The following is a 72089-nucleotide window of genomic DNA, read 5'->3' as shown; positions in this document are numbered from 1 at the left end:
GGATCGTAAGTTGTCCTCCTGTGGGATGGGAATAACGTTTCTATCGAGACCATCGCTTCACAACCGTACGCCATTGAAAAAGGCGAGTGGCCGGTCGTGGTTCTGGGGGTCATCCGGTAGGCCCATAACACTCTTGGCAACTCTTTAGGCCAGTTGTTTTTGCAGGCCAACAGCTTTTTCTTCAAGGTGACCTTTAGGATTTTATTGACTGCTTCTGCTTGACCGTTTGTTTGAGGTCTGGCCACCGCGGAGAAGCTTTTCACTACTCCGTGTTGGTTGCAGAAGTCAATAAATTCCTCACAATCGAATTGCTTTCCATTGTCAGAGACTATTTTGTGAGGCAAGCCATATCGACACACTATGTTTTTAATAACAAAGTCTAGTGCTTTTTTAGCAGTTATTGTCTTCGTAGGCTCAGCCTCCGACCATTTGGTGAAGTAGTCTACTGCTACTATTGCATACTTTACTCCTCCTTTTCCTGTTGGCAGGGACCCAATAAGATCTATTCCCCATACCGCGAAGGGCCAGGGACTAGTCATCAGGGTGATTTCATTTGGAGGAGCTCTCGGTATGTTCGTGAACCTTTGACACGAATCACACTTTTGGACGTAGTCTATGCAATTTTTATTCATTGTTGGCCAGGAGTACCCTTGTCTCAGTATTTTCTTTGAGAGACTGGGTCCTCCCGTATGATCTCCACAGAACCCTTTGTGGACCTCTAGCATGATTTGTCTAGCTTCAGGGTCCGATACACACCTTAAATAAGGCATGCTGAGTCCTCTTCGGTAGAGAATTTGATTTATCATTACATAACGATGAGCCTGATATTGAATCTTCCGAGACAGTGCGCTTTCTTGGGGCAACTCACCTTGTGTTATGTATTTTATGATGGGGACCATCCAGCTGGGTTCTTGCCCAACCGTTAGTGTGGTTTCTTTTATTTTGATGCTTGGCTCTGCCAAGCGTTCCACTGGTACTACCCCCAGCTCTTCGATTTCACTATCTGAGGCTAACTTAGCCAGAGAGTCCGCGTGAGCGTTCTTTTCCCGGGGGATTCTTTCTATTTTGTAGTCCGTGAACTCGTGGAGCAGCTCCCAGACTATTGTTACGTACGCGGCCATTCGCTCGTCGCGTGTTTGGTATTCTCCGGATACCTGGTTTACAACCAGTTGGGAATCACTATAGACTTCCACTCTTTTGGCTCCTACAGATTTCACTAATTTCGGTCCTGCTATTAGGGCTTCGTATTCGGCCTCATTGTTTGAAGCTGCGAAGTCAAACCGTAGGGCCGCCTAGAGTTGCAGTCCGGTTGGTGATATCATAGCCACTCTGGCTCCGGAACCATTTTCATTAGAGGCTCCGTCTACAAATACTCTCCATGTGGGGATTGGCGATACCGGCGTATTCGCAGTTGCCTCGGCTTCGTTGCATTCAGTAATGAAGTCCGCCAAGGCTTGGCCTTTTATAGAAATTTGGGGCATGTAGTGCAAGTCGAATTGACTTAGCTCCATTGCCAACTTGAGGAGCCTTTCGGACGCTTCAGGTTTTTGGAGGACTTGCCGGAGCGGGTGATTGGTCAGAATTTTGATCGGATGTGCTTGGAAGTATGGCCTCAACTTCCTTGACGCCATCAGTAGGCAAAACACCAGTTTTTCAATGACTGGGTATCTTGTTTCGGCCCCTATCATGCGCTTGCTGACATAGTACACGAGATGCTGAGTTTTCTCTTCTTCCCGGACTAGGGCAGCGCTGACCTCGTGTTCGAAGACAGCCAAATAAAGAAATCGGTCTTCTCCGAGGACGGGTTTTGATAAGATAGGAGGCTTGGCCATGTGCTCTTTTAGCTTTTTAAATGCCTCCTCGCACTCGTCCGACCATTCGAACTTTTGGCACTTCTTCAGCACGTTGAAGAAGGGTATGTACTTGTCCGTGGACCATGAGATGAAGCGGCTTAAAGCAGCTACCTTTCCAGTCAGGCTCTGCACATCTTTATGCTTTTTGGGGGATGGCATGCTCAGGAGAGCCTGGATTTTTTCCGGATTTGCCTCAATCCCCCTTTGACTGACGATGAAGCCCAGGAACTTTCCTGATTTGACCCCAAAGGTGCATTTCTTTGGGTTGAGTTTCATGCCGTATCTCCGGACCACTTCCAAGCATTCTTCTAAGTCGCTTGCATGGCTGTTGCATGCTTTGGACAAAAACCTCCATGTTTCGCCCCAGGAAGCCTTTAAACATCCAGTTAACCATTCTTTGATAGGTTGCTCCGGCGTTTTTCAGTCCGAAGGGCATGACTAAGTAGCAGTATACCCCCTTATCGGTCTTGAAGCTAGTGCACTCCTGGTCCGCCGTATGCATTTTTATTTGATTGTACCCAGCATAGGCGTCTATGAAGGATAGCAGTTTGAATCCAGAAGTGGCATCTACCATCTGGTCGATCCTGGGTAGCGGGAAGCAGTCCTTCGGACAAGCTTTGTTTAGATCGGTGAAATCTATACAAACTCGCCAAGTTCCGTTCGGCTTGGGCACCAGGACCGGGTTGGCCAGCCACTCCGGATAGTATACGTTGCGGATCATGCCGTTAGTCAAAAGTTTGTCCACCTCTTTCTCTAGAGCTTCGGCTTTCACCGAGTCGAGCGGGCGTCGCTTTTGCTGGACGGGAGGCATGTCCGGATTAACGTTGAGTACGTGGGTGATGACATGAGGGCTTATGCCGGTCATGTCTTCTTGGCGCCATGCAAAGATGTTGATGGCGCCCTTCAGTGTTTTTATTATTTTTTCTTTTTCCTCCAGATCTAGGTTCTTCCCTAGCCGGAGTACTTTGGTGGAGTCGAGGTCGCACACTGATATTTCCTCGACGTCCTCCATTGGTTCTACAATTCTTTCAGACCCCACACGGGGGTCTAACTCATCCTCTTCAGCCACTTCTGGCTCAGCTGACTCCCGGACCATTAGCACGGGCAGGTGGGTTGCGACATTGTAACATTGTCTTGCTTCCCCCTGGTATCCCCTCACTGTTCCGATTCCGGCCTCCCGAGTAGGGAACTTCAGGCACAAGTGCCGGATCGATGTGACGGCGCCAAAGTCTACCAAGGCCGGTCGGCCGAGGATCGCGTTGTAGGTTGTCGGGCAGTCCACCACTACGAAAGTGCAGTATGTAAATGTGCTCTAGGGGGTGTCCGGGCACAAGGTGACTGGGAACCTTACTTTTCCCATTGGGATAAGTGTTGTTCTATTAAACCCTGTGAGCTGGGACCCACTGGGTGAGAGGTCCCGGTCTGTCAAGCCTATCGCGGTGAAGGCTTCCGTGAAGAGTAGGTTCACAGAACTTCCATTGTCAATTAAGACTCTGGCCACCACTTTATTCGCGATGGGGGTCTCTATGACCAATGGGTCATGATGAGGGAAGCGCACCATCTTGGCGTCTTCTTCCGTGAAAGTGATGGGTTGGTCCATCAACCGGGGCCTTTGAGCTGGGAGTTGAGTAACTTCCCACACCTCATTGTGTTTCGCGGCCCCTGCGTATCGCTTAAGCTCCTTGCGAGTAGTTCCTCCGATATGGGGACCTCCGGAGATCATGGCTACCCTCCCATTAGGCCGGGCCGGCAGACCAGGGATATGCTGGGCATCGCGCGAGGGAGCAGCTGGAGCCAATGCCCCTGCTGTACCCCCCGGTGTTCCCTGAGGCATACCCGCAGTCGCCTGGCCCGGATTGAGGTGGGGCAACCTATTTTTGATCCACTCGTAGAGGTGGCCTAATCGGATTAGATTTTCAATCTCGTCCTTGAGATTTTTACATTCATTGATGCTGTGACCGATGTCGTTGTGGTACTCGCATCTTTTTCTCGGATCTCTCCGGGAGCTATCTCTGTACAACGGTTGTGGTCTCTGGTAGTGTGTATTTTGCCTAGTAGCAAAGTACACACGCTCTTGGGAGTCCGACAACTCCATGTATTGAGTATACTGGGGAGTGTACCCCCTTTTCTGGCGCTTCTCTCCCGTCTGGGTGCTGCCCTTGGAGGATCTTTTACTCCTCGAGCCCTGGGAAAGGCCTGCCAGACTAGCAGCCGGAGTAGAGTGTGAAGGAGCTTGTCCATTCACTACGGATGGGTTGCCAAAATGGGATGATGCTGGTGCCAAGGCTTGGCCCTGGCTATACCCGGAGGTAGCAGAGAATTGTATGCCACTTGCTTGTGGAGTGGCGGTCGGGGCAATACCCGAGGGCGATACTCCGGGCATGTATCCTGCTATCCCGGTGGGGTAGTATCCTCCGTAAGCCACTATTTGGGCTTCTTCGAGGTTGATATATTTTTTGACTCTCTTCTGGAAGTATTGAAGGCTAGCAGCTCCTTCTTGCTGCAGTTCATTCCAGTACGGATGCCTGCTTGGAGAAGTGCAAGCTGTTGTCCGTCGTCAACCTTCTTGGTTTTCGAGGCTTCCTCTCAGGGCCTCTTTATATAATTTTTCAAGGTCTCGGTGGGCAGTTGCTTGATATTAGTCAAGGCACTGACCTCCAGATTGACCTTTCTTGCGGCGACAAACTGTCTCCGGAAGTTGGTCTGTAGTTTGTTCCAACAGCCCACGGATCCTGGTTCCAGTTTTTTGAACCATTCCTCCGCGGACCCACTTAGGGTAAGTGGGAAGCACAGACATTTGGCATCATTGCTGACCCTCATGACCGTCATGACACGGTTGAACCACGACAAGTGGTCGCTAGGGTCGGAGTTCCCGGTATAAGCTGCCATTTCGGGCATCTTGAAGTTCTTAGGGAGCTCCGCCTCTAAGATGTGCTTAGCACAGGGCTCTCGATCCTCGCTGTCCGAGTCGGAGTAATCTCCTTTCTGTCTCCGGGAGACTCGGGCGATGTCTTTTCGAAGTATGGCGAGTTCCGCCATAATTCCTTCATTTAACGTACCCGTGGAGACCGCGGGTCCGTATCTTTTTTGGTCAAGGTGATCTCGGAGATCACCTTTGATCCCATTGATTTGATTTCTCAGATCAATGGGAGAACACCTCTGTCCTCTTCTCCCTCTACCCCCGGGTTCTTGGTGCACGGAAACGCTTTTTCGCTCCCCTCGATCCTGAGGGCCAAAGCTCCCTTTTTGGGGCTTGCCCCTCGGCGGACCTTTCCCTTTAGGGAAATCTGAGCGGACCTTTCGCGGATCCTGCGCCTTTTTCTTTCGCCCTGGGGTAGAAGTAGGGTTTTTTGTTTGGTTCCCTTCAGTAGGGTATCTTATAGGGCTAGGCTCCCTAGATTTCTGCTGTTGGGAACTAGGCGAAGACGTCGCTGGATCCTTGTCAAGTCCAGCGGTCATTGCCTTGGGGTGCACGTGAATGCCAGCTGCCTCCATGGCTTTTTGCATGGCCAGCATCACTTCTTGCATTTTCTGGTTTTGCGCTTTCTGAGCCTCGATCTCGGCTTCGTGATCGATAGCTTTTTGTCTGAGAAGCACCAGTTCTGAGTAACTACCTTCGTCATAGGCATACTCGTCGAGGTTGTTGGGTTTTATGCCCTAAATAAAACTCTGTTTCAATGTAATCCAGATTATTCAATATCAATAAAGTAACAGAAGTAATTTTTCATTCACTTGTGTATGTTTTGGTTCACTTAAAAAATTGCTTGTCTATTTGATTTATAAATTCATCCAAACCCTTTTCACATACTTGATCATGTTTATTGTGTTGTCAACACAGTGGAAAATAAACATGACTATGTGAATAAAGTATTCCTATATTTATCAGAACACTGGGTTTCACTGATATGACTATCTACAACATAGTTTACTTACATTTGGAGAAATGTTATGTTCTTTCCAGAACATAGGTTAAAGTAAAGCTCAGGTTGGATGCATGGAGTATGCATTGGAATGGACCGATATTGAACTTTGAATTAGATTTTGAAACTTACCGTAAACATCTATTCAATTCAATATCATAAGTTGATCCTAGATCACATGATCGAAATCCTGATATGGTTAGGCTTAATTTCAAGAGTATTATTCGTGTTCTTTGATTTGTTAGTTAAGCCTAATCTTTAGTCTGGGCAATACATACATTTTGGGAACACGGTAGTGCGATTGAGTGGGAGTGCTAACATAAATATGGAATCTATAGCTTCTATCTGGCGAATAGTAAGCAAAGGGTGATTTCCTTCGAGCTTAACCAAACGAGATAAATGATTGAGTACTCATTTCACTTAGTTGAAATATCATTTATACAGGGTTAAGTGTTTTAAGGATAAAATACATTGTAGGGTGTTACGGTAATTTAGTCCCTTTACAGTGTAAATCATCCATATAGAGGATCATTGATCACATTAGGATTATAACAATGGATAACTAATAATGTGTCTATATGGTGGAACATATAGAGCATTATATATACTGAGAGTGCAATTCTGAGTTCTATGTGTGGATTCAACGAAGAATTAATAAGTCAGTGAATTTATGTGGTAAATTCTAGATCTGCTTATTGGAAGCTCGGATATATAGACCCATGGTCCCCTCACTAGTTGAGATGATATTACTTGTAAGACTCATTTAATTGATTTTAATTAGTCAATTAAAAATTCTCAAGATAGACTTGTCTATTTGAGAATTTATCACTTATTAAGGGCAAAACAGTAAATAGAGATTTTGAAGGGCATATTTATTAATTAGGAAACTTTAATTAGTTTCATTATTAATAAAATAAATGATAATATATTATTTGATAATTAATTTTAATTATTAAATAATTAGATTTGTCATTAATGTGGTTGAACAATGGAATTGGCAGTTTTTCACAAAACAGGAAACTATCAGTGTAGGAAAAGGAAAGTTGGAAAAGTGGCAAGCCTTGTTTCCACAATGCCTAGGCCAGCCACTCAGCTTCCTTTTCTCTTTGATTTTTTTTCAATTCCAAATGTCAATCATAGCCCTTGGTGGTCTTCTATAAATAGAAGGCAAAGGCTTCAGAGTTGCATACAACTGTACAACCTTTTCACAGCATTATTCTAAAAGAATTTTCTCTCAGAAAATTCTCTCTGAGCCGCCACCCTCTCTCTCTCTCTTCATTCACTGTTTCAAAATGTATAAGTGCTAGAGTAGTGCCCACACACATCAAGTAATACCTCAATCATAGTGAGGAAGGCTGTGTAGAATTCAGAAACAACAAAGAAGGACTATCGGGCTCAGATCTTGATTATACTCTGCTACAGAAAGGAATCAAGGGTTAGAGATCTGAGTGGGAGGAGACATATATTCCGCTGCAATCACTGTAAGATTTTTGATACTCTTATGTGTTTAATTTCATATCGTTTTAGAAGTTCATATTTAGGTTGTTAAATCAACATACTTGTGAGTAGATCTAAGATCCTGGTAAAATAACTTCCAACAACTGGTATCAGAGCCATGGTAATTGATTTACTTGCAAGAAATTTGGACTTAAAACGATTTGCTTGTTTTTTGGATGGTATCATGTTGCTTTGAGTGTCATATTGATGTTTGATTGTTGTTTGTGAATTCTGGGAAAAATGGTTACTGTTCTTATTCTCTAATTATTTTTGTTGGATAGTTTGGAAAATTCTAAGCAATTTACTTTTTTACAGAACTCGATTTCGATTTAATTTGAATTAGTTATGAATTTTTGAAAATTGGAAAAATGGGGGTGACGAGCAACCTCATCACGCGCGCGGAATGGCTGCTTGCAGCCTTCCTGCGCCGTGATTTCTCTGTCAAGCACCCAGATACGCGCGCGGATGGCCATGCATGGCATGCCACCCGTACAGTTCATCCAATTTTCCAATTTTTTCGATTTTTCATGCTATTTCATGGAATTAAATTTCCGATTTTTTGTGTGGTTTTGTATGTTGATTTTTGTTTTTCAAATTTCAAATCTAATTATCAGAAATAAATTAATTTTAATTTTTAAAATTAATTTTAGATATTAGTGTAATTTGATTTTGAAAATAGGAAAAATCAAGTTTTGCTACCCTTTTTCTTATTTCCTTTAAAATTTGATTATTTTATTTTTTTATTTTTTTTAAGGTCAGATATTAATTTTTTTTGGTAACTTGACCTTAATTAAAATAAGATCATAATAATCATGATAATTTTAAAAGAGGAAATAAGGTATTTTTTGTTAACTTTTAAATTTTGTTATTTTTTAATTAAATTAAATTGTAAAACAAGAAAAGGGTATGTATTTACCATTTTCTATTTTATTATTTAATTTATTAAATAACATGAAATTTAAAAGGAAAGTTAGCAATTTATTTTGAAATGACATTTAGGTTACCCAAAACCTAATTTTTTCAAAATGGTAGGTTTAATTTTAATTTTATTTTCGAAATAAATGTTTAAAATTAAATAAATCCTACATCCAACTATCCAAATCTAACCTTGTTGCAGGAGTATGTGTTTTAGATTGTTTGTAAGTTTTCTAAAACCTATTATTGCTTGATCTAAATTGCCTTGGTTAACTTGATGATAGATCCGATGATCTAATTTTAACCAAAGGTTCAATTGACGATAGATCAAGTAAATAATTTGTAACAGGTAATTTTTACAAACTTCTTTCATCTGTGTATGACCTAGCAACATGATAGGATCCATCCAAATGTGTATGCCTGTGTGAGCCTATTTGTTTAATTTCTATTATAGATACATATAGGTGGTTGTTGCTAAATAAAATATCGTAACTGATAGATTTTATTTAGGCTCATTTAGTAGTGAGCCTATTCAATTAATAACAGTTATTCATTTTAAGGTTAAATTCCTCTCTTTTGGGCCTTGTGTGAGAGTTGGGAGCCTTAGAAGTGGGTACGACATACTGGACCCAGCCCCCCCTCACATGAACAACCCCAATTGTGAAGGCCCATTTGCCTAATTTGGATAACTGTGCTAGGTTAATTATATTAGTTTGACCTAATAAAAAATTGATTAGCAACATAATTAATTTCATTCTTCCTTGAAATTAATTTAAGAAAAACATAGTTTGAATAGTTATATTCTGGAAAGCTATATGTATTTTTCTTGTTTTTAATTAAATATGGAATTATAACCATATAAATTCTTTCTGAATCTTAATTTTATAATTTCATTAAGTATTCCTATTTAAGTTGAGATTTAGTTAAATCTATCAAATCAACTTAGATTTGAATATTTTTGAATTTCCTATTATAAATTAAGTTGAGGAATTTTGGGAATTGGTTATTAAGAATCTTTAGATATTTTTAAGTTGATATTTTTCTAAATATGGGAACTTAAAATGGAATATCTTCTAAATTAAGTGGTTACTACTTAATTGGTAATATTTAATTAAGTCATTGTTTGAAGAATATTTTAAGTTGGGTATTTAGATTTTTTCTAAACAACTTAAATAAGATATTTTTCAAAATTATTCCATTTTTGAAATTTAATTAAAGTTTTTACTTTAATTTGTAATATTTCATTATTGAGATATGGAATATAAATGATTAAACAAAATACATGTTTAAATAATGAGCTTTATTCAAGAGAAATTCGATCTCCATTGTTGGTTTTACATAGCTATTGTTTTAGTGAGTAATCCTCCCTAATGGAGGAACGTTCATTAGCAAGTTAGTGCCGTTTAATCTCGAAAGATAAGTATTCTTATAGGTTTATTTATATGGTTCATGACCACCCTAATGGTGGCGACTATATAAGACTTACAAGAATGCGAAACAATGGTAGAAGCTCATAAGATAGAATTGCCTTGACTCTCGCCTAAACGGGACAACGCTGAATTCCAATCTTGATCGAATGAAAGGTTGCTAGAATGTTTGACATTTTAGATGAATTGACAACTCTATTCAATGGATGATGCTTTGACTCTCGCCTAAACGGGACACTGTATCAGTTCGTTGGAAACCTTGGAAAATAAACTATGCTAGATTTAGTATTTTTATAACATAAGTGATTATTTGTTTTCTGAACCTGTGTATGAATTTATAGAACCAAAACCTTACTTCTGTTTATTGATATGTTGTAGTGCCAATATGAATAACCCTCATCCCGATCCACTCCTAGTTAGTATCTTTGCAAAAGAACTCAATAGTGTGAAAATGCATCCTAGTAGTTGCATTAACTCGCACCTATTGTTGATGAATCTGAAATTCCAAAAGGCAAATCTACTAGGAATTGATTTATCAAAGGAACAATGGGTAAAACTCATACTTTATAGTCTTCCTCAGGAGTATAACAGTTTTGTTCTATATTATTTATTGAACAATCCTAACTCCTCCGACATGGACAAACTCGAGTCTGAGTTGAGGGCCCATGCGCGGAATCTGATTGCAATGAGACCTCCTAGCATTGCAAGCTTTAATCAGAGGAAGAAGATTAAGCATGAGGGCTCTAACAAAGCTGCTTCTTCAAGTACAATTATCAGACATCATGTTCTATGTGAGAATTGTAATGGAAAGGGACATAAAGAAGAACAATGTCCCAGGCTTCTAGACAATTCAAACGAAGGTGATGCTTTTGTATTTGAATCATGTGTTTTAGAGAACGACAAATCCTCCTGGATTGTTGATTTTGGATCTACTAACCATGTATGTTCTTCATTGCAGCTACTTGAAACTTGGGAGAATCTTCACCCAGATGAGTTAAAGCTTAAAGTTGGAAATGGCGAGTTGGTATCAGTTAAAGCAAGAGGAACAGCCCGAATCAAGTTTAATTCTAACAAGTTTTTACTTTTAGAGAATGTTTTATATATTCCTAATTTTAGTAGAAACTTGATTAGTGTTTCATGTTTACAGACACAATTTTATATATTGAATTTTTCGAGTTCAAATTGTTCAATTTCTCGTAATGGATTTCATATATGTGTTGCAAACATGGAACGAGGGCTTTATGTTTTAAGACCTGATACTCAAATCTCACTAAATACTGAACTTTTCAATGTAGCTAAACCTAGAAGCCTTAAGAGAAAAGAGATTGATAATGATGATCAAACTTATCTATGGCATTTACGTTTAGGTCATATAGGTTTTGATAGACTCAATAGGCTAACCAAAGACGGTCCATTGAAAAATGTCGTCTTAGGAGAACTTCCAGTCTGCGAGTCTTGCCTAGAAGGAAAAATGACCAAACGTTCTTTCTCTGCAAAGGGAGAGCGTGCCAAAGAACCCCTAGGGTTAGTACATTCAGATGTTTGCGGACCGCTGAATGTAAAAGCCAGAGGAGGTTATGAGTATTTCGTCACTTTCATTGACGATTTCTCTAGATATAGTTTTCTTTACCTAATGCAAAAGAAATCTAAAACGTTTGAAAAGTTTCAGGAATTTCATGCTTTGGCTCAAAACCAATTAGGTAAAACATTAAAGATCTTGCGAACTGATAGGGGTGGAGAATATATGGATATGCAGTTCAAAGATCATTTAATTGAACTTGGAATTGAATCCCAATATACTGCCCCAAGCACTCCACAGCAGAATGGAGTTGCAGAAAGAAGAAATCCCACTCTCTTAGAAATGGTTAGGTCTATGCTAAGTTATTCAACTCTGTCTACGTCCTTCTGGGGATATGCTATTCAAATGGCAAACGACATTTTAAATGTTGTTCCATCTAAAGCAGTCCCTAAGACACCCGTCGAACTATGGAATGGTCGCACACCTAGTTTGCGCCATTATAGGATTTGGGGGTCCCCTGCTCACGTCTTAAGAAAGAAAGAAGGCAAACTGGAATCGCGAACTGAGGTTTGCATGTTTGTCGGAAATTCTAAAGAGACTAGGGGTGGACTATTCTATAGTCACAAGGATAACAAAGTATTTGTTTCTACAAATGCTACTTTCCTTGAAGATAACTATATGAAAGACAACAAACCGAAAAGTGAAATTGTATTAGAGGAAATGCTCACAGATACTGTTCCTTCAAATGTACCATCTTCTTCTACTCAAGAAGAGGAACATCCCACTCCCTCAGTTGTAGCAACTAAGAAAACTACTACTAAAGCTCCTGTTCAGAAGATCACCGCTCCTCGTCGTAGTGGGAGGGTTTCTACAAAACCATCTCGTTATGGCTTGGATGGTGAAATCAATATGGTCGTTGGTGATGGTATTGATGACGACCTATTGACCTATAAACAGGCAATGGCAAGTTCGCAACGGAAGCGATGGTCAGCCAGTATGGATTCAGAAATGGATTCCATGAAAAAGAACAAAGTCTGGGAATATGTAGAACCACCTGAAGATTTTTGTCGAATTGGATGTAAATGGATCTACAAGAAGAAAAGAGGTGCTGGAGGCGAAGTCGAAACTTTCAAAGCTAGACTGGTCGCCAAGGGTTATACCCAAAGAGAAGGTGTGGACTATGAGGAAACTTTTAGTCCTGTTGCCATGCTCAAATCCATCCGAATTCTTCTCTCCATAGCTGCCGCTTTAGATTATGAAATTTGGCAAATGGATGTCAAGACAACTTTTCTTAATGGGCTTCTTGAAGAAACCATCTATATGGAGCAACCAGAAGGTTATGTTCTTCTTGGGCAGGAGAATAAAGTTTGCAAATTAAATAGGTCCATATATGGACTTAAGCAAGCTTCTCGCTCATGGAATAAAAGGTTTGATGAGATCATCAAGACCTACAGCTTTCATCAGAATGAAGATGAACCTTGTGTTTACCAACTCAAGGAAAACCAAGTAGTAGTATTCCTGGTCCTTTATGTTGATGACATTTTGATCATTGGAAACAATGTCAAGAAAATGACTCACATAAAGGAATGGCTTGACACTCAATTCGACATGAAAGACTAGGTTAGGCAGCCTATGTTCTTGGTATTCAGATTGTAAGAAACCGAAAGAACAGATCCCTTGCTCTCTCTCAAACAGCTTACATTGACAAAGTTCTAGAGAGATTTTCCATGACCAATACCAAAGGGGCAAACATGCCCTCTAGACATGGTATCCGTCTATCTAAGGAACAGTGTCCTACTGATCCTCAAGAGATAGAAGACATGGCAAAAATTCCTTATGCTTCTGCAGTTGGAAGTCTAATGTATGCTATGCTATGCACTAGACCTGACATCTGCTATGCAGTTGGAATCGTGAGCAGGTATCAGTCAAATCCAGGACGGGTACATTGGAATGCTGTTAAGTATATTTTGAAATACTTAAAGAGTACAAGAGATTATGTATTAGTCTACAAGGGTGGTGCTTTAAATCCCTTAGGCTATACAGACTCCGATTTCCAGGGATGTCTTGAAGACAGGAAATCTACATCTGGGATGGTGTTTACTCTTGGGGGTGGAGCAGTGGTTTGGAGAAGTGCTAAACAAACTGCGATATCGGATTCTACCATGGAGGCAGAATACATAGCTGCGGCTGAAGTAGCTAAAGAGGTTGTTTGGCTTAGGAAGTTCTTCACCCGTCTCGGTGTAGTTCCTGGAATGGAAAAGCCTCTAGTTCTGCTTTGTGATAACACTGGAGCTATAGCCAACAGTAAGGAACCTCGGAGCCACAAGAGAAGTACGCATATAGAAAGAAAGTATCATATTATCAGAGAATATGTGGCAAGAGGGGATGTACTGGTGGAGAAAGTGGATACGCAGGATAACTTGGCTGATCCATTCACCAAAGTCTTGGCAGTAACTTCAATCGAAAAGCACCGTCAGAATTTAGGATTAATTGAAATGTACTGATTTGTTTTATATTAGTGCAAGTGGGAGTTTGTTGGGTTTTATGCCGTAAATAAAACTCTGTTTCAATGTAATCCAGATTATTCAATATCAATAAAGTAACAGAAGTAATTTTTCATTCACTTGTGTATGTTTTGGTTCACTTAATCAATTGCTTGTCTATTTGATTTATAAATTCATCCAAACCAATTTCACATACTTGATCATGTTTATTGTGTTGTCAACACAGTGGAAAATAAACATGACTATGTGAATAAAGTATTCCTACATTTATCAGAACACTGGGTTTCACTGATATGACAATCTACAACAGAGTTTACTTACATTTGGAGAGATGTTATGTTCTTTCCAGAACATAGGTTAAAGTAAAGCTCAGGTTGGATGCATGGAGTATGCATTGGAATGGACCGATATTGAACTTTGAATTAGATTTTGAAACTTACCGTAAACATCTATTCAATTCAATATCATAAGTTGATCCTAGATCACATGATCGAAATCCTGATATGGTTAGGCTTAATTTCAAGAGTATTATTCGTGTTCTTTGATTTGTTAGTTAAGCCTAATCTTTAGTCTGGGCAATACATACATTTTGGGAACACGGTAGTGCGATTGAGTGGGAGCGCTAACATAAATATGGAATCTATAGCTTCTATCTGGCGAATAGTAAGCAAAGGGTGATTTCCTTCGAGCTTAACCAAACGAGATAAATGATTGAGTACTCATTTCACTTAGTTGAAATATCATTTATACAAGTTTAAGTGTTTTAAGGATAAAATACATTGTAGGGTGTTTCGGTAATTTAGTCCCTTTACAGTGTAAATCATCCATATAGAGGATCATTGATCACATTAGGATTATAACAATGGATAACTATTAATGTGTCTATATGGTGGAACATATAGAGCATTCTATATACTGAGAGTGCAATTCTGAGTTCTATGTGTTGATTCAACGACGAATTAATAAGTCAGTGAATTTAAGTGGTAAATTCTAGATCTGCTTATTGGAAGCTCGGATATATAGACCCATGGTCCCCTCACTAGTTGAGATGATATTACTTGTAAGACTCATTTAATTGATTTTAATTAATCAATTAAAAATTCTCAAGATAGACTTGTCTATTTGAGAATTTATCACTTATTAAGGGCAAAACAGTAAATAGAGATTTTGAAAGGCATATTTATTAATTAGGAAACTTTAATTAGTTTCATTATTAACAAAATAAATGATAATATATTACTTGATAATTAATTTTAATTATTAAATAATTAGATTTGTCATTAATGTGGTTGAACAATGGAATTGGCAGTTTTTCACAAAACAGGAAACTATCAGTGCAGGAAAAGGAAAGTTGGAAAAGTGGCAAGCCTTGTTTCCACAATGCCTAGGCCGGCCACTTAGCTTCCTTTTCTCTTTGATTTTTTTTCAATTCCAAATGTCAATCATAGCCCTTGGTGGTCTTCTATAAATAGAAGGCAAAGGCTTCAGAGTTGCATACAACTGTACAACCTTTTCACAGCATTATTCTGAAAGAATTTTCTCTCAGAAAATTCTCTCTGAGTCGCCACCCTCTCTCTCTCTCTTCATTCACTGTTTCGAAATGTATAAGTGCTAGAGTAGTGCCCACACACATCAAGTAATACCTCAATCATAGTGAGGAAGGCTGTGTAGAATTCAGAAACAACAAAGAAGGACTATCGGGCTCAGATCTTGATTATACTCTGCTACAGAAAGGAATCAAGGGTTAGAGATCTGAGTGGGAGGAGACATATATTCTACTGCAATCACTGTAAGATTTCTGATACTCTTATGTGTTTAATTTCAAATCGTTTTAGAAGTTCATATTTAGGTTAAATCAACATACTTGTGAGTAGATCTAAGATCCTGGTAAAATTACTTCCAACAGAGGTTTCCCTCGTAGTCATCATCGGGGATTATTTCTTCTTCCTCGGACTCCTCTGCTGCTCTTGAGGCTACATCTTCCTCATTCGGGTCTTGAGCGTCTTCAAGAGGGCGAGGCTGACGAGTACTTCTAGTCTCCACCATGTTTGTGAAGTCAAGTGTTTGTTTATAGTGGCTTTCTTCAGCTCTCAATGAGAGCACCAAAATGTTGACCGAGATTTTCGGCAACTAATAAAATATTATAAAATTACCGAGCTGTAAGAAAGTGAGAGAAGGATTTTTACGTGGTTGGGGCGTTAATGAGCCTTAGTCCACGAGTCTTTGTTATTTATGGATGTATTTAATACAGAGAATATACCTGGGAGAATTTCGCCCTTATAAATACAGCGAATGTTCTTGGTGAGTATTTACTCTACTTGCTCACATGCAGCCCAAGATTCTTGATCCCCTTTAATGAGCTTTGAGGGGGTATTTATAGTGTTTTTAGTGGGGTAATCCCTAGAATTGTCCTTACAAGTGTATCTGTAAGTATCCATAAAGTTGGGTATTCCCAATGAATATACCATGGGTAATGCATGGTCAAATCCCTAGGTGCTGTAGGGTTTTTATGTGGAATGTCCTTATTGCCTTTTGATTGACGTGACTCTTCACAGTGTAGCTGTCGCTAGACTTAAATGATCATTACTGTGGCACTGCTGGTTGGAGGTTGTGCCGTCAGACTTTATTGCGTGTAGCAGTCCCAACACGCTTCCTCCCATGCTGCATTTAATGCGACTTGATTGCTCAGGAGAAACCTGACACCTCGCGGAGATGCCTTAGCGTTATATGGGCTTCCGGGAGCATATTGAGCTCTATGTGCCTTCTCCGGGACCTACGTCCGGACGTTACCTTATGGCATAAAGACTTAGCAAATTTTGTGAATTGCTTGATCCACGTGTCCCTGTCTGATTGGTCCACGTATATTGGGAAGAATTAGGGGCAACAGAGGATTTATATCAATTGGGAATAGAATTTCGGGATTATAATTATATGCGTCATTTAATTTCTTTAGAGAAAATATAGAATGACATGAAATGATTTATAGACCATTCATCCAATGATATGTTATTGAGCTAATTCGAAATGAATAAGCTAAGAGGAATTAGGATAATTTCGTTTAAAATAAGAATCCAACGATGCTTCGATTAGCGAAAGTCAAAGTAATCTTATTTATAATCTTCTTGTTTCATATCGTAAAAATACTAGTCTAAGGTGTCATCTATTGATGAACAGCTAGATGTTGCATATACAATATTTATCTTTCGAGATCTAACACTATTATGTATGTCTAATGGTGAAAATCCACAAGGGATTTATCTCATTAGATAAACAAGCCAAGTTAGACCAACAATGAAGATTCGAAATTAAACTACAACTTAATAACAGAAAATAACATGGTTCAATATAAATTCATACACAATTCAGAAATTATAAACATATAGCAAGTAGGAATGACAAGTGAAAATACTAAAACTTACAATCCTAAATAATTTCCAAGGTTTTCAACAAACTGATATCAGTGTCCCGTTTAGGCGAGAGTCAAAGCTACCATCTATTGAATAGAGTTGTCAGCTTATCTAAAATGTTAAACATTCTAGCAACCTTTTATTCGATCAAGATTGGAATTCAGCGTTGTCCCGTTTAGGCGAGAGTCAAGGCAATTCTATCTTATGAGCTTCCACCATTGTTTCGCAATTTGCAAGTCAAATATGGTCGCCACCATTAGGGTGATCCATACCATATAAAACACATACAAACTACTTTTCTTTCGAGATTAAACGGTGCGAAATTGCTAATGAACGTTCCTCCATTAGGGAGGATTACTCATTAAAACAAACGCGATGTAAAACAAACAATGGAGATCGAATATCTTAATAATAAAGCTCATTATTTAAAGATAGTTGTCTTTTCTTTGAAACTCTTTATGTAATCTATTTATTTTAAATATAAATTTATTTAATTAAAATTTCCAATTTAGAATGAAAAATTCTAAATAAAATTTTAATTTAATATTTATAAATTTTACTTAGATGGATATGAAAATAACATGAATTATTTCCATCTTAGTAATAATTTCCAATAAATATTTAGAAAAATATTCAATTTAAGTTGTTACAAAATTAATTTAAATTAATTTACAACTCAAATTTAATTTTCTATAAATATATATTGCATTTCGAAAAATTAAAGTATTTAAGAATACAATTTTCGAAAATGCATGTTAAAATAAAAAATAAATCCTAGAAAAATTATTCTAATTTAATGTTGGCCCAAAATTAATTAATAAAATTAATTTACAACAAAAAAATATAATTTTCTTATTTAATTAAATATATGAGAAAAATTTCAAATATTTAAGTATGATGATGAAAATCAACTTAAATATTAATTTTCTATTTAATTAAATACACTAGAAAAATACTTCAAGCAAAAATATCACCTATCTAGATTTTCCTTTGACTAATTAATTCAATTTCTAATAATATATTTTAATTCATTTATTTTAAATTAATCAATTAATGAAAAAATCATTGATTTAACTTGGTCAAAAATTAAAATAAATAATTTACAACTTTAATCTATTTTTCAAATAAAATTCAAAATTCCAGCATTTAAGAAATGCAATTTCGAAATTTGATTAATAAAATAAAGAAAAAATATATTTTTGAAAATTATTTAAATTTAGTTGAAAAAATAAATTTCAAGCAAAAAATAATTTTTTTATTTAATTAAGTGTCATGAAAAAGAAATATTTAAGTATCATGATGAAAATCAAGTTAGATATTTAATTTTCAAATTAATTAAATGTATTAAATTCAAGAAATAAATAATTAAGTGTAGAGAAGGCTTAATTATTAATCTCTAGTTTAATACTAGGAAAAATATACTTAAAATAAATTGTACCAAAATTAATTATTTAAATAATTAATTTCAGAATGTATAATATTTTCTTATTTAATATTAGAAATAATAAGTAGTCTAGAAATAACTATCTAGAAAATATCTTATTTAACTATACTGACGTGAATCAAATTGGCCAAAATGTCAAGCAGGTTAGTCCAGCTGTGCAGGCACAGCTAGATGAACTAAAGAATATGTTCCAAGGCATGGCCGGGCAGAGAAACAATAATCTCGAGTTGGACCGACCACGTGGAACCCCTTTCTCTCACGAGATCAATCTCTTGGCTTTGCCCCACAAGTTCAAAATGCCAACCTCGAAACTGTACAATGGAAGAGAAGATCCTCATTCCTACCTCAAGTATATCGAGATGCAAGTGGATCTCAGAACCTCAGACGCCTCGGTTCCCCCTAAAAGCGAATATCGGAAATCAAAAGTAATGAAGTGTAGCTGTCAACTGTGGTGAGAGAAAATTGGATTTTGAAATATTAATTGTTAGAGCATTTATTAGTCAAAAACTAAAAAGATGCCCAGTCAACCTCACATCGAGTCACGAACAGACGCGCTTGACACGTGTCACCCATCCAAATGCAAAAGCTATTGGAAATTATTTTACCAGGATCTTAGATCTACTCACAAGTATGTTGATTAACATCCTAAATATTAACTTCTAAAACGATTATAAAATAAACACATATAAAGTATGAGAAACCTTACATTGGGTGCAGCGGAATATTATGTCTCCTTCCGTTCAGATCTCTAACCCTTGTATCCTTTCTGTCGCAGAGTATTATCAAGATCTGAACCTGGATCTCTTTCTCACCTTTCTTTAGTGCTGAAACTCCTTCTTGTTGAATATCTTTCTTCACGATCTTCCTCACTATGATTGAGGTATTACTTGCTGTGTGTGGGCACTACTCTATCACTAAGAGGTTCAAAATTATTCAAGGAAGAAGAAGAGGATGAAGGTGGCAGCTAGGGTTTAGAAAGAGAAGGCTCAGGTTTTTCTCTGAAGGAAACCAGAAGTAAAAGTCTAAATTTCCTGAAGCCTTCACTATCTATTTATAGCATTCCACATAGGGTTAGGTTTGAATTATTTGGCATTAAAATAATGAAAATATCAGATGATAAAGCCTATAAAAGTGGTCGGCCTTGGCTATGTGGATTTCGGCCTCACTTTTTTACAATTTTGCAGTTTTATCATTTCTGCATCTCGTTTTCACAAAAACGCCAATTTTCAAATTCAACCATTTAAATGCCAATTCTAACTATTTAATAACTATAAATAATTATTAAATAATATTGTCATTTATCATATTTATTAATTGAACCATACAAAGTATCATAATTAACAAATATGCCCTAAAAACTCTTTCTTTACAATTTCGCCCTTACTTAGTGAAAAATTCACAAATAGACATAGTCTAATTTGAGAATTATAATTGATTAATCAAAACCAATTAAATGAGTCTGACAAGTAATATTGTCTCAAAAATTCACTGACTTATTAATTCTTCGTTGAATCCACGCATAGAACATAGAATTGCACTCTCAGCATATAGAACGCTCTATATGTTCCACCATATAGACACGTCATTAGTTAGCCATTGTTATAATCCTAATTTGATCAATGATCCTCTATATGAATGATCTACACTGTAAAGGGATCAAATTACCGCAACACCCTACAATGTATTTTACCCTTAAAACACTTAACCCTGTATAAATGATATTTCAGCTATGTGAAATGAGTACCCCACCATTTATTTTCGTTTGGTCAAGCTCGAAGGAGATCATCCTTTACTTACTATTTGCCAGATAGAAGCTATAGATTCCATGTTTATGTTAGCGCTCCCACTCAATTGCACTACCGTGTTCCCAAAATGTACGTATCACCCTGACCTAGAAGTAGGCTTAACTAACAAATCAAAGAACACGAATAACACTATTGAGATTGAGCCTAATAATAACAGGATTAAGATCATTTGATCTAGGATCAACTAGGCGATATTGACTTGAATAGATATTACGGTAAGTTTAATAAAACTAAGTCAAAGTTCAATATCGGTCCCTTCCGATGCATACTCCATGCACCCAACCTGAGCTTTACTTTAACCAATGTTCTGGAAAGAAGATAGCATTTCTCCAAATGCAAGTAAACTCTGTTGTAGATTATCATATCAGTAAAACCCTGTGTCTGATAAATCTAGGAAACTTTATTCACATAGTCATGTTTACTTTCCAATGTGTTGACAACACAATAAATAGGATCAAGTATGTGAAATGGGGTTCAGATGAATTTATAAATCAAATAGACAAGCAATTAATAACATGAACCAAAACATACACAAATGAATGAAAAATACTTCTGTTTCTTTATTGATGTTGAATAAAATGGATTACATTGAAATGTAGTTTTATTTAGGGCATAAAACCCAACAAAAGCAGCTTAGATGAAGTCTACAGGCAACTTCGGAAGTCCCGTACAGACTTGGGGGCAAATGTTATCCCAATTTTTGCACTCTAACGTGGCATCACATGATTGTGACACGTGGGATCAACACCGAGTATCTACCCGCAGGATATAGTCCGAGCAAGATATCTCATATGCATGCTCGAGGCAACGCAATTAGCAATCCACGCAGAGCGACAACCACTTAGCGATTTCAGCGTTCGCATCATGAGTCATCAAGAAAATCACCGTAACTTGTGAATTAGACTGTAAAGATATGACAAGCTGTCCAAATCCCACGGTCAGTGTATTCTATATTTATTATGCAATCTTTCTGCTTATATCCATTGTAACGAGAACGGAAATACTTCCTCTCCAAGCTCATAGCCCTATAAATAGTGATACATGTTCACTGGGCAAAGGGTCGAGTTATTTTACTTGAGTGATATTATCTAAGAATTCATATTAAGAGATACTGTTGTACGAGCTATCAGAAAAGGAACCTTTCTCCTTTTTCTTGAGTTAATACAAATAACGAGGATTAGGCTATTATCGAACTGTTTGGGGCTGAACCTCTATAAAATTCCTGTGTCTTTATATTGCTTTATTGTCTTTCAATAATTATAAACTACTTATCGCTTATTAAATTAGACTGACTGTCATTGGCTAAAAGCGAGGTCAACACCATGATTTGTCAATTCACTGGATTTAGACTGACATGATAATCGACGATAAGGGTAAGTGTTATGTCCTTTCTAGGGCATTGACAAAGTTTACTAGTACTGGATGTATAGAGTATACATTGGAAGGGACCAATATTGATCTTAGAAAAGATATCATAAACTTACTGTTATATCTTTCTAAGTCAACATCAATGGTTGATCTTAGGTCGATGAATCTTAATCCTGGTATACTTAGGTTCAACTTAGTTGTATTATTTATGTTCTTCAAGTTGTTCATGGAAGCTAACTTATGGCTTTGGCAGATATTTACATCTTGGGAACATGGTAGTTTAATTGAGTGGGAGCGCTGATCATAGATATGGAATCTACAATTTCTATAATTTAGAAGTGAAACGATGATTTCCTTTGAGCTTGGATGAATAGAGATAAATGATTGAGATCTCATTTCATTAATTATATTAGTTTACTAAAATATCCTTTATAGGTAGCTAAGTGTTTTAAGGATAGAATACATTGAAAGGTAGAACGAAAAAATTTTCCCTTTTCGATGAAGTTCATCTATAAAGGATCATTGACTAATAGGATTGTAACAATGGATATGTTAGGTTTTATGCCCTAAATAAAACTCCATTTCAATGTAATCCATTTTATTCAACATCAATAAAGAAACAGAAGTATTTTTCATTCATTTGTGTATGTTTTGGTTCATCTTATCAATTGCTTCTCTATTTGATTTATAAATTAATCTGAAACCCTTTTCACATACTTGATCCTGTTTATTATGTTGTGAGCACATTGGAAAGTAAACATGCCTATGTGAATAAAGATTCCTAAATTTATCAGACACAGGGTTTTACTGATATGATAATCTACAACAGAGTTTACTTGCATTTGGAGAAATGCTATGTTCTTTCTAGAACATTGGTTAAAGTAAAGCTCAGGTTGGGTGCATGGAGTATGCATCGGAAGGGACCGATATTGGACTTTGACTTAGATTTACTAAACTTACCGTAATATCTATCCAAGTCAATATCGCCTAGTTGATTCTAGATCAAATGATCTTAATCTTGTTATTATTAGGCTCAATCTCAAGAGTGTTATTCGTGTTCTTTGATTTGTTAGTTAAGCCTACTTCTGGGTCAAGGTGATACGTACATTTTGGGAACACGGTAGTGCAATTGAGTGGGAGCGCTAACATAAACATGGAATCTATAGCTTCTATCTGGCAAATAGTATGTAAAGGATGATCTCCTTCGAGCTTGACCAAACGAAAATAAATGGTGGAGTACTCATTTCTGTTGGGTTTTATGCCCTAAATAAAACTCATTTCATATAATCAGATTTACTTATTAATAAAGATCAGAAATAACATTTTATGTTGCATGGTTCACATGATTTGTTTCATGATTGTATGTGTATATAATGTATGAATTCTTTTTAAGTCCAAAACATATGAGTTGGTTAAAGATTATAGTGTTGTCAGCACAGTGGAATATAATCTTTATTATATGTTCAAAAGTTTATTCCCTGATTTTGTCAGAACACTGGATTTAGACTGACATGGTATAATCAGCGATAGGTATTCTTACACCTTGGAAAAGTGTTATGTCCTTTCGAGGACATTGGCAAAGTTTACCAGTATCGGATGTATGGAGTATACATCGGAAGGGACCGATATTGAACTTTGATTAGATATATTAAAACTTACCGTAATATCTATTCAATTCAATATCACCTTTTTGATCCAAGATCAAATGATCTTAATCCTGATATGGTTAGGTTCAATCTCAAGAGTGTTATTCGTGTTCTTTGATTTTTTAGTTAAGCCTTCTTCTGAGTCAAGGTAATACGTACATTTTGGGAACACGGTAGTGCAATTGAGTGGGAGCGCTAACATAAATATGGAATCTATAGCTTCTATTTGGCAAATAGAAGTAAAGGATGATTTCCTTTGAGCTTAACCAAACGAAGATAAATGGTGGAGATCTCATTTCACTTATGTGAAATATCATTTATAAAGGGTTAAGTGTTTAAGGATAAAATACATTGAAGGTGTAGCGGTAACAGTAGTGCCTTTTCAATGTAGATATCTCTATATAGAGGATCATTGATCACATTAGGGTTATAACAATGGATAACTAATGACGTGTCTATATCGTGGAACATATAGAGCGTTCTATATGACTGAGAGTGCAATTCCAAGTTCTAAGTGTGGATTCAATGAGGAATTAATAAGTTAGGGAATTTACTTGGTAAATTCGGTTCGACTTATTAGAGGCTCGGTTATATAGACCCATGGTCCCCATACTAGTTGACACCATACTGCTTGTAAGACTCAGTTAATTGATTTAATTAATCAATTATAATTCTAAAAGTTAGACTATGTCTACTTTATGAATTCTCACAGTTTACGGATGAAATTGTAAAGAAAAGGGTTTCTAGGTTTAATTATTAATTGAGAGACTTTGCATGTCTAATTAATAATTATTTTAAATGACAATATTATTTAATAATCTATTTTAGTTATTAAATAGTTAGTTTTGGCATTTAAATGATTAGAATTGGAAAAATGGCATTTTTGGAGAAATAGAAACAAAATTGAGGAAACTGCAAAATCCAAGTGAGGCCCATGAAACCCTATGGCCGGCCACCTCTTTGTGATTTTCTCAATTATTATTTTCATTTTTAATTGCCATGTAATTGCTAATCAAAGCGTAGCAATAATAGGAAAGTGGTGGATCACACTAAATAAGGCAGTTAATCAATTATACAGTAAAAGAGGAAACTGTTTATTTGGAAAGTTGTGCTCTCCCTTCTCCCTATATAAAGCAACCTTTGTGTCTCCTCTCTTGTAAGCTTAAAGCCACGAAATTAAGAGAGAAAAAGAGAGAAAATTTTGAAAATCCTTGTGAGATGAGTAGTGCCCACAGACATCAAGTGGTATCTCAATCATAGTATGTAAGACTATGGAATTTCTGCATCAAAGAAGGAGAAAAGAAGATCCAGGTTCAGATCTTGGTGATGCTCTGCTACAGAAAGGAATCAAGGGCTAGAGATCTGAACGGAAGGATTCATATTATTCCGCTGCACCCACTGTTAGGTTTTCTAACTTTATATGTGTTTATTTTCATTGATTTAGAATTCATATTAGGTTGTTAATCCAACATACTTATTAGTAAATCTATATCCTAGTAAAATAATTTCCAACAACTGGTACCAGAGCCATGGTAATTATTTACTTTCATGTAATATGAATTAAAACAATGTGTTATATGTTTTGCGTTGATTTGGATGGTTTCATGGTTGTTTATGTGTTAGTTGATGAATGTTGATGTTGTGCAGTATTTTTTGCATGAAAAATATTTTTTCAATTTTTGAAAATATTTTATTTGGGTTCCTTGTGAAAAATTAAGCAATTTTGTTTTTTACGGAACTCGATTCCGATAAAAATTGAGAAAGATATGAATTTTGGAAGATTGGAAATCATGGTTGCTGCATGCAGCCTATCCTTGCAATTCCCCACAAATTGCGAATTTTTGAGGTTTTTTCCCCAAAAATCCAATTTTTCATGGGATTGTTTCCCAAAATTTATTTTTCCAATTTTAAATATTTCTAAATTGAAATTCTAAATTGAAATGTTTCCAATTTTAAATATTTTCAATTTGGAATTTTTCCAATTTTAAATATTTTTATTTTGGAATGTTTTCAATTTTAAATATTTCCTATTATGGTCAGATTTAAAAATTTGTTAACTTCTTTAATATTTATTTATTATTTAATGATAAGATTAGATATTTTGATATTTAAGATATTTTAAATTAAAAGATTACTTTATCTTTTTATTTAAAATATTATATTAAAATTATCTTATGTGACAAATTAAATAATTAATAAATTTTAAATTAACATAGATATTTTTATAGATATACTTACCATAATGTTTTCAAATTCAAAAATTTGTTATTTTGTTAAATATTTAATTATTTATAAATTATAAGTTTAAAAATGATATTTTTCTATATATATCATTTTTTCCTTATTAGAAATTTATAAATCATATGTTAAATATTTGAATAACATAGATATTTTTGTAGAGATTTGAATATTGCTTAATTTGAGATATTTTGACATATAATTATGGTAATTATTATTCATTTATTATTTTATTCCTAAAATAATAATTATCTAACCAAATCTATTTTAAAATTAGTTTATTTTATTAAATTATAAGATCTGAAAGTGATATTGGAGATTCTTTCCTTTCAAATCATTGATCTTATTAGATATTTAATTTGATTCAAATAAACCTAGATATTTTAAAATTAGTTTCCTTTAGTTGGTTAGTTTAAGAATAATAATTTAATTATATTAATATCTTATTTTCACATCTGTTACATGGACAATGTTTGTTTATTTATATTGTTTATTCAAAACTTTTTTAAAAAACCTATTATTTATCTGATCTAAATTGCTATGATTAACTTGTTGACAGATCATGATCCAATGATCTGATTTTAATTATAGTCCAATTGACGATATATCTTATAAATAATTTGTAACAGGTAAATTTTGTACTTCTTTCATCTGTGTAAACCTAGTAAAATGATAGGGCCCATCCAAATCATTTGACCTGTGTGAGCCTATATGTTTGCTTTTGGGCTTAGATGCATATAGGAAGCCCATTTAAGTTTTTACTAAGTAAATGGACTAGGTTGCTAAAATAAATTTTAACATAAGAAAATTTATTTAGGTCCAATTAGATTTGGGCTTATTCAATGAATAACAATTGTTTATTTTAAGGTTAAATTCCTCTCTTTTGGGCCTTGTGTGAGAGTTGGGGGCCATAGAAGTGGGTACGACATACTGAACCCAGCTCCCCCTCACATGAATTACCCCAATTGTGAAGGCCCATTTTCCTTATTTAAATAATTGTATTAGGTTAATTATATTAGTCTAACCTAATTAAAATTGAATTAGCGACATAATTAACTTTTAAAATATATGAAATTTATTTTTCATGTAATATTTTAAAGTTAATTTTAGAAAAACACTTAGTTAATAGTTATTTCTAGTACTAGTTATTATTTCTAATATTAAATAGGAAAATATCATAGATTGTTAAATTAATTGTTTCCTAATTATTTTTGGTACAATCTAAGTTTAGTATATTTTCCTAGTATTAAACTAGAATTAATAATTAAGTTTCCTCTTTACTTAATTATTTATTTCTTGAATTTAATACATTTAATTAAATTGAAAATTTCAATATCTAAGTTGATTTTCATCATGATACTTAAATATTGATTGTTTTCATGTTATTTAATTAAGTTGAAAATTATCTTAAGTTTGGAATCTTATTTCAGAATAACTTAAAGCTGAATAATTTTCAAAATATATTTTATTTTATTTTATTAATCATTTCCCAAAATTTCGAAATTACATTTCTTTAATGTAGAAATTTCGAATTTTATTTGAAAAATAGATTAAAGTTGAAAATTATTTATTTAATTTTGGACCAACTTATTTCATTGATTTTTTCATTTAATGATTAATTAAAATAAATGAACTAAAATATATTATAATTAGAAATTGGATTAATTAGTCTATGAAAGTCTAGATAGATATTATCTGTTTTGCTTGAAGTATTTTTATAGTGTATTTAATTAAATAGAAAATTAATATTTAAGTTGATTCTTTATCATGATACTTAAATATTTGAAATTTATCTTAGATGTTTAATTAAATAGGAAAATTATATTTTTTGTTGAAAATCAATTTTTATTAATTTTGGGCCAACATAAAATTAGGGTAATTTTCCAGGATTTATTTTTATTTTATTTTAAAGCATTTTCGAAAATGCAATATATATTTATAGAAAATTAAATTTGAGTTGTAAATTAATTTAAATTAATTTTGAAACAACTTAAATTGAATAATTTTCTAAATATTTATTGAAATTATTACTAAGATGGAAATAATTCACGTTATTTTCATATCCATTTAAGTATAATTTATAAATATTAAATTAAAATTTATATTTGGAATTTTTCATTCTAAATTGGAAATTTTAATTAAATATATATTTAAAATAAATTGATTAAAATAAATATTAGAAGAAAATACAAACCTTCATTAAATAATGAGCTTTATTATTATTAGGATATTCGATCTCCATTGTTTGTTTTACATAGCTATTGTTTTAGTGAGTAATCCTCCCTAATGGAGGAGCATTCATTAGCAAGTTCGCACCGTTTAATCTCGAAAGATAAGTAATCTTGTAAGTTTTTTATATAGTTTATGACCACCCTAATGGTGGCGACTGTATAAGACTTGCAAGAATATGAAACAATGGTGGAAGCTCATAAGATAGAATAGCCTTGACTCTCGCCTAAACGGGACAATGCGGATTCACATCTTGATTGAACAAAAGGTTGCTAGAATGTTGATCATTTTAGATGAGCTGACAACTCTATTCAATGAATGGTAGCTTTGACTCTCGCCTAAACGGGACACTGATATCAGTTTGTTGAAAACCTTGGAAATTATTTAGGATTGTATGTTTTAGTATTTTCACTTGTCATTCCTACTTGCTATGTGCTTCATAATTTCTGAATTGTGTATGAATTTGTATTGAACCATGTTATTTTCTGTTATTAAATTGTAGTTTACTTTCGAATCTTCATTGTTGGTCTAACTTGATTTGTTTTTCTAATGAGATAAATCCATAATGGATTTTCACCATTAGACTAACATAATAGTGTTAGATCTCGAAAGATAAATATTGTATATACAACATCTAGCTGTTCATCAATTGATGACAGCTTAGACTAGTATCTTACAATATGAAACAAGAAGATTGTATAAATAAGATTACTTTGACTTTCGCTAATCGGAGCATCGTTGGATTCTTATTTAAAACGAAATTATCCTAATTCCTCTTAGCTTATTCATTTCGAATCAGCTTAATGACATATCATTGGATGAATGGTCTATAAATCATATAAAGTCTTATTTTCTCTTAAGAAATTAGATGACGCATATGATTATATTCCCGGAATTCTATCCCAAAATGATATAAATCCTCAATCTTAGATATCTCCTACTTGTATTGGCAAATTATAGAGTTAGATTAGTAGTGGTGGTCCAAGAAAGAATGACTAATTATACAGTTACACTTTCACAAGTGTTTCATAACCATTTTCTATTAATGGATTCAAACTGTATGAGTTTAGTATTCTGTGACGAGAATCCACTTGCACTATTCTAAGAACTCTTTGATGTAACTAAACTTAAGTCATCAAAAGATACAACAACATTTTTTTTAAATCTATGGCATTTGTATCTTGATCATAGTGGTTTTGACAAGATCATTCTCTACAAAGAGATAATATGCCTATATCCACTGAAAGTAAGTTCATCTCATTCGCAGATGGATGTACGTTCAGGGGTGGATATGAGTTTTCGTTGTATTCTTAAAACGATCACTCTAGATTTTACCTTACGCAAAAGAAATTTGAAATGTTTGAAAAATTTCATGAATTTCTAGCAATGGTAAGTGGTTAAAGATCTTGCGAACTGATAGGGGTGGAGAAAAAGTTAGTAGATATGCAGTTCAAAGATCATTAATCTGATTTTGAATTATATCCAAACTTACCTCCCCAGAAATTCGAGTTGCATATTGATGATTAGTTACTAGTCGTTGCCTAAATCCTTATATGGAAATTTTAGAATGATGTAATGGTTGTATACTTAATGTAAATCATTACTAGATTCATGGATGACCTAATCGAAATCTTAAGAAAAGCTAGAATTGCTAACCTTGGTTTGCATGTTTGTTAGCTATTCTAAGTGATTAGGGGTGGACCATCTCATAGTCATTAGATAAGAAAGTGTTTGTTTAAACAAATACTACTTTTCTAAGAAAATGACTAAGTCTGAAAATAAAGTAGCAAATAAAGGAGATAATTTTTTTCTTTATTCCAAAAGTGTTCTATCATCTTATTTTACAAGATGATCCCACTGCCTCTGCTGTCTTAACACAACCGAAGAGGTCTATACCATTTAGTTTTCTTAGACATAGTTCACGGTACCTTGTCGTAGTGGGAGAGTTTCAAGGAACTTTACCTTCTTATGACTTGGAAGACACTAGTGATTAAAATCCATTGTGAGTTTAAACAAGTAATGGATTGTCAAGATAAGAAACTAAGAAGAAAGCCAAGAGAACCATGGTTGATCCATTCACATGGAGTAACCTAAAGTTTTTCTATTACAAGGACATGAAAGGCAATTTTCGTTCATAAGTTTATTCAATGGACTTAACAAAACTTCCTGTTCCTAGTATTGTAGGTTTGAGTTTATCTAAACCTATGGCTTGTGGTATACCTGGTAATTACTTACTCTAATGCAAGCAACTTACTTTAGTAAGATGCTGAAGCATTTTCTTTCCAATGGCAATCTATAGAAGCTTCACAACTTCTTAGATATAGATTTTGTTTATCTAAGGAAAAGTCTCAACTATTCCAGAGAAGATAAAGCCATGGAAGAATTTCTTAAATCAACAGTGAGAGGTCTCAGATATGCTTTTGTATGCCTTAGACCAGACACCTGCTGTTGAGTGGGAGTAATGAGTAAGTATCAGATTAATCCAGGAGAGGAACATTGGAAGAAAATCAAGTAAATTTTAAGATTAAGAAGAGGAACTATATGTTAGTCAATAAGGGTGGTTTTGAAACTCTTAGACTATACCACATCAGTTTTCGAGACTTGCCTGTGTGCTAGAAAGTCTGCTGATGAGATGGTGATTACTTTGGGGGTGGAGTAGTGATTTTGGAGAAGTGTAAAAACCTATCTGAAATCTCTTGGTCTACCAGAGAGAGACTGAATGTTAAAAGTTGCAGGAACGGTACTTATTCAGTCTAAGGAAAGTTCTATACTTTTGTGGCACTGTTCCAACTTGCCTTAACTACTAGGGTTATTTCCTGAATAACCAAAGAGTAGTTGCCCAAAAGTATAGAATCTAGTATCCCAAGAAAGTAGACATATAGAGAGGAATTTTACATTATCAAGGATTTTGTGATTAAGGAAGAGTAATGGTGGAGAAGAGGTTGTTGTTAATTCAACATGTCAGATCGTATTACGAGGAGTTTACTACTACTACACTTGATTGGTATATCAAGGTGTTAATGATTATTTGAAATGCACTTTTTGTTTTATATTAGTGCAAGTGGGAGTTTGTTGGGTTTTATGCCCTAAATAAAACTAATTTCATATAATCAGATTTACTTATTAATAAAGATCAGAAATAACATTTTATGTTGCATGGTTCACATGATTTGTTTCATGATTATATGTGTATATAATGTATGAATTCTTTTTAAGTCCAGAACATATGAGTTGGTTAAAGATTATAGTGTTGTCAGCACAGTGGAATATAATCTTTATTATATGTTCAAAAGTTTATTCCCTGATTTGTCAGAACACTTGATTTAGACTGACATGGTATAATCAGCGATAGGTATTCTTACACCTTGGAAAAGTGTTATGTCCTTTCCAGGACATTGGAAAAGTTTACCAGTATCGGATGTATGGAGTATACATCGGAAGGCACCGATATTGAACTTTGATTAGATATATTAAAACTTACCGTAATTATCTATTCAATTCAATATCACCTGTTTGATCCTAGATCAAATGATCTTAATCCTGATATGGTTAGGTTCAATCTCAAGAGTGTTATTCGTGTTCTTTGTTTTTTTAGTTAAGCCTTCTTCTGAGTCAAGGTAATACGTACATTTTGGGAACACGGTAGTGCAATTGAGTGGGAGCGCTAACATAAATATGGAATCTATAGCTTCTATTTGGTAAATAGAAGTAAAGGATGATTTCCTTCGAGCTTAACCAAACGAAGATAAATGCTGGAGATCTCATTTCACTTAGGTGAAATATCATTTATACAGGGTTAAGTGTTTTAAGGATAAAATACATTGAAGGTGTAGCGGTAACAGTAGTGCCTTTTCAATGTAGATCATCTATATAGAGCATCATTGATCACATTAGGGTTATAACAATGGATAACTAATGACGTGTCTATATCGTGGAACATATAGAGCGTTCTATATGACTGAGAGTGCAATTCCAAGTTCTAAGTGTGGATTCAATGAGGAATTAATAAGTTAGGGAATTTACTTGGTAAATTCGGTTCGACTTATTGGAAGCTCGGTTATATAGACCCATGGTCCCCATACTAGCTGAGACCATACTGCTTGTAAGACTCAGTTAATTGATTTTAATTAATCAATTATAATTCTAAAAGTTAGACTATGTCTACTTTATGAATTCTCACAGTTTAAGGATGAAATTGTGAAGAAAAGGGTTTCTAGGTTTAATTATTAATTGAGAGACTTCGCATGTCTAATTAATAATTATTTTAAATGACAATATTATTTAATAATTTATTTTAGTTATTAAATAATTAGTTTTGGCATTTAAATGATTAGAATTGGAAAAATAGCATTTTTGGAGAAATAGAAATAAAATTGAGGAAACTACAAAATCCAAGTGAGGCCCATGAAACCCTATGGCCGGCCACCTCTTTGTGATTTTCCCAATTATTATTTTCATTTTTAATTGCCATGTAATTGCTAATCAAAGCCTAGCAATAATAGGAAAGTGGTGGATCACACTAAAAAAAGCAGTTAATCAATTACATAGTAAAAGAGAAAACTGTTAATTTGGAAAGTTGTGCTCTCCCTTCTCCCTATATAAAGCAACCTTTGTGTCTCTTCTCTTGTAAGCTTAAAGCCACGAAATTAAGAGAGAAAAAGAGAGAAAATTTTGAAAATCCTTGTGAGATGAGTAGTGCCCACAGACATCAAGTGGTATCTCAATCATAGTATGTAAGACTATGGAATTTCTGCATCAAAGAAGGAGAAAAGAAGATCCAGGTTCAGATCTTGGTGATGCTCTGCTACAGAAAGGAATCAAGGGCTAGAGATCTGAACGGAAGGATTCATATTATTCCGCTGCACCCACTGTAAGGTTTTCTAACTTTATATGTGTTTATTTTCATTGTTTTAGAATTCATATTAGGTTGTTAATCCAACATACTTGTTATTAAATCTAGATCCTGGTAAAATAATTTCCAACAACTTAACATAGCTGAAATATCATTTATACGGGGTTAAGTGTTTTAAGGATAAAATACATTGTAGGGTGTAACGGTAATCTAATCCCTTTACAGTGTAGATCATTCATATAGAGGATCATTGATCAAATTAGGATTATAACAATGGATAACTAATGACGTGTCAATATGGTGGAGCATATAGAGCATTCTATATACAGAGAGTGCAATTCTAAGTTCTATGGGTGGATTCAACGAAGAATTAATAAGTCAGTGAATTTAGTTATAAATTCTTGATCTGCTTATTGGAAGCTTGGTTAGATAGACCCATGGTCCCCCCACTAGTTCAGATAATATTACTTGTAAGGATACTCTACGACAGAAAGGATACAAGTGTTAGAGATCTGAATGGAAGGAGACATAATATTCCGCTGCACCCAATGTAAGGTTTCTCATACTTTATATGTGTTTATTTTATAATCATTTTAGAAGTTCATATTTAGGGTGTTAATCAACATACTTGTGAGTAGATCTAGGATCCTGGTAAAATAATTTCCAACAACTGGCTTCAGAGCCATGGTAAATTATTTGCTTGCAAGAAATTTGGACTTAAAACGATTTGTTTGTGTTTTTGGATGGTACCATGTTGTTTTGTGTGTTGTATGATGATTGATTGATGTTTGTGAATTTTCGTGAAAAATAATTGAGTATCTATTTCTGGAATTATTTTTATTAGATAGTTTGGGAAAAATTAAGCAATTTACTTTTTTACAGAACTCAATTTCGATTTAATTTGAATTAGTTATGATTTTTTGAAGTTTCGAAAAATATCAGGGAGGTGTCACTCACCTACGCGCGCGCATGAGGGGTTTCCCTCAAACAACACACGCGCGGACATCATTTATGTCTGAAGAAACGCCCCTACGCGCGCGGAATAGGCTGCATGCAGCCTCCTGTGCTGGCGCTTCTCGGTCAAGTCCCCTGAAGCGCGCACGCGAACAATATGCAATGCATTCTGTCCGTACAGCTTGCAATTTTTTCGTTTTTCTTCGTTTTTTCATGCTATTTCATGGAATTAACTTCCAATTTTTTGTGTAGTTTTGTATTTTGATTTTTACTTTTCTATTTTCAAATCTAATATCAGAAATAAATTAATTTGAATTTTTTAAATTTAATTTTAGATATTAGTGTAATTTGAATTTGGAAACAAGTAAAAATCTATCTTTTTGCTTGATTTTATATCTTATTTTTAAATTTGATTATTTTATCTTATTTTTTAAATTTAAAGGTCAGATATTAAATATTTTTTAAATTAATTGACCTTATTTAAATTTAAAATAAGATTACTATAATCATGTAATTTTAAATAGAAGTAAGATATTTTCCTAACTTTTTAAATTTTGTTATTTTTTATTTAAATTAAACTATAAAATCTGAATTTTTTTTTATTTTATATTTAATTTATAAAATAACTTTTAAAATTTAAAAGGTGGTTAGCAATTATTTTTGAAATGATATTTAGGATAGTTGAAACCTATTTTTTCAAAAATTGTAGGTTTAATTTTAAATTTTTTTTATTTTATTTTAATAAAAGCAATTTTTTTTTTAATTATTTAAATATTTTTCGAAAATTATTATTTAAAATTAAATAATTCTTACATCCAACTATCCAATTCATCTTGTTGCAGGAGTATGTGTTTTAGCTTGTATGTAAGTTTTATAAAACCTATTATTGCTTGATCTAAATTGCCATGGTTAACTTGTTGACAGATCCAATGATTTGATTTTAACCCATGGTTCAATTGACGATAGGTCAAGTAAATAATTTGTAACAGGTAAATTTTACAATCTTCTTTCATCTGTGTATGACCTAGCAACATGATAGGATCCATCCAAATGTGTGCATGTGTGAGCCTATATGTTTAATTTTGTTATAGATGCATATAGGTTGTTGTTGCTAAATAAAATATCACAGTTTTTGATAGATTTATTTAGGCCCATTTAGGCTTTGGGCCTATTCAATTAATAACAGTTGTTCATTTTAAGGTTAAATTCCTCTCTTTTGGGCCTTGTGTGAGAGTTGGGGGCAATAGTAGTGGGTACGACATACTGAACCCAGCCCCCCTCACATGAACTACCCCAATTGTGAAGGCTCATTTGCCTGATGTGGATAACTGTACTAGGTTAATTAAATTAGTTTAACCTAATAAAATTGATTAGCAACATAATTAATTTCATTTATTTTGAAATTAATTTAAGAAAAACATAGTTTAATGAATTATATTCTAAGCTAAACTATATGTATTTTCTTGTATTTAATTAAATATAAGAATTATAACCAACTAGATTCTTTTTGAAGCTTAATTTAAATCTTTCATTAAATATTCCGATTTAAGTTGAAAATTAGTTATCTCTAACTAATCAACTTAAATTTGAATATCTTTTGAATTTCAAATTTCAAAATTAAGTTGAGGAATTTTAGGAATTGGTTATTAAGATTCTTTAGATATTTTTTTAAGTTGATATTTTTTCAAATATTAACTTAAAATGGAATATTTTCAAATTAAGTGGTTACAACTTAATTTAATATTTAATTAAATCTAATTTGAAAGATATTTAAGTTGATTTTTTAGATTCTTCTAAACAACTTAAACAAGATATTTTTTCAAATTTATTCTGTTTTAAATTTCGAATCTATTTTTCGAATTTAAATAATAATTGAAATTTAATTAAAGTTGATTTTTTATTTAAACCAACTTTAATTTGTAATTTTTCATTATTATAATACGGAATAAATGATTAAATAAAATACATATTTTTAAATAATGAGCTTTAATCAAAAAGATATTCGATCTCCATTGTTGGTCTTACAATTGTTAAATTTTTTCAATATAACCTCGAGACGCTAGACTTCGTCTCCCTTATGGATGGTTATTCGTTGAAAACTTTTAACACCATAAGATCTCATTTGATAAGTGTTTTGTGAGTTTTCGTCTATATTAGACTCTCCCCTACGGTGACAACTAAGAGATAAACTCATAAAACATGAAACAATGGTGGAAGCTCTTAAAATGACAATAACCTGGACTCTCGCCTATCGGGACAACGTTGGATTCTCATTTTCATCAAATAAAAGGTTGTTAAAATGGTTTTATTTTAGATGAGCTGACTACTCTATTCAACTAATGTTATCTTTGACTCTCGCCTACCGGGACACTGTATTTCATTATGTTGGAAACCTTGGAAAATAAACTATGTTAGATTTAGTATTTTTATAACATATGTGATTATTTGTTATTTTCTCAACTTGAGAATGAATTTGAACCAAAACCTTACTTCTGTTTTATTGATGTATTGTAGTGCCAATAACCATCATCCCATTCCACTCCTAGTTAATATCTTAGCAAATGAACTTGAAGTTATAAACTCCTTGTCAGAGTAATACTTCACATATGCTCATGATGAACATAAAATTCCAAAAAGCAGGTAAGCTAGGAATTGTTCACTCTGAAGAGCAAGTAGTTCATAACTCCATAAATCCTACTATTTCAAGCTTAGTTGAGAAGATAAGAGAAAGTGATTTCACTTCCTCAAGTTATACTTCACAACAAAATGAACCAGCAAGAACAACAATTCACAAACGAATAAGCAGTGATGCTTTAGTCTTCGAATCATGTGTTTTAGAGAATGATAAATCCATTTGGATTCTTGATTCTGGGTCTACAAACCATGTAAGTTGTTCATTGCAATTGTTGGAGAATTTAAATTATTTGAAATCCGGAGAGTTGAAACTTAAGGTTGGTAATGGCGAAATGGTTTCGGTTAGAGCTAGAGGAAGAGCCAAACTCAAATTTCAAAACAAAATTTTGGAATTAGACAATGTCTTATACATTCCAAATTTAAGTAGAAACTTGGTTTCTGTTTCATGCTTACAATTGCAACAATACAAATTAGATTTTTCGAGTTCTGTTTCTACCATTTCTCCATATGACATTCATCTTTGTGTTTCATCCATGGAACAGGGGCTTTATGTTCTTAGACTAGAAACACCATTTGCCCTACATAACAAACTTTTTAAAGTAGCTAAACCTAGAAACCACAAAAAGCAAAAGATCGATGATGATAATGAAACATATCTATGGCATTTACGTTTGGGTCACATAGGCTATGACAGACTAAATAGGCTAACCAAAGACGGTCCATTGAAAAATGTCGTCTTAGGTGAATTACCTGTTTGCGAGTCTTGCCTAGAAGGAAAGATGACCAAACGTTCTTTCTCTGCAACAGGAGAGCGTGCCAAACAACCCCTAGGGTTAGTGCATTCAGATGTTTGCGGACCTTTGAATGTAAAAACCCGAGGTGGTTATGAGTACTTTGTCACTTTCATTGACGATTACTCTAGATATGGACATATTTACCTTATGCATAAGAAATCTGAAACATTTGAAAAGTTTCAGGAATTTCATGCTTTGGCTCAAAACCAATTAGGTAAAACATTAAAGATCTTGTGAACTGATAGGGTTGGAGAATATATGGATATGCAGTTCAAAGATCATTTAATTGAACTTGGAATTGAATCCCAATTAACCGCCCGTAGCACTCCACAGCAAAATGGAGTTGCAGAAAGACGAAATCGCACGCTTTTAGAAATGGTTAGGTCCATGCTTAGTTACTCAACTCTACCTACGTCCTTCTGGGGATATGGATATGCAGTTAAAAGATCATTTAATTGAACTTGGAATTGAATCCCAATTAACCGCCCCTAGCACTCCACAGCAAAATGGAGTTGCAGAAAGACAGAATCGCACGCTTTTGGAAATGGTTAGGTCCATGCTTAGTTACTCAACTCTACCTACGTCCTTCTAGGGATATGCAATCCAGATGCAAACCGACATTCTAAATGTTGTTCCATCTAAATCAATCCCTAAGACACCTTTAGAACTATGGAATGGTCATACACCTAATTTACGCCATTACAGAATTTGGGGGTGCCCTGCTCATGTCTTGAGAAAGAGAGAAAGCAAACTTGAATCACAAACTGAAGTTTGCATGTTTGTCGCAAAATTCTAAAGAGACTAGGGGTGGACTATTTTATAGTTGCAAGGATGATAAAGTGTTTGTTTCCACAAACACCACTTTCCTTGAAGATGACTATAGTAAGAATTTCAAACCACAAAGTAAAGTAGTGTTGGAGGAAATGCTTTCAGATATAAGTCCTTCCAATGTTCCGTCCTCTTCAACTCGAGAAGAGGACAATCCCACTCCCTCAGTCGAACCAACTGAGAAAACTACTGCTAAAGTTCCTATTCAGAAGATCACCGCTCCTCGTCGTAGTGGGAGGGTTTCAACAAAACCAGCTCATTATGGCTTGGATGGTGAAATCAATAAGGTCGTTGGTGACGGTATTGATGATGACCCATTAACCTATAAACAGGCAATGGCTAGTCCGCAACGGAAACGATAGTCAGCCGGTATGGATTCCATGAAAAAGAACAAAGTCTAGGAATATGTAGACGCACCTGATGACTATCATCCAATCAGATGTAAGTGGGTTTACAAGGAGAAAAGAGGCGCTGGACGCGAAGTCGAAACTTTTAAAGCTAGACTTGTAGACAAGGGTTATACATAAAGAGAAGGTGTGGACTATGAGGAAACTTTTAGTCCTGTTGCTATGCTCAAATCCATCCGAATTCTTCTCTCCATAGCTGCTGCTTGCGATTATAAAATCTGGCAAATGGATGTCAAGACTACCTTCCTTAATGGGGTACTTGAAGAAACCATCTATATGGAGCAACCAGAAGGCTATGTTCTTCCAGGGCAGGAAAAGAAAGTTTGCAAATTATATAAGTCTATCTATGAACTTAAGCAAGCTTATCGCTCATGGAACAAAAGGTTTGATGAAATCATCAAGACCTACGGCTTTCTTCAGAATGAAGATGAACCTTGTGTTTACCAACTCAAGGAAGACCAAGTAGTAGTATTCCTGGTCCTTTATGTTGATGACATTTTGATTATTGGAAACAATATCAAGAAAATGACTAACATCAAGGAATAGCTTAACACTCAATTCGATATGAAAGATTTGGGTGAGGCAGCCTATGTTCTTGGTATTGACCTTATCAGAAACCGGAAGAACAGATCTCTTGCTCTCTCTCAAACAACCTATATTCACAAAGTTTTAGAGAGATTCTCCATGAACAACACCAATGGGGCGAATATGCCTTCTAGATATGGTATTCGTCTATCTAAGGAACAGTCTCCTACTGATCCTCAAGAGATAGAGGACATGGCGAAAATTCCTTATGCTTCTGCAGTTGGAATTCTAATGTATGCAATGTTATGCACTATACCTGACATCTGCTATGCAGTTTGAATCGTGAGCAGGTATCAGTCTAATCCAGGACAGGAACATTGGAATGCAGTTAAGTATATTCTGAAATACTTAAAGAGTACAAGAAATCTAGTATTAGTCTACAAGGGTGGTGCTTTAAATCCCATAGGCTATACTGATTTAGATTTCCAGGCATGTCTTGAAGACAGGAAATCTACATCTAGGATGGTGTTTACTCTTGGGGGTGGAGCAGTGGTTTGGAGAAGTGCAAAACAAACCGCGATATCGGACTCGATCATGGAAGCAGAATACATAGCTGCAGCAGAAGCTGCTAAAGACCTTGTCTTGCTAAGAAAGTTCTTCACCAGTATCGGTGTCGTGCCTGGAATGGAAAAGCCTCTGGTCCTACTTTGTGATAATAATGGAGCAATAGCCAACAGTAAGGAACCTCGAAGCCACAAGAGAAGCAAACACATAGAAAGAAAGTATCACATCTACAAAGAATATGTGGCAAGAGGGGATGTACTAGTTGAGAAAGTGGACACAGAAGACAACTTAACTGATCCATTCACCAAAGTCTTGGCCGTGACTACATTTGAAAAGCACCGTCATAATTTAGGATTAATTAATATGTACTGATTAGTTTTATATTAGTGCAAGTGGGAGTTTGTTGGGTTTTATGCCCTAAATAAAACTCCATTTCAATGTAATCCATTTTATTCAACATCAATGAAGAAACAGAAGTATTTTTCATTCATTTGTGTATGTTTTGGTTCATCTTATCAATTGCCTGTCTATTTGATTTATAAATTCATCTGAAACCCTTTTCACATACTTGATCCTGTTTATTGTGTTGTCAACACATTGGAAAGTAAACATGACTATGTGAATAAAGATTCCTAGATTTATCAGACACAGGGTTTTACTGATATGATAATCTACAACAGAGTTTACTTGCATCGGAAGGGACCGATATTGAACTTTGACTTAGATTTATTAAACTTACCGTAATATCTATTCAAGTCAATATCGCCTAGTTGATCCTAGATCAAATGATCTTAATCCTGTTATGATTAGGCTCAATCTCAAGAGTGTTATTCGTGTTCTTTGATTTGTTAGTTAAGCCTACTTTTGTGTCAGGGTGATACGTACATTTTGGGAACATGGTAGTGCAATTGAGTGGGAGCGCTAACATAAACATGGAATCTATAGCTTCAATCTGGCAAATAGTAAGTAAAGGATGATCTCCTTCGAGCTTGACCAAACGAAAATAAATTGTGGAGTGCTCATTTCACTTAGCTGAAATATCATTTATACGGGGTTAAGTGTTTTAAGGATAAAATGCATTGTAGGGTGTCAAGGTAATCTAATCCCTTTACAGTGTAGATCGTTGATATAGAGGATCATTGATCAAATTAGGATTATAACAATGGATAACTAATGACGCGTCTATATGGTGGAACATATAGAGCGTTCTATATACCGAGAGTGCAATATGCGTGGATTCAACGAAGAATTAATAAGTCTGTGAATTTAGGTTATAAATTCTTGATCTGCTTATTGGAAGCTCGGTTATATAGACCCATGGTCCCCCCACTAGTTGAGATAATATTACTTGTAAGACTCATTAAATTGGTTTTGATTAATCAATTATAATTCTCAAACTAGACTATGCCTATTTGTGAATTTTTCACTAAGTAAGGGCGAAATTGTAAAGAAAGAGTTTTTAGGGCATATTTGTTAATTATGATACTTTGTATGGTTCAATTATTAAATATGATAAATGACAATATTATTTAATAGTTATTTATAGTTATTAAATAGTTAGAATTGGCATTTAAATGGTTGAATTTGAAAATTGTCGTTTTTGAGAAAATGAGATGCAGAAATGATAAAACTGCAAAATTGCAAAAAGCGAGGCCCAAATCCACATAGACATGGTCGGCCACTTTTATAGGCTTTATCATCTGATATTTTCATTATTTTAATGCCAAATAATTCAAACCTAACCCTAGTGGAATGCTATAAATAGATAGTGAAGGCTTCAGGAAATTTACACTTTTACTTCTGATTTCCTTCAGAGAAAAACCTGAGCCTTCTCTTCTAAGCCCTAGCCGCCACCTTCATACTCTTCTTCTTCCTTGAATAATTTCGAACCACTTAGTGTTAGAGTAGTGCCCACACACAGCAAGTGATACCTCAATCATAGTGAGGAAGATCGTGAAGAAAGATATTCAACAAGAAGGATTTTCAGCACTAAAGAAGGAGAGAAAGAGATCCAAGTTCAGATCTTGATAATACTCTGCGACAGAAAGGATACAAGGGTTAGAGATCTGAACGGAAGGAGACATAATATTTCGCTTCACCCAATGTAAGGTTTCTCATACTTTATATGTGTTTCTTTTATAATCGTTTTAGAAGTTCATATTTAGGGTGTTAATCAACATACTTGTGAGTAGATCTAAGATCCTGGTAAAATAATTTCCAACAGGATAATCATAACATATCTTTATCGTTGTACATATAGAACGTTCTATATAATTGAGAGTGCTATTCAATTCTAAATCTATAGTGGTGCAAGCCGGAATTAATAAGTTAGAGAATTTACGTTTTGAATTTTAGATCTACTTATTGAAAGCATTATATAGGCCCATGGTCCCCTCACTGGTTTAGATAATACTGCTTGCAGACTCAATTAATTGATTTTAATTAATCAATTATTAATTCTACAATTAGACTATGTCTTATTTAGGAATTTTCACTAACCAATGGCTTTATTGTGAAGACAAGAGGATTTGGGGTAAATTTGTTAATTAAGATTCTTTGTATGGTCTAATTAAAAAATAATACAAATGACAATTTTATTTAGTAATTAATTATAATTATGAAATAAATAGTTTTGGCATTTACAAGATTGAATTGGAAAATATGGTATTATTGAAAAAAGAATAAGTAGTTGAAAAAGTTGAAAAATTATAACTAGAGATTGGTCCTATAGTGGCCAGCCCTAGTGTGTATTTTTGCTTAATATTTTATTCTTTTTTAATCCATATAATCCAGCCCTAAGCCCTAGTTGAAAAACTATAAAAGGAACATGATGGTCTCACTCATCCAATTTTGATAATTTGACTATTGCCTTCAACCTTGATGAGAGAGTCCTTTCCATAGTGATTTCAGCCTCGTTCATTGTTCTTCCATATTTGAACCTTGAGTGAAAGAGTGTCATGCCCACACATAGCAAATCAAGTACTCAATCATAGTGAGCAAGACGGTAGTAACCAAACTCGAAGGAGAGAAAGAGATGCAAGTTCAGATCTTGATAATGCTCTGCTACATAATGGAATAAAGGACTATAGATCTTGAACGGAAGGAGTCATTATATTCTGTTGCGATCAATGTAACGTTTTCTAAACTCTTATGTGTTTAATTTCATTGTTTTAGAGAATTCATATTTAGGATGTTAATTCAACATACTTGTTAATAAATCTAGATCTTGGTAAAATATGCCCAATAACTGGTGTCAGAGCCATGATAATGATTTACTTTCATGACATATGGATTTAAAATGATGAATTTATTGATTGTGATGATTTGGATGTGTTCATGTTGGTTTATGTGCATATTTCATGATTGTATAGAAATTATGATTTTACGATGATAAATATTTTTATTTTTGCTCTAAAACATTCTTTTTTGGAAAGTAGATGAAAAATAATAAATTTACACTTTTACAGAACTTAATTTGGATTTTTATTGAAATAGTTATGATTGATTGAAGTTTGAATGAAAATATCTCAAAGTTGTTGCACACGTGCGCGCGCGGACAAGGCATCACTCGGCCTTCACACTGCTTCAGACAAGCCCATCACTGAGTTTTCTTGGACAAGGGCTGTCCTAAGCCCTAGCTGACTGAGTTTTGCCCGTCATGAAGGCTGCGTGCAGCCTCATTTCATCCCATTTGCTCCCATGCGCGCGTAGAGGGAGTATGCATTGCATACTTCCTGTACCAAATTTGTTTTTGTGATATTTTGAGTTTCTAAAATAATTTTTTAAATGAAATAAAATTCAAATTTTGATAGAATTTGTGTAAAATCCAAATTTTCAAATAAAAATCTAATTATCATAAAAAAATTAATTAAAATTAGTTTTAGATATTAGTAGCCTTTGAATTTGAAAATTTGATTTTTCCACAAACTAGCCTTATGGTTAATTTTGAAATTTTTTATTATATTTGTCTGTTTTATTTATTTTAATTATAAGATCAGATATTACTTATTTTATTATTAAAATTTAAAATGATCCTATTTTGATATTAAAAACTAAAAAACTTAGAAATAATCTAGTTAGAATTTCAAATTTGCTACCAATATCATATTTTAAAATTTTATAATTTTTAAAATATTTTTTATTAAATTAAATATAAGATTAGAAAAATGTTAGTTTTGACATTTTATCTTATTGTTAATTTATTTAATTAAAAATTTATATTTTTTGTGAAAGTAACATGAAATTTTGAAAAGTTGTTAATTTTGGTTTGAATAGATATTTTAGGGTTGTGCAACCATAAAATTTTAAAACTTAGAATATTTTATTTTATTTCTATTTAATAAAATTGATAATATCCTAACCTTCAAAATATCTTATTTTTAATTTTATTTATTTTGTTAAATTTATTTTATTAAATTAAAAGATTAGAAATATACTATCAGAAATATCTCAATTTTCAAATTAAGATACTAAATTATATTATCTTATTAGATATTTAACTAATTTAAGTTATTTCAATAAACTAAAATTTTTGGAAATTAGTTGGATATTTGATTTTCATATTTGAATTTTAGATATTTAGGAGATTTTTTAGATTTTAAATATTTTAAAAAAAATTCTAACAACCTAAATTTAAACTCTAGTTAAGATATTTTTTTAAAAAAATTTTTTATTTTAAAATAGAAATATCTTAATTTATTTTCGAGATATTTGTTGCATGTTGTTTTGTTGCTTGTTTATTTATTTATTCACTTTTTTTTAAAACAAACCTATTATTTATTGGATCTAAATTGCTATGATTAACTTGTTGACAAATCCAATGATCTAATTTTAATCATAGTCCAATTGTGAATAGATTCTACAAATAATTTGTAATAGGTAAATTTTGTATTTCTTTCATCTATGTAAACCTAGAAGCGTGATAGGACCCATCCAAATCAATTTGACCAGTGTGAGGCTATATATTTGTTTTTGGGCTTAGATGCATATAGGAAGTCCATTTATTTCTAGATAGATAAATGGACTAGGTTGCTAAAATGAAATATCACCTTATGATAGTTTTATTTAGGCCCAGTTAGTATTGGACTTATTCAATGAATAACAATTATTTAATAAAGGTTAAATTCCTCTTCTTTGGGCCTTGTGTGAGAGTTAGGGGGCCATTAGTAGTAGGTACGACATACTGAACCCAGCCCTCCCTCACATGAACAACCCCAATTGTGAAGGCCCATTGGCCTTATTTAAATAATTGTATTAGGCTAATTATACTAGTTCAACCTAATTAAAATTGAATTAGCAACACAATTAATTTTGGAATAAATAGAACTAATTTTTCATTAGATTGTTTTAAAATTAATTTAGAATAACACACTTAATTTAAAGAAAAGATTCTAGATAGTAATTTCTAGTTACTAATTTATATTTTCTAATATTTAATTAAGTAGAAAAATATATTTAAGTTGAAAATTAATTTGTTAATTAATTTTAGACAAACTTAAATTAGGATATTTTTATTAGAGCTTAAAATAGAATTAATAATTAAGTTAATTTTATTCAAGATACTTAATTATTTGTCTCTGTTAATGCAGATTTTCGTTAACTATATTTGAGCCTAAATTGTGATAAACTTGCACAGAAAATAGAAACTGTAAAGAAAAAAGTGAGAACACAAAGATTTTTTACGTGGTTTTGCAGTTAAAAATCTGCATAGTCCATGAATCAATCTTATTATATTTCTGATACAATTCTTAAGCCTTTTTCACTATTGATTTTTTCGTCCCTTTTTCAATATAACTTGCCCCTATTTATAATTACATAGGAGGACAGTTAATTACAGTGTTGACTGATATTTTACAACAAGTATCTCCTAAAATTGTGGGATTTGATTACATCCCACGTAAAATAAGTGTGGTTTAAATATGAAAATTAAACAGCTATGATTGGTCCGCTTTTACTGAGTCAATGTAAACGTGTATTAAATACGTTGCAAATCATATCATTCTGGGACATCTCGCTTGGAACATAGAAACAATAACCCTGATAGCAAACTAGAATTTTTCCCACATCTTTTCGAGGTTAACAATGCAAATCTTGTGCTTCTACGCTTGAAGACATAATGCTCCATCTGACAACCACAGTTCTTGGCGACAAGGTGAACTTCAACAGCCAACATCATTTGAATGTCAACTTCTATCTGAGAGAACTTACTCGACAGAGCTATGAATCTCATTGCATGACGTTTGGAGTTGATTAGTGAAGGTACCACGAGCGTGCCTTCCTATAACAAGATGGACACCTAGTTATCAGTTGTTTGGGTTTATCAGACTGTTATACTTAGTTTGTATATTGTGTATTATACGCTAAGCGTCTTAGCAATCATTATATCTCGCCTATGTCTCTTCATGTGTAACGAGGTTGATACCTCGCCTTGCACATCCAATGTCGTATGGTTTCCCGTTAACGCAAGACAACAGTTTGTATATCTTTATCTCTTGTAAGACCTTATAGTCAACATGGTGTAAATATACTTTGTTACCTCCGCATTTAATGAGTTATTCCATTTTCAAATATAATTATCATTATATTTGTTGATTCGTATTCTTCCTAGTTTGACATGTGTCCTCCTTTGAAGTCCTAGCCGAATTTCAGGTATAACAATTGCCCCTTAAAAAGTTCTTTTTTAATAAAAAGTGCTTTTTAATGATTACAGAGGGTCTACTTGTCATAATTCCTTTTGAAAAAATGCACGTCTCTAATTTTGGTAGTTTTATGGTTTCGATACACATAAATAACATTAATGGGCTGTCTTTTTCACTTCCCTTTTATTCTCATCCATTAGGTCTTCCATATTATGTCCTTAGTGATTTCAGCATCCTTCATTATTCTTCCATATTCGAAACCCATAGTGAATGAGTTTCATGCCCACACATAGCAAGTCAAGTACTCAATCATAGTGAGTAAGACAGTGGTAACCAAACCCGAAGGAGAGAAAGAGATCCATGTTCAGACCTTGATAATGCTCTGCTATAGAAAGGAATCAAGGGCTAGAGATCTTGAACGGAAGGAGTCATTATATTCTGCTACAATCAATGTAAGGTTTTCTTAAACCGTTAAGTGTTTATTTTCATTGTTTAAGAGAAATCATATTTAGGATGTTAATTCAACATACTTGTTAGTAAATCTAGATACTGGTAAAATATTCCCAACACAAGTGAGATTGAAAAAATTAAGTGATCAAAAGAATTTGAGTGATAACGATAAATTGAGTGATAAAAAGAACTCAAGTGACCTAAAAAAGAGAGCCGAAGACAGAAAACAATCGAGGCAAGTGAGTGAGAAAAGAAAAAGAAGAGTTCTATCAATGAGAAAAAATAGAGAGAAAACAAAATAATTTTTATGCCAGAAAAAGTGAGATTACGTGAGCTTGGCATACAAAATAAGCAATGATTCTGTTTGTTTACAAGGAGGCTCTTTTTAGACACTAACCAACTTGATTTTTCGCTGCCTAGTGTTGTTGTTTCTATTTTGCAGGAATTCGAGGATGTGTTTCCCAAGGAGGTACCACATGGTGTGCCACCTATTCGAGGAATAGAACATCAAATTGATTTTATTCCAAGTGCTTCAATCCCAAGTCGCCCAGCATATAGAACTAATCCTGATGAAACTAAGGAAATACAATGGCAAGTTGAAGGATTGATGACCAAAGGGCATGTGAGAGAAAGTAAGAGCCCTTGTGCTGTTCCTGTAATTCTTGTTCCTAAGAAGGATGGAACATGGAGGATGTGTGTTGACTGTTGACATCCCATTCCTCGTTTAGATGATATGTTAGATGAGTTGCATGGTTCTTGTTTGTTTTCTAAGATTGATCTTAAGAGTTGGTATCATCAAATACGTATGAAAGATGGAGATGAGTGGAAAATTGCATTTAAAACTAAACATGGATTGTATGAATGGTTAGTCATGCCTTTTGGATTAACTAATGCACCAAGCACTTTCTTGCGATAAATGAATCATGTTTTACATGCTTTCATTAGAGAATTTGTTTTTGTTTATTTTGATGATATTCTAATTTATAGTAAAAGTTTGCATGATCATGCTTGACATTCGCAATCAGTTTTGGATGTTCTTCGAAAACAGAAACTATATGCTAACTGTTGACCTCGCTTTTAGCCAACGACAATGAGTCTTAATTGTAAGGGATAAATAATATAATATAGGTGAAATAGTAAAATAAATAAAGGACACAAAATTTTTAAAGAGGTTCGGCCCCGAGCAGTTCGTAATAGCCTACTCCCCTTGATTTGTATTAACTTAAGAATGAAGAATGCAGTGATTCTTCCCTTAAAGTTTTTACAATAGTATCTCTGAGAATACTCTCTTAGATCATTCCTCCGACCCTTTGCCCAGTGAGAATAGATCACTATTTATAGGGCCATAAGCTTGAGGGAAACTTTCCCCTCTATTTACAATGTCTATAACTGGTAAGATTACACATTAAATACAGAATACACTGATTAAGGGATTTGGACAACTTGTCATATCTCTGTGATATGATTCCAAAGTTATGGGGATTGCTTCTGTGATTCACGATGCAAGTGTTGAAGTTGCTAAGTGTTGACATGTTGTTCGGACCATCCATTGCTCGGCTAGGAAGGCTTCATCCGTGCAGATATGTGCGATGTTCTGTTCGGCAGATCTCATTCGAGCAGATATGTGAAGTCGATTCCACGTGTCACCAGCATGCGATGCCATGTCAGAGTGCCAAATTTGAGATAACATTTGCCCCCCAAGTCGGTACGAGACTTCCGAAGTTGCATGTAGACTTCATCGGAGCTGCCTTTGCATTTGAATGGATGACATGTGTTAGGCACGTTTGTTCGTGATTTGATGTGAGGCTAATTAGGCGTCTCTTCGATTTTTGACTAATTAATGCTCTAACTTAATTAGTGGCTCGAAACTCAGTTTTCTACTCATGCTTTGACGGTTACACTTGATAATTATTAATTTCCCAATAGTAGAACCTCTATCCAATTATACACTTGGGACTAATCAAATTATATTCTAATTGAGAGGTCATAACTAAATAGAGTTACACTAGAAAAAAAAATCAAAATATAAAAAAATATCAATGTAACAACAATGACATTAAACAATCATTAATATTATATCATAATAGAATTATTTTTGAGTAAATATAATATTTATACATGTATTACAATTTGGAATAAAATTACAAATTCTACATAAACCATTTTATAAAATATATGTATATATTTTATTAAGATGTAACTATTCTTATATAGAGGTATATTTTGTTAATACGGGACTTAGAAATTGTATAACTAATTACAATTTAGAGGTTACTCTTATTTATAATAGGCCCAAATTGGGACTTGATTTTTTATATAACAAATTAGAGGTTATTCTTGAATAGGGTATTCTTAAATAGAGGTTCTACTGTATATGCTTTTGGGGGGAAATCGAAGCGTCCGAGGTATTTCGAAATGATTACCCCTTTTCACAAAAATTCCTTTAAATTAGACTGGAATTTCCTCATAATTTACTTTTACTGATTTCTCTACTAAACAAACTCAGAGCAAAAAAGGATTTTTACTTCAAGTCTGTCATGAGATTCCCACCAAAGGCATCCGAACAGCTTCATCTCTGGAAATCATTTAGGCTTCAAGCAGTGAGTAAGTTTTCAATCTTCTCCTCTTTTAACTTTGCATGTTTAATTTCTGAGTTTTCATTGTAGAAAATGCCATTATTCTTGACTTATTGTAGAAGATAGATTGAAAATCTAGGCTCAAAACTTTGTGGTCTTCTCTGTAATAGTCCGTATGGCTTCATAGTTTACGAAATTTGCCTTTAATCTCACATTGTTCGTCTTTCACTTTGCTCATTCGAAGCTTTGTGAAATTTAACCCGAAACTCAAAAATTTCAAACTTTAGGGTTTTGACTTGATTTTTATACATTTTTTGTCCTTTTAATCTATTGAGTACTCCTGGTCGGCATATTTGCCTGTTTATTGTTTGATATCCCGGCCAAACACTCATCTCGTGTGTTTTCTTTTTTAAATTAACCGTGGTGAGTTTTTGGGAGGCAAACACCGAATTGACCAGGGTTTGCTTCAACTTCTGTATGAGGATCAGCCTCGTCTTCGCGCCAGTCCGTCGTCTTCGAGTGACGGACTTTCTAACTCGAGCTTTGAAGATTAGGAGGTGAGTAGTGATCTTTCTCCTACTCCATAAATCGTAGTGCAACACCATTATTACTCCTACTAGATTGCCAGAGAGGGATACGGACGCTTCATTTGGGAAGTACAAAAAGGTTGGAAGCATTATCTTCCGTCCAACTAGAGATACATTGTCCGGTCAGGTGTTGCTGATACTCTTCCTATTGGTCGTCCAAGTTTGGGTAACTTCGGCATCCCAATTGTTGTCCCTGTTGTTCAGGTTGCACGACATACACATCAGTACCCGTCTTAGAGGAGGATGATGGCCCGCACAAAGCAGATGATGCGGAAGGTCAACGCTTCTGATCCTCATGTCGCCCAGCTTGCCACATTTCCAAGTGTCGAACAAGATCTGCCCGCCATGGAGGAGGGAGATCATGAGGAGGACATTGAGGTCCAAGAGATTGAGGAGCAGGATGACATCTGTCCTGGCAGCCGTTCCGAGGCTGAGGAGGAAGGAGCGGCTGAGCCTCCAAACTTTGGAGGGTATAATGAGGCCAGGAAGTCGATGTTTGTGAAGGGTAAAGTCTTGGTCGAAGGGGAGGACTACGTCACCGAGGAGCTTACTCAAGTAGTTTCTCACAAAGGCAATGTGCCTTAGGTGCCAAATGGGTGAGTCCTCCGTCCAAAATAAGCGAGGCACGCATGAAGGCCTTAGATAAGGCTGGATATTTGGGCGGACTGGAGTGTTACATTCCTTCTTTGAATCACCGGGTGACAAACTCGTAGAGAGGGATGTGTGCTTGGTCGGGTGCTCACACAAAACAAGGGGCAATGGTGCCTTGCACCCGTAATTGAAGAGGGTGGCAGACTATTTTCACCTTTGTCCGACCCAGTTCACTCCCAAGGGCATTAAGTACCTATCTACCCTCTTCGTCCTCTACGCCATTCAAGGATGGGGTATGCCTTCCCAACACGAGGTCAATTAGTTCTTTCACTTGAAGTCTACCCCTAAGCAAAGCAGGTTGGGGTACTTCTGTTGGAATTTATTTTACCAGGATCTTAGATCTACTCACAAGTATGTTGGTTAACACCCTAAATATGAACTTTCGAAAACGATAAATTAAACACATATAAAGTTAAGAAAGCCTTACATTGATGAAGCGAAATTAATGTCTCCTTCCACTCAGATCTCTAACCCTTGTATCCTTTCTGTAGCAGAGTATAATCAAGATCTGAGCCCGAATGTCCTTCTTCTTTGAGTTTGATCCTTCACAGTCTTCCAATCTATGACTGAGTTACTACTTGCTGTGTGTGGGCACTTACTCTTTCACTAGGGTCAAAATTTAATGAAGAGAGAAAAGAGAAGAGGTTTTGGCCAGATATAGAAAGTAGGGAAGGCTCAGTTTTTTTCTGAAGAGAGAAATTTCTATCAGATAACTATTGATGTGTTAAAGCATATAATTTGACTGAGCCATCACTTTCTATTTATCGGCAACTACTAGGTTTAGGTTAGGAATTATTTGACATTAAAATAATGAAAATATTAATTTGAATTCCCACAAATAGTGGCCGACCATGGTGTGTTAGTGGGCCCCACTTGATTTTGCAGTTTTATCAAATTTTATTTCTATTTTCTCAAAAATGCCAATTTTCCAATTCTAACCAAGCATAACCCAACTCCCAACAACTTCGAAATAGGTCAAACATCCCATATACAACCTAAAACAAATGATACACAACTTCTCGGGCCAAAAACGGAACCTAAAGAAAACCCGAAAATTTCCCCTGCAAGGCAACCGGTCGACTGGCTTTGCTGATCAAATAAATCATCTATCCTTTGTAGAGCGTACTTGTTCTTCACTGTCAACTTATTTAGCTCCCGGTAATCAATGCACATTCGTAAGGTTCCATATTTATTTTTTAGAAACAAAACTGGTGCACCCCAAGGTGAAGTACTAGGTCTAGTAAATTTTAAATCCATCATTCCCTACAATTGCACTTTTAGCTCTTTCTGCTACGTAGGTGCCATCCTATAGGGAACTCTTGATACAAGCTCTGCTCCTGGTATTAGATCAATCTCAAAATCAATTTCACGTTTCGGTGGTAACCCCGGTAACTCTTCTGGAAACACATCTACAAATTCTCGAACCACTGGGACATGCTCCAGTCCCGCTTGTGGTTCCCAGATAGTATCCACAACATTTGCTAAGAAACCGATGCACCCTTCACACAACAAATCTCTTGCCTTAAGCGCTAAATTTATGGGAATTCAGGATCCCTTCATCTTACCCACAAATACAAAGGGGTCCTCGCCCTCAGGCTGAAAAGTTACCATTTTTCTCTTACAATCCAATCCATCCCCAAGATAACATCAAAATCCTCCAGATTCAATTCTATCAGATCAACTGAGAATTCCCTTCCTTCCACAAATATTGGAAGGGATCGAACCCACCTGCTGGAGATAACCAACTCACCAGTAGGCAGCAAAGTTCCAAAACCACTAGAAAGTACATCACTAGGTCTATTCAACTTCTCAATTATTCTACTTGAAATATAAGAATGCGTCGCACCATATTCAATTAGAACAGTCAATAAAGTACCAGCAATAGAAAGCTGATCTGTCATAGTGCAAGGACCAACATCAGCCTCAGCCTGAGTCAGGGCAAACACTCGGGCAGGAGCGAGTGTTTCATCCTTCTTTTGCTCTTGTCATAATAGGTGTGGGCAATTCCTCTTCATGCGACCCACTACCCACAGTGTAAACAGACCCTCGCCTGACACTCGCCCTGATGGCGCCTTTTACATCTCAGGCATTCAGGGAAAGTCCGCCACTTTTCGTTCCCACCACGACGGATGCCTTGATTATCCTGGAACCTCTTGTTTGGGCCTGCAGTTGATGATTCACTAGGTCTTTTCTTGCGGTCACCGAGATCAGTACCCCTACCAGAAACAATACCTGATGTTTGCTTCCATGAATCTCTTCTGGCAATATTCTTCTTTCGTATCTGATCTTCTGCACCCTCAGAAACTTGGGCCAGTTCAACTATCTGGGCATAAGTTCGAGCAACCCCCGGTTGTTTAGAAGCAACAATCATATCCCGTGCGATATGTTCATCCAACCCTCGAATGAACTTTGCTTTCCTAGCAGCTTCAGTAGCCACCTAATCTGAAGCAAACTTTGCAAGTCGATCAAACTTAGTGGCATACTCTGTCACAGTCATGCTGCCTTGAGTAAATCGTATAAACTCTTCTGCCTTCGCCGCCCGAATAGACTCATTATAATACTTCTCATAAAATAAAGCCTAGAAGACATCCCAGGTCATGTTATTCAGGTCATGACCCTGAAACACAATCTCCCACCAAATACAGGCATCATCTCGCAGCATATAAGTAGCACACCTAACTCGGTCATTATCCTTGACCCGCATAAAATCAAAAATGGATGTTATCATACTCATCCACTATTCCGCCTTGAGTGGTTCGGCACCACCCTCAAATACTGGCGGGTTCTGCTTCCTGAACTGCTCATACAACGGTTCCAAACGATTCCCTGCATCCGGTGGCACTACCAGAGGTGCCGGAGGATTAGGATTAGGGTTTAGGGCAGGCTGAGCTCGCTGCTATCTCAATTCTCTAATTTGCTCACCCTGCTGCCGAATAGTCTCTTGCATTGCAGCGTGTAACTCTTCCAGTTTGGTGGGGGTGGCGGGTTCTCGCCCTCACCAGTAGCCCCGAGCACAGCTAGCTCTCCGATACCCCTACCAGTCCGGCTCGGGTGCATAATCTATACACCTACAGTCACATTCTAGGTAATAACAATACTGATAAGTATTTCCATATAATATAGTCCTTCCCACACAATTCAAATATTAACACAATTCAAATAATCAGGCAATCAAAAAATTAATACACTATCTTTTAACTAAGAGCTTACTGAACAATGAGTCGATCAAGTCTTCGCAGCCAATGTACATATCAAATCAGTCTCCAAGATCTAAAAACCTTGGCGCTCTGATACAATGTTGTAACGCCCTGATCAATAGGGATGCCACATGTTTGATTTAATAAAATTCTTAATTTATTTAATATATAATTATACTAAAAGTGGGGGTAATAAAATTTAGACGTATAAGGCTATATGATAAAAGATAATTGATATTAACTACGGGGTCCCCCTATTTTCAAAATATTCACAAACTGGTTTAATAGTGTTTTTACAGCATATACTTTGTATTCCCAAAATACTTTCAAAATAGAGCATCCTGGTCACTAGGCCATGCCACTGCGGCTGATATGTACATTGCTGCTATGACCTTGCACTCATGGCTGCTCCACCTTAGCCTTCCCTATACCTGCACAATAAAGCACCTGAGTCACAGAGAGTCAGCAAAAAAGTGAAATAAACAATAACCGATAATAACCATCAATTAAATCTCATATTAACATGCTCACACATTTACACATTATCATAAACATAAAATCCTGGTACTTTATAAAGTACCCCTTTTTACCCCTCGTTAACCACGAGCAGAATATGTCACTATCGTTGCCCGATGAAGCAAACGATAAGTAAAAAACCTAAGCACGGTTTCAAGAGTAATTACTCATAACGGTATTAACCGTTTCCCACCCTAGGTCATAACCTAGGCTCAAAAAACATTTAATCAAAGTCTTGATAATAATCAAGGCCATAACAATTCAACCATTAATATTTAGCAACATACGGTGCTTACTACTTTTCTTACCTTAGTTCAGAACACAAGCGTACGAGCCGACCTGAGTGGAAAAAAAGCTAGGCAATCCCGGTCCTATGTCATGACAATTGAAACTCAATGAATACCTTAAACCAAAATTCTGAAATAAAAACCCTATCTCAAAACCAAGCATAACCCAACTCCCAACAACTTCTAAATAGGTCAAACATCCCATATACAACCTAAAACAAATGATACACAACTTCCCGCGCCAAAAACTGAACTTGAAGAAAACCCAAAAATTTCCCCTGAAGGCAACTGGTCGACCGATTCTGGTGCACCAGAACCAACCGGTCGACCGATTCTCGCAGACTAGATTTCCTTGGGTTCTCTCCTTCAAATTCGACCCAAAACTTCACCAAAGCTAATCAAACTTTCCAGAACAGTATAATAACATAAATATAACATATCCCAAGCTTCAAGTTACAGTAGTTCAATCTCTAACTCAAAATCATATGCTCAAGTGAAGGAAACTCAATTCCCTTAGCTTCCTCACTCACAAAACAATCCCAACAGCCATGAAATCAATTAAAACATACACAAACAAACCTAATTCAACTAAGATATCATACACAGACCTCATCTAAGCCTACAACCCTGAAAACTTACAAAAACTAATAAAACCTAGCTTTAGAAACCTAGGAATTCACTAAAAACATAAGGAGGAACTTACCTCAAGATTCTAGGTTGGCTTGGGGATTAGGTCCAGCTCTGAAATGGGAGGTTTCCTGAAGAAAAGAAGTCCCCAAGTGGCTGGTTCAAATTTGCACGAGAGAGAGAAGGAAAGGAATGGAATAATGAGGTTACTTAGCTTCCAAGTCACTTATATAGTAAAAGTTCTCATCTTTTTTTCTTTCTTTTCTTTTCTGAAAATCATAGCCCCTAAAATAACAATAAAAGGAATAAAAGAATGTTTATTTAAAGAATAATTAAATTACCCTCAAAGCTAAATAATCTGTAAAATAACCTAGGGGCATTTTGGTAATTTTACTAATCTATGAAACCGACATTCTAAAATTCTAAACTAGTCTAGAATATCCCCAAAATAATTCTTCCATCAATTTCGTGACATTTCTAACCAAAATCACCGGGCCTGATATTTTATTTAGAAAAATAATGGTATCGTCGATACCCACATATCTCAATATAATCTCCGTAATTAATAAATCACGCTTTATTTGTCATTATACAAATTCTCAGTAGTTGCCCTAAGTAAGATCACAATCTTACTTCGTTACCAAAATAATTATATATTTAATAAAATATGTCTATTTAAATATTATTTATTTTTTCAGGATATTACACCAAGGCCAATTGAAAGCTTCGATTATGAAATTATTGTTGCGCAACTTTTCTACCTCTTCTTTTAGTGCTAGGGCTCGCTCTTGTCCAACAATCTTCTTTTTTTTTTGAATAGGTCGGAAATTAGGATCAATATTTAGGACGTGTGAAATTATATAAGGATCGATTCCGACCATGTCCTCATGTGACCATGCAAAAATGTCTAGATTTGCTCTCAAAAATTTTATCAAGGTTGATTTTACTTCGAGAAACAACCCTTTTCCAATTTTGAGTTTCCAGGTCGAAACATTTGGGTCGATTCCAATTTCTTCTAATTCTTCCACTCGACCAACATTGGTATTTGGTTCCCCATGTTGAAGATCCATATCTTCATCCCCGCCTTGGGTGGTTCCCTATTTGGCAATGTCTTTTCCCTTGTTCGAACTCTGACTAGAGGATACTTCCTTTTTAGCCTTGGTTAGGGCAAGGTTGTAACATTCTCGGGCAACCTGTTGATTTCCTCTCACGCACCCAACTCCATTCTTTGTTGGAAACTTAAGGCATGAATGAAATATTGACGTAATAGCTTTTAGGTCATATAAGGTTGGTAAGCCCAACATGACATTAAAGGCTAATGGAACATCGAATATGAAAAATTGTGCCATCACAGTTATGCTCTTCGGAGCTTGCACAACAATGAGTGGTAGGCAAATTTGCCCCAGAGGTGCAACACTCTAGCCGGAGAAACCATACACGGGCTGAAGATAGGGGGTTAAGTCTTTGAGTTGGAGCCCCATCTTTTCATATGGTGTTTTGAACAAGATATTTGTAGAGGCTCCATTATGTATCATACTTCGGGCCAGCCCATTTTGTTGGCTCTCTGGACTTCCACGACCAACGGATCATTATGTGTGAAATTAATCTTGACAACATCTTCATCATTAAATGTTATGGTGGGTTCCCCTGCCTGTGGTATTTTTGGCTTCCTTTCTTCGACGGCCAAGATAACTTCCTCTTGCTCGTGCTACAGTGTTTGGGCATACATCTCCCGGGCTTTGCCTGAATCTCCGGCTATGTGTGGGTCTCCAATAATGACTTGTAAATGCCCGTCCATTGGTGGTGGCAGTAATTCTTGATTATTATCTGTTTGAGCAGTCCTTTGATTTTGATCGGTCTTGAAATATTTTTGCACGTGCGGGTTATTCTTTCTAATTAAAAATTTGATTTCCCACTTCAAATTGTTGCATTCGTTGGTGTCATGGCCATAATCTCCATGAAAACGACAAAACTTGGTCATGTCTCTCTTACTTACGTCCTTTTTCATGGGAGTGGGTTTCTTGTATGGAGCTAATGACTAAGTAGCCATGCAGATAGTCTCCAAATCTTCAGCCAAAACTGAGAAAGCAGCGAAGTTGGAAGAATTGTCTCTAGGGGCTTGTTCGGTTTTGCCATCAAACTTTCCCTTTTCTTCATTACCTTGCCTATTGTTGTTGTTCGACCGTTTACCGCTCGAGCTTAAATTGCTTGGGTAGTGAGGGAGCTGGACGGTTGTTCCAGCAGAGGGAGCTTTTGGTTGGCCAGGCTAAAGCTCGGCTTCTGCTAGCTGAATGGCCTCTTCAAGCTTGATGAATCCTTATGCACGATCAAGGAAGTTACCCATAGAATCTACTAGTCCTTCATTTTTGATGTCCTTTCAAAGTTCTCTGAAAACTTTGATGCCCCCTAGTATCGTGGTCAATTTCCCTTCTTCGATTAACCCTGCAACTTTCGTTGCCTCCGCCATGAATCTGCTGATATAAGCTCGGAGAGGTTCTCCTGGCCTTTACTTCACTTCGACCAAGTCTTCAAAATGCAATGGGAATGGGCGAGAAGAAGAGAATTGTGCATCAAATTCTGAGGAGAAAGTTATCCAAGAGTTGAATCTTCCAAACGTCAATTTGAAATACCATTGTTGGGCGGCTTCTGAGATTGTGGCAGGAAAAACTCTGCAACATACATCTCCTCATACTCCTTGTAGGTCCATTTGCATTTCAAAATACTTAAGATGTGATAACGGATCTTCCTTCCCAGTATATGTTGGAAATATTTTACCAAGATCTAGATTTACTAACAAGAATGTTTCATTAACATCCTAATATGAATTTCTCAAACAATGAAATAAACACATAAAGGTTTAAGAAAACCTTACATTGGGTGCAGTGGAATGTAATGACTCCTTCCGTTCATATCTCTAGCCCTTGATTCCTTTCTATAGCAGAGCATTATCAAGATCTGAACCTGGATCTCTTTCTCTCCTTCTTAAGCACGATTCTCCTTCTTGTTGATTGGATTCTTCACAGTCTTACACGCTATGATTGACATACCACTAGATGTGTGTGGGCACTCACTCTATCACTCAAGGGTATGAAATTATGAAGAGAATAGGAAGAGAAGGTGGTTTCGGCCTAAAGAGAAAGAAGGCTCAGGAAAATTTCTGAAAGTTAAATTTCATCAATCTGTTAAGTGTGAGCCATCACTATCTATTTATACGTAACCACCTAGGTTTAGGTTAGATTTAATTAGCATTAAAATAATAGAACCATCAATGGTAAAATCCATGCATAGTTACCAGCCATAGGAATTGGATTGGGCCCCACTTTGCAATTTTGCTATTTTGTCATTTTCCCATCTCATTTTCTCAAAAATGCCAATTTTCTAATTTAACCACTTAAATGCCAATTCCAATTATATAATAACTAAAATTAATTATTAAATAATATTGTCATTTAATATATTTATTAATTAGATTTAATAAAGTCTATTAATTAACAAATAAAACCTAGAAACTCTTTTCTTCACATTTAAGCCCTTCCTTGGTGAAAAAATTCATAAACTAGACATAGTCTAATTTTAGAATTATAATTGATTAATTAAAATCAATTAACTGAGTCTTACAAGTAGTATGGTCTCAACTAGTATGGGGACCATGGGCCTATATAACCGAGCTTCCAATAAGCTGATCTAGAATTTACCAAGTAAATCCACTAACTTATTAATTCCTCATTGCATCCACTCATAGAACTTGGAATTTCACTCTCAGTCATATAGAACGCTCTATATGTTCCACGATATAGATACTCTATTAATTATCCATTTTTATAATCCCAATAATCAATGATCCTCTATAGATGATCTACATTGTATAAGGATAAAATTACCGTTACACCCTTTCAATGTATTTTATCCTTAAAACACTTGGCCACCTATAAATGATATTATAGTGAACTAATATAGTCACTAAAATGAGCGCTCTATCATTTATCTCTATTTAGCAAGCTCAAAGGAGATCATCGTTTCACTTCTAAATACCTATACAAGCTATAGATTCCATATCTATGATTAGTGCTCCCACTCACTTGTACTACCATGTTCCCAAAATGTACGTATCACCCTGACCAAAACGTAGGCTGAACTAACAAATCAAAGAAAATAAATAATACTCTTGAGATCGAACCTAATCATGTCAAGATTAAGATCAATTGATCTAGGATGAACTAGGTGATATTGAATTAAACAGATACTACAGTAAATTTATCATATCTAATCAAAGTTCAATATCGGTCCCTTCCATTGTATACTCCATGCATCCAATACTGGTAACTTTGCCAATGCCATGGAAAGGACATAACACTTATCCAAGGTGTAAGCATACCTATCGCTGATTATCATGCCAGTCTAAATTCAATGAACTAACAAATAAGGGAATTAAACTTTCAAACATATAAACATGATTATATTCCACTGTGCTGACAACACTATAATCACGAACAAATACATATGTTCAAGACTTAATATAATTTATACATTAAACAATCATGAAATAAATCATGTGAACCATGCAACATAAAATGATTTCTGATCTTTATTAATTAGTAAATCAGATTTATATTGAAATGGGTTTTATTTAGGGCACAAAACCCAACAAACTCACACTTGCACTAATATAAAACAAAAAAGTGCATTTCAAATAATCTCAACATCTTGATATACAAATCAAGTGTAGTTTGTAGTATTCTCTCCGTAATAGGATCTGTCAGGTTGTGTTAATACAACCTTTTCTCCACCATTACATTTCCTTAATCACAAAATTCTAGATATTGTGAAATTCCTCTCTATATGTCTACTCCTTTAGGGATACTGAATTCTTTACTTTTTGGTAACTACTTTTGTGTTAGTCGGGAAGTAACTCTAGTAGTGAATTAAATATTGGAACAATGCAAAAAATGTATAGAACTTTCCTTAGACTGAATAAGTGTCTTTCCTGCAACTGTAACATTCAGTCTCTCTGGTAGAGTTAAAGAATTTAGATAGGTTTTGACACTTCTCCAAAATCACTACTCCACCCTAGAGTAATCACCATCTCATCAGCAGACTTTCTAGCACTAAGGCAAGTCTAGAAATTTGATTTGTTGTAGTCTAAGAGTATTAAATACACCCTTATCGACTAACATATAATTCCTCTTCTTAATCTTAAGATTCACTTGATTGTCTTCCAATGTTCTTTTCCTGGATGAATCTTATACCTACTCATTACTCCCACTCAACAATAGGTGTCTGGTCTAAGGCATACTAAAGCATATCTGAGACCTCTCACTGTTGATTTAAGAAATTCCTTCATGGCCTTATCTTTTCTGGAACAGTAGAAACTTTACCTTAGATAAATGAAATCTATATCTAGAAGTCAAAAAGCTTCTATAGATTTAGCCACTAGAAAAGAAAATGCTTCAGTATCTTGCTAAAGTAAGTTGCTTGCACTAGAGTAAGTGAATTACCAGGCATACCACAAGCCATATGTTTAGATATTCTCAAACCTATACTATTAGGAATAGGAAGTTTTGTTAAGTCCATTGAATAGACTTACTAACGAAAATTTCCTTTCTTGTCCTTGTAATAGAAAACCTTTGGTTGTTCCATATGAATGGTTTTAACCATAGTTCTCTTGGCTTTGCTTCTTAGTTTCTTATTCTGACAATCGATTAGTTGTTTAAACTAATAATGGATTTTCATCACAAGTGTCTTCCAAGTCATAACAGGGTGAATCCTTGAAACTCTGCCACTACGATAAGGTACCGTGAATTTTGTCTAAGAATACTAAATGGTATTGTCCTCTTCGACTGTCTTAAGACAATAGAGGCAGTGGGACCATCTTATACAAAATAAGATAATAGAAAATTTTTGGAATCAAGAAAAAAATATCTCCTCTATGTTGCTACTTTGTTTTCAGACTTAGTCATTTTCTTAGAAAAGTAGTATTTGTTAAAACAAACACTTTCTTATCTAATGACTATGGGATGGTCCACCCCTAATCACTTAGAATAGCTAGCAAACATGCAAAACTTGGTTAAGAGTTCTAGCTTTTTTTAAGATTATGATTAGGTCATCCATGAATCTAGTAATGATTTATACTAAGTATATAACCATTCCATCATTCTAAAATTTTCTTACACTAGGGTATATCCCTACAAGGATTTAGGCAACGATAATTAATCATAGACCTTATAATATCATCAATATGCAAATCGAATTTTTGGGGAGGTAAGTTTGGATATAATTCAAAAAATCAACTTAATGATCTTCAAACTGCATATCGAACAAATATTTCTTCACCCCTATCAGTTTGCAAGATCTTTAACCACTTACCTTACTGATTTTTCACCATTGCTAGAAATTGATGAAATTGTTCAAACATTTCAAATTCCTTTTGCATAAGGTAAAATCTAGAATGATCGTCTTAAGAACATAACGAAAACTCATATCCACCCCTGAATGTACATCCATCTTTGAATGAGATGAACTTACTTTCAGTGGATATAGGCATATTGACTCTTTGCAGAGAATGGATCTTGTCAAAACCACCATGAACAAGATCAAGTGCCATAGATTCATAAAGAATGTGGTTGTAATCTTTCGATGACTTAGGACTAAGTTTCCAAAGCGCCTGCATAAAAACTACTTGTTGGATTGACGTTGCTCGCACCCAGACATCTAACCCTCGAGTAAGTCTCTTGCTTCCTTTATGCTTATCTTTGCATATTATATATCAAATGCATCCTCTACTATGCTGTAGAAAAATGTATAGGAAACCCTAGGCCCAGAAACCTCTACGATTCTTCTTTATCATGTCTTCGTGCGATTTTACAGTCATAACACTTGTTTCTGAACTGCGTAACATCTATCTTTCATCTTGCTTATTCTAAGCTTCGTGAAGTTTATTGCCCTAACTCGAGAAAATTTTTGACTTCTTGAGTTCTGACTTTTATTTAAACATAATCATTCTTTAATTTGTTGGGTACTCCTAGTTGGCATATTTGCTTGTTTATCGTTTGATATTCCGACCAACCACTCATCTTGTGCGTTGTCTTTTTTAGATGAATTCAGGTGAGTCTTGGGAAAACGGACATCGGATTGACCAGGACCTACTTCAACTTCTACACGAGGGTAATCCTCGTCTTTGTTCTAGTCCACCTTCCTCTAGCGAAGGACATTCTTCAAACCCTATACCCAACCATAGAATGATGGCTCGTATAAAGAAAACTACGCGTCTAGCTGACGCGTCTGACCCTCAAGTGGCTCGGCATGCTGCTTTGCCCAACGCTGAATACCATCCAGCCATCTAGATGGAGGAGGATCATGAAGGGGATGCTGAGGTCCAAGAGATTGAGGGGCAGGACGATGTACATCCTGGAAGTTCCTCCGAGGAGGAGGAAGAGGCAGAGGTTGCACCCCCAAACTACGGGGAGTCAACGAGGCTGGGGAGCCAGTCGATGCTGACAGAGACGTCTTGGTTGAGGGCGTGGACTACGTCAGTGAGGAACTTATTGCGGCTGTTCCTCATAGAAGGCAGGGTGCCTTGGGCGCCAGGTGGGTAAGCCCTCTGTCCAAGGTTACTGAGGCGCGCCTTCGGTCTCTCGACCAGGATGGATACGTGGGCGACTTGGACTGCTACATTCCCGCTTACAAAAATCGTGCCACAAACCCTGGAAAGGGGATGTGCGCCTAGTCGGGTGCCCATGGTCAACAAGGGGCATTGATGCCTTTGCATCAATACTTCAAGAATCTGGCAGACTTCTTCGGCCTCTGCCTGGCCCAGTTCACTCCTAAGGGCATCAAGTATTAGTCTGCTCTCTTCGTCCTCTATGCCTCGTCAGGTGCGTCTACATATTTCCAGACTTTGTTCTTTTTCATGGAATCCATTTCTGAATCCATGCCGGCCAACCATCGTTTCCGTTGCGGACTAGCCATTGCCTGTTTATAGGTCAATGGATCGTCTTCAATACCGTCACCAACGACCATATTGATTTCACCATCCAAGCCATAACGAGCTGGTTTTTTTGAAACCCTCCCACTACGACGAGGAGCGGTGATCTTCTGAAAAGAAAATTTAGTAGTAGATTTCTCAGTTGGTTCGATTGAGGGAGTGGGATTGTCCTCTTCACGAGTGGAGGAGGACGGAACATTGGAAGGACTTATATCTGAAAGCAATTCCTCTAGAACAACTTTACTTTTCAGTTTGTTGTCTTTAATATAGTTCTCTTCAAGGAAAGTAGCATTTGTAGAAACAAACACTTTGTTATCGTTGCGACTATAAAATAATCAACCCCTAGTCTCTTTAGAATTTCCGACAAACATCCAAACTTCAGTTCGTAACTCAAGTTTGCCGTCTTTCTTTCTTAAGACATGAGCAGGGCACCCCCAGATTCTGTAATGGCGTAGACTAGGTGTACGACCAATCCATAGTTCTAAGGGTGTCTTAGGGATTGATTTAGATGGAACAACATTTAAAATGTCAGTTTTCATCTGAATTGCATATCCCCGGAAGGACGTAGGTAGAGTTGAAAAACTAAGCATGGACCTAACCATTTCCAAAAGCATGCGATTCCGTCTTTCTGCAACTCCATTTTGCTTTGGAGTGATAGGGGCTGTTAATTGGGATTCAATTCCAAGTTCAATTAAATGATCTTTGAACTGCATATCCATATATTCTCCACCCCTATCAGTTCGCAAGATCTTTAATGTTTTACCCAATTTGTTTTGAGCTAATGCGTGAAATTCTTGAAACTTTGCAAATGTGTCAGATTTCTTATGCATAAGGTAAATATGTCCATCTCTAGAGTAATCGTCAATGAAAGTGACAAAGTACTCATAACTACCTCGGGCTTTTACATTCAAAGGTCCGCAGACATCGGAATGCACTAACCCTTGGGGTTGTTTGGCATGCTCGCCCTTTGCAGAGAAAGAACGTTTAGTCATTTTTCCTTCTAGGCAGGACTCGCATACTGGCAGTTCACCTAAGACGACATTTTTCAATGGACCGTCTTTGGTTAGCCTATTGAGTCTATCAAAGCCTATATGACCTAAACGTAAAGGCCATAGATAAGTTTGATCATCATTATCAATCTCTTTTATTTTGAGGTTTCTAGGTTTAGCTACATTCAAAAGTTCACTGTTTAGTGAGATTTGCGTATTCGGTCTTAAAACATAAAGCCCTTGTTCCATGGTAGCAACACCTATTTGAAATCCATTACGAGAAATTGAACAATTTGTACTCAAAAAATTCAATATATAAGATTGTGTTTGCAAACATGAGACACTAATCAAGTTTCTACTAAAGTTTGGAATAAATAAAACATTTTCTAAAATTAAAAATCTTTGTTGAAACTTGATGCGGGCTTTTCCTCTAGCTTTGACCAATGCTAACTCGCCATTGCCAACTTTAAGCTTTAACTCTCCTAGAAGCAGATTTTCCCAAGTTTCAAACAGCTGCAGTGAAGAACATACGGTTGGGTTTTATGCCCTAAATAAAACTCTGTTTCAATGTAATCCAGATTATTCAATATCAATAAAGTAACAGAAGTAATTTTTCATTCACTTGTGTATCTTTTGGTTCACTTAATCAATTGCTTATCTATTTGATTTATAAATTCATCCAAACCCTTTTCACATACTTGAACATGTTTATTGTGTTGTCAACACAGTGGAAAATAAACATGACTATGTGAATAAAGTATTCCTAGATTTATCAGAACACTGGGTTTCACTGATATGACAATCTACAACAGAGTTTACTTACATTTGGAGAAATGTTATGTTCTTTCCAGAACATAGGTTAAAGTAAAGCTCAGGTTGGATGCATGGAGTATGCATTGGAATGGACCGATATTGAACTTTGAATTAGATTTTGAAACTTACCGTAAACATCTATTCAATTCAATATCATAAGTTGATCCTAGATCACATGATCGAAATCCTGATATGGTTAGGCTTAATTTCAAGAGTATTATTCGTGTTCTTTGATTTATTAGTTAAGCCTAATCTTTAGTCTGGGCAATACATACATTTTGGGAACACGGTAGTGCGATTGAGTGGGAGCGCTAACATAAATATGGAATCTATAGCTTCTATCTGGCGAATAGTAAGCAAAGGGTGATTTCCTTCGAGCTTAACCAAACGAGATAAATGATTGAGTACTCATTTCACTTAGTTGAAATATCATTTATACAGGGTTAGTGTTTTAAGGATAAAATACATTGTAGGATGTTACGGTAATTTAGTCCCTTTACAGTGTAAATCATCCATATAGAGGATCATTGATCACATTAGGATTATAACAATGGATAACTAATAATGTGTCTATATGGTGGAACATATAGAGCATTCTATATACTGAGAGTGCAATTCAGAGTTCTATGTGTGGATTCAACGAAGAATTAATAAGTCAGTGAATTTAAGTGGTAAATTCTAGATCTGCTTATTGGAAGCTCGGATATATAGACCCATGGTCCCCTCACTAGTTGAGATGATATTACTTGTAATACTCATTTAATTGATTTTAATTAATCAATTAAAAATTCTCAAGATAGACTTGTCTATTTGAGAATTTATCACTTATTAAGGGCAAAACAGTAAATAGAGATTTTGAAGGGCATATTTATTAATTAGGAAACTTTAATTAGTTTCATTATTAATAAAATAAATGATAATATATTATTTGATAATTAATTTTAATTATTAAATAATTAGATTTGTCATTATTGTGGTTGAACAATGGAATTAGCAGTTTTTCACAAAACAGGAAACTATCAGTGTAGGAAAAGGAAAGTTGGAAAAGTGAGGCCCAAATCCACATACCCATGGCCGGCTACTTTAATAGGCTTTATCATCTGATATTTTCATTATTTTAATGCCAAATAATTCAATCATAGCCCTTGGTGGTCTTCTATAAATAGAAGGCAAAGGCTTCAGAGTTATATACAATTGTACAACCTTTTCACAGCATTATTGTGAAAGAATTTTCTCTCAGAAAATTCTCTCTGAGCCGCCACCCTCTCTCTCTCTCTTCCTTCACTGTTTCGAAATGTATAAGTGCTAGAGTAGTGCCCACACACATCAAGTAATACCTCAATCATAGTGAGGAAGGCTGTGTAGAATTCCGAAACAGCAAAGAAGGACTATCGGGCTCAAATCTTGATTATACTCTGCTACAGAAAGGAATCAAGGGTTAGAGATCTGAGTGGGAGGAGACATATATTCCGCTGCAATCACTGTAAGATTTCTGATACTCTTATGTGTTTAATTTCATATCGTTTTAGAAGTTCATATTTAGGTTGTTAAATCAACATACTTGTGAGTAGATCTAAGATCCTGGTAAAATAACTTCCAACACATACATGGTTAGTAGACCCAGAATCAACAATCCAGACGGATTTTTCGCTCTCTAAAACACATGATTCAAAGACAAAAGCATTACCGTCGTTTGAATTGTTTAGAGGCCTAGGACATCGTTCTTCTTGATGTCCCTTTTCATTACAATTCGAACATAGAAAATTATGTCTGATAATTGTACTTGAAGAAGCAGCTTTGCTAGAGCCTTCATGCCTAGTCCTTTTCCTCTGATTATGAATTGCAAACCCAAGGGGACCCATTGCAATCAGATTCCGTTCATAGGCTCGTAATTCTGTTTCCAGCTTGTCCATGTCGCAGGGTAACTTGCTTAATTTTTTCCATACTATCCAATAAAAATAATTCTAGAAACAGATATTCAATTATATTTTACGAAAATTCACAAACATCAATCAATCATCATATAACACTCAATACAACATGATACCATCCAAAGCATAAAACAATCGTTTTAAAGTCCAAATTTATTGCAAGCAAATCAATTACCATGGCTCTGAGGCCAGTTGTTGGAAATTATTTTACTAGGATCTTAGATCTACTCTCAAGTATGTTGATTAACACCCTAAATATGAACTTTCTAAAACGATGAAATAAACACATATAAAGTTTAGGAAACCTTACATTGGGTGCAGCGGAATTAAATGACTCCTTCCATTCAGATCTCTAACCCTTGTATCCTTTCTGTCGCAGAGTATTATCAAGATCTGAACCTGGATCTCTTTCTCTGATTCTTTGGTGTTGAAACTGCTTCTTGCTGAAAGTCTTCCTTCACGATCTTCCTCACTATGATTGAGGTATCACTTGCTGTGTGTGAGCACTACTCTAACACTAAGAATTTCGAAATCTTTAGGAAGAAGAGAGAGAGGGAGTGGTCGGCCAAAGATAGGGAGAGAGAGAGGCTCAGTTTTTTCTGAAGGAAAAAGTAGAAAATTTAGTGTAATTTTCCTGAAGCCTTCACTATCTATTTATAGCATTCCACTAGAGTTAGGTTTGAATTATTTGGCATTAAAATAATGAAAATATCTAAGGATAAACCCTATAAAAGTGGCCGGCCATGGCTGATTGGATTTTGGCCTCACTTTTTGCAATTTCGCAGTTTTATCACTTTTGTATCTGATTTTCTCAAAAATGCCAATTTTCTAATTCAACCATTTAAATGCCAATTCTAACTATTTAATAACTATAAATAATTATTAAATAATATTGTCATTTATCATATTTATTAGTTGAACCAATAAAAGTATCATAATTAACAAATATGCCCCTATAAACTCTTTCTTTACAATTTCGCCCTTACTTAGTGATAATTTCACAAATAGAGATAGTCTAATTTGAGAATTATAATTGATTAATCAAATCCAATTACATGAGTCTTACAAGCAATATTATCTCAACTAGTGGGGGGACCATGGGTCTATATAACCGAGCTTCAAATAAGTAGATCAAGAATTTATTACTTAAATTCACTAACTTATTAATTCTTCGTTGAATCCACGCATAGAACTTAGAATTGCACTCTCAGTATATAGAATGCTGTATATGTTCCACCATGTAGACACATCATTAGTTATCCATTGTTATAATCCTAATTTGATCAATGATCCTCTATATGAATGATCTACACTGTAAAGGGATTAGATTACCGTTACACCCTACTATGTATTTTATCCTTAAAACACTTGACCCCGTATAAATGATATTTCAGCTTATGTGAAATGAGTACTCCACCATTTATTTTCGTTTGGTCAAGCTCGAAGGAGATCATCCTTTGCTTACTATTTGCCAGATAGAAGCTATAGATTTCATGTTTATGTTAGCGCCCCCACTCAATTGCACTACCGTGTTCCCAAAATGTACGTATCACCCTGACCTAAAAGTAGGCTTAACTAACATATCAAAGAACATGAATAGCCTCCTGAGATTAAGCCTAATCATAATAGGATTAAGATCATTTGATCTAGGATCAACTAGGCGATATTGACTTGAATAGATTTTACGGTAAGTTTAATAAATCTAAGTCAAAGTTCAATATCGGTCCCTTCCGATGCATACTCCATGCATCCCACCTGAGCTTTACTTTAACCAATGTTCTGGAAAGAACATAGCATTTCTCCAAATGCAAGTAAACTCTTGTTGTAGATTATCATATCAGTAAAACCATGTGTCTGATAAATCTAGGAAACTTTATTCACATAGTCATGTTTACTTTCAAAAGTGTTGACAACACAATGAACAGGATCAAGTATGTAAAAAGGGTTTCAGATGAATTTATAAATCAAATAGACAAGCAATTGATAAAGTGAACCAAAACATACACAAATGAATGAAAAATACTTATGTTTCTTTATTGATGTTGAATAAAATAGATTACATTGAAATGGAGTTTTATTTAGGGCATAAAACCCAACATCAGGAAATTTACACTTAACACTTTTACTTCTGATTTCCTTCAGAGAAAAACCTGAGCCTTCTCTTTCTAAACCCTAGCCGCCACCTTCATACTCTTCTTCTTCCTTTAACAATTTCGAACCACTTAGTGTTAGAGTAGTGCCCACACACAGCAAGTCATACCTCAATCATAGTGAGGAAGATCGTGAAGAAAGATATTCAACAAGAACGAGTTTCAGCACTAAAGAAAGGAGAGAAAGAGATTCATGTTCAGATCGTGATAATACTCTGGGACAGAAAGGATACAAGGGTTCGAGATCTGAACGGAAGGAGACATAATATTCCGCTGCACCCAATGTAAGGTTTCTCTTACTTTATATGTGTTTATTTTATAATCGTTTTAGAAGTTCATATTTAGGGTGTTAATCAATCCCACGATCCTTGCATTCAGCATTGATCACACGATCTTTCTGTTTATGCGCATTGTAATGAGAGAGGAAACTCTTCCTCCTTAAGTTTCCAGCCCTATAAATAGTGAGGAATGTTCACTGGGCAATGGATGGAAAAAACTGTAATCCGAGAGATTATATGCCAAAACGCTATAAGCTAAGGCTATCTAAGAATTATATATTCAGAGATATTATTGTAAGAGCTATAAGAAAAGGAAACTTCTTCCTTATTCTTAAGTCAATACAACTAACGAGGATTAGGCTATTACCGAACTGCTCGGGGCTGAACCTCTATAAAATTTCTGTGTCTTATTATTGCTTTACTACATATTCTTATTACGACATTTCGTTTATCGCTTATCAAAAAGACTCATTGTCGTTGGCTAAAAGCAAAGTCAACATTTTGGTGCTTTCATTCAGAGTAGAATAACAGATCGCTCTTTCGACACGATGGAACAAACTCGTAGAGGCCTGTCGGACCCAGCGAACTCACAGACGCTGGATCCGACGTTGGAGGACCTAGGGAGTTCAAGGGTTCCACCCGCTGTCAATCCTGGACAGACGGGAAGCGTAGTGAATGGTGGGACAACTCCTGTTACTGAAACTGCGCATGGTGTGCAAGAGACTAGAAACAACGGTTCCGCACACAGCCAGGGTCTTCATAACGCGAGTGTTCCACCAGGCATCAACGCCCAAACGACCATCGGAGATGCAACCGAATTGTAAAAAACTCCCATTGCATCTGGGAGATTTGGTCGAAGTAAAACAGCGACCAGGCGAGCCACTCCGGGCATACATCAACAGATTCATGACGGATGCGACCAAGGTCTCACTGATAACTGAGGATGGAAAGTTATCCGCGATACTGGGGGGCATTGAAGTCCTTGGCGAACTGTGGAAAGATATAAGAAAAAATAGACCGGTCGACTCAGTGAGTGATTTCCTTGACCCTGGTTGAAGGTTTCATCATGCTCGAAGAAGCCATTCAGCGAGCAGAAGGTGAGCAAAAGCCGAGCAAAATGAAGGCTCCTTCTACTGGAACGTCCGCCCAACTTCCCCAATATTCCAGCAATTCAAGTGGCAAGCGTTCAGACAACAACAACAAGCAAGGAAATGGGAAGAAGGGAAAGTTCACCAAAAAACCCGGACAGACTCCCTGTGATTGCACCAAACACACTGCATTCACTATCTTAACTGAAGATATAGAAAGTGTGTATATAGCGACTCAGTCGCTAATTCCGTACAAGAAGCTCGGGCCCATGAAGAAAGATACCAGCAAAAGCGACATGACAATGTTTTGTCTGTTCCATGGAGACTACGGCCACGACACCAACGAATGCTACAACTTGAAGCGAGAAATAGAACTTCTGATCAAGAAAAACAACCCGCACTTACAGAAGTAAGTCAAGGCCAACCAAGGTCTGAATAACCAGGATCTGATGCCTCCGCCAAAAGATGGACACTTGCGAGTCATCATTGGAGGCTCGCACATCGCTAGAGACACGCGCAAAGCTCGGGAACGATATGCCCGCACAGCTCAATATGAGCAAGAGGAAGTCATCCTGGCCGTGGAAGAGAGGAAGCCCAAAGTTCCACGTGCAGGAGAGCCAACAATAACGTTCAACGACGAAGATGACACAAATGCAAAGTCTGTGGCCCTTTGCCATCTGGGGAATTGACCTAATCGGACAGCTACCTAAAGGTAAAGGCAGAGTGCAGTACGCAGTGGTAGCAGTCGACTACTTTACTAAGTGGACGGAAGCCGAACCACTCACAACTATCACATCAAAGAAGGTTCAAGACTTTATAGTGAAGAACATCATATGGCGGTTTGGACTATCGTACAAAATAGTTTCGGACAACGGCAAGCAGTTTGACAGTTAATCTTTCACTGATTTCTGTGTGAACCATGGCATCATCAAAAGCTTCTCCGCAGTGGCACATCCTCAAGCAAATGGTCAAGTTGAAGCAGTTAACAAGACCTTGAAGGATACACTAAAGAAGAAACTTGAAGATGCCAAAGGAAATTGTCCGGAAGAACTCCTCGAAGTTCTATGGTCATACCGTACAACGGAAAAAATAACAATCGGTCAGACACCATTCTCAATGGCGTACGATTATGAAGCTATGCTGCCCGTCGAACTCGAGCCACCATCCCACAGACGGTTGACATACGATCAAGGCACCAATCACATACTCCTTGTAGAATCACTTAATGAAATAGAAGAAAAACGAACAACTGCAAACTTAAAGTTGGTAGCTCATCAACAAAAAGTAGCTCGGTATTTCAACAAACAAGTGAAAGCTCGGAAATTATTTGTGGGAGATATGGTCGTAATAAGGGTATTCCTAAACACCAAAGACGGCACGTCAGGCGTACTAGGACCCAACTGGGAAGGACCATACCAGGTGGTCGATGTTCTCGACTCCGGAGCATACAAACTTGGTATGTATGACAAAAAAATGCAACTCATTCTAGTACCACGATATTGGAATGGGGAACATTTAAGGAAATAATACCAATAGAGTACTCAGGTCGGATAGACCACTTCAAAGTACTCAGGTCAAATAGACCATTTCAACGTACTCAGGTCGGGTAGACCACATTAAAGTACTATTGAACATTCGCTTCTAAGTGAATGGCCTCTTGGGCAGACTACGCGCAAAGGCTATAGAAACAAAAGTACTCAGGTCGGGTAGACCACTTTAAAGTACAGTTTCTTATTTGTTTTATGTCATGTTAAGCGAAAAAGATCATATTAGATCACTAGCTCTGATGTAAGTTACTACGGTAACAAATACATTTTCGATCAATAAAAGAAATAAAGATAGTATTTCCAATTCTATTGAGTCAAAAAAATCAGGATGATTATAATTTACCTAAAGTGCGTACAAAAGGTTCGGTCGAACCCAAAACACCAAACAGAAAAGTAATATATTTACAAAAGACAAGTGACCAAGAGTCATACGCCTGCTCGGTCACTTGGGGG

Source organism: Cannabis sativa, chromosome 4 (genome assembly GCF_029168945.1).
Source record: "Cannabis sativa cultivar Pink pepper isolate KNU-18-1 chromosome 4, ASM2916894v1, whole genome shotgun sequence".
NCBI classification, from domain to species: domain Eukaryota; kingdom Viridiplantae; phylum Streptophyta; class Magnoliopsida; order Rosales; family Cannabaceae; genus Cannabis; species Cannabis sativa.
The sequence above is the reverse complement of the archived record's forward strand: the minus strand, read 5'-3'. Positions refer to the sequence as shown.